Below are 65,647 nucleotides of genomic sequence, written 5' to 3' on the forward strand. Positions count from 1 at the left end.
TTATTTATTTTCTCCTTTATTAAGGATATCTTATGCTCTTGTATTTCTTCCACCCACCCTTTATTATAATTTATTTTTCATTATAAAATACAAAAGTTATGTGATAAAGGACAACACCAGACACAAAAATAACTTTGAAGCTAATTTAGAACTAAATAACATTAAAATAACAAGACCCTGGAAAAATAAGTCCATGGAAAAAATAAACTACACAAATTTCTGTAGACATAAAAAAACTGGAAATATAATCTTGAGTTATAAAAATATATTTGGAAATAAAAAATATAAATATAAATAATAAATAATTTATTTTTAGTATAAAATATAAAATTTATATGATAAAGAACAACACCAGACATAAAAAAAAATCAAGCTAATTTAGAAGTAATAAACTTATAAATAACATTGAAATAACAAGACATAACTGAAAAAAATAAGGCCATGAAAAAATTAAACTATATAAATTGCCTATCTATTTAATCTTTTTATTGTTATTACTTTTTATTAGCATTAGATTGTATTTAAATCAACAGTTGAAGGATAGGGACATTAAATCAACAGTTATAAAAAAATTATATTTAAGATCGTTGATTTAAATTTAATCCAACGATGATAAAAAAATAATAAGAATAGGAAGATTAGAAAGGTAGGCAATATAAGAGTCTCCCTACAAATATTGATGCTTTTACTATAGAAATATTTTTTCTCCCGTACCCATAAAAGTGAATGAGGTCTCTTTAATTTTTTCTCTTTCTTTATTTCACAACGAGATTCATTCATTTTCATGGTGTGACGGAGAAAATATTTTTATAATAAAAAAAAATATTAAACCCAGAAATAATATATAAGGATTGATGGTATGATAATTCCATAAAGAAAATTATATCTACGTAAAGTTTGTTTTGATTCTGATTGAATCGAATTTCAAAATCGAAACCAAAAACTGATTAAACCTAATAAAAAAATTTAATTTTTCTCTCTTTTATTTATAATTTTTTCATTTTTTTCATTCGGTTTTTTGCGATTTTCATAATTATATTATATTATGAACACTACTTCAATATTTGCGAAGAGATTTGAATTTTTTGTCATAAATATTTTACGTATATCGCAACAATTAGTTAATTAAAAAGTTTTAAATATTCACGAACTCCTGAAAAAAAAGACAAAATAACTCCAAACAAATTAGTTACCAAGGCTTATTAAATAAATCAAATAAATTTGTTATCTTCCCGTATACTTTCACAAGACATGTTTAGAATTTAGACTATCAAACTCTTGCGGAATAACACCGCACATTACGGAATGATTCATTGAATTTGGTTAAAAACACAAACGAAAATAACGTTTGTGTGTGTGTGTGTTAAATCTTGACTGACAAATTTAGTAGGTAGTTTGGGTTTACGAAATGGAGAAAAGTAATCTTGAAAGGAATTGGAGAAATGTATGGTATGGGCTCTTGTATTCCTTCTCTTAGCAACGCAATGACGTCCTCCGTTATCTTCTCAAACTCGTCAGAGCACACAACTGTGTTCATTGTCAAAAAATGAAAAGGATACAACTTAGGCGTGAACGCTTTTGCACGTATCTACACAAACATTGAGAATTTGCGGGCTATAGATCAGTCATAATCCCACCATTCCCACCCACCCACGATTAAACAATCAAGCGTTACATACACCTATAGCTACTTCCACTAAGTTGTTTTGAATATCTTCCTCCCTCTCTTTAAATAACTCTTATGTTGGACAAGGAGTGGCAGACAGGGAGGCAATGTTTTACATATAGGTGTTGGAATTTTTAAGTATGATGAATCTTATATTGCTTGCTAATCGACTAAATGAAATATATATAAAAGGATGGATTCAATATCTTAAAATTTTAGGTTGAGATATGAGGTCGGATTCATTTGCTACGGTTGATGTAGTCTTAACCCATTGATGGTGGTTTCCACTTGAAAAGAGTAATCATAAAATATTATTAATTGTATAAATAATGTGTACAAAGAGGTCTCTATTTATACAGAATGAAAACCCTAATACTTGACCTAATACTTGATCTAATGCGCTTGGCCCAATACAATAAATACTAATAATAATAAAATAACAAATATTTACAACACTTCCCTTCAAGCTGAGGAATAGATATTTATCATTCTCAGCTTGCTAGTAAGTTCTTGAAATTTGTCTGAAGAAAGTCTCTTTGTCAATAGATCAGCTAATTGACGCCATGTATGGAGATATTTTAAAAAAGTATAATTAAAAAAATAAACCTCTTATATGAGGAGATATTTTAAAAAAATATAATATAAAAATTATTAATGAGTTACCGTTCTAAACTTAAATTTTTAGTTGAATTGATTATTTATAATATCTTATAGAGAGTACTTGTTCTATTTAGTATACCGCATTCCCCGTGTTTGAATATTGTTGGTCAATTTAATTTCAATTTAGGTGTCGATTTAGCTCGTTTATAGGGAGACAGAGAAAAGGCCAACTTAATTCAAACTAATAGAAATATGAGATTTTTGTCTCATAACGAATATACTATATCTGTACGGATTTGTGATTAATTTGCTCTGATCATTGGGCGGTTCAGAGTCGGAAAGTAGGCCACCATTTTTTGTTTCCCACCTTTGCTACCCAGGTCAAAAATGTCTGTTTAATTAGTTTCTATAGAATCATGTAATGCTGATTCATCATTATAATTATTGCTGTTATGTTCATTGATTTAAATATGATTTTTGTTGCTGGTAATTTAGCATATATTATCTTTCTTCTTGCGAGGGGCTTTTTCACCTTTTTACCCCTTATTAATTAATTAATAATCATTTTGCCCCTGATTCGAAACTATTTATCAATCTGCCCCTCTTTAGTCGACTACCTTGCATTTTTAATCGACTAAATGACCAAAACAGACAAAAAATGGCTGCTGGGAGATTTAGTTGACTAAATCTCCCTATTTAGTCGACTAAATCTTCATATTTTACAAAAAAAAAATAAGTCAGTATGATTTTAATCGATTAAGTAGAGAGATTTAGTCGATTAAATCTCCCAACAACCGTTTAGTCGATTAAAAATGCAAGGTAGTCGATTAAAGAGGGGCAGATTGGTAGATAGTTTCGAATCAGGGGCAAAATAGTTATTAATTAATTAATAAGGGGCAAAAGGGTGAAAAAGCCTCTTGCGAGGTCTTAAAGCTCTTTTGTATTGTGTAAAATAGTAGCCCCACTCAAAAAAAAATCATGATGGTAAGTAATGATGATAAACTTTCATAATGAATTCTGTTAGTTAAAGAGAAAATAATTAAATGATTTTTAAATATCTAAAATATAAATATAAATTTTTTTCGTTTAATGCTTAGTATTTTTGGGAATTATGAAGACATTACTTCTTGAATAAATAGTAGATAAAAAGCTGATTGTTGCTGTTGGGGGTTGGTTAATGAATGGTGGAAGTTGTAAATGAAAGAGGCGCCCCTTGGAATCATATGAGATGAGAAGTGGTCCACATACGATGGATTATGGCCGACTAGTCAAGTTATTATGATGATAGCAACATGAGAACCTAAGTGCTGACGTTAATTAACATCTCCACAGTGAAGGTGGCGGATGTTGCTGGCTTTGTGCCGAGAGAGCGTTGACCTTATTGTTTCTTCTGTGTGACCAAATTAAAAATGATTAAATGGGAATGTTTTGTGAAAATATACTTATTAAATTCGACGGTTATTGACCCGATTAAAGTACTAATATCTGAGTTATTGGTATCTATACTTTATGAATAATATTTCTCTCATTTAATATGAGAGAAAATTTTTTCCTACATTAACAAGAAATATAGAGTCCATAAGTTAAAGAAAAAAAAATTACAGACACGTCTTTTTATATCTTTATGATATGAAATAGTTATCTACAACTATTGGAGAAAACAACTTTTCATATTTTATACTTAAAAATCTTATATGTAGACTCCATAACAAAATCATTTTACATTAGTTTCTATAAGAAAGTTGCTAAATTTATTACATATCTTACACATCAAATTCTCCAAATTGTGTGCGGAAGTTATAAACCAATTTTGATTCAAGACACACTTATACTATGCAAACAATGTATAGTATGATCATCTTGACTAAACAAATCCTCATGTGGGAATTTGAAGTTTTTAAAATAAGTATTTTATTAAAAACTCACACCTAGATTTTCTACAATTCAAGACAAGACTACATATCAAAAAAATATTTTATTAAGGACTTCATTTTGAAAATGAAATTTGGAGTTTTTCTTTATATAAAAAAAAGAAAATTAAAAAAATAAAAGCATGAACACACTTGTTCTTTGGGATTGAAGTGATGCTTGTAAACTATGCGAAGAAAATGACAGCGTTGTAAAAGGATCAGACTAAAGAGGTCTTATTATGGTTGGAAACGATACTCAAAGCACTAAGATGGAGAGACTTGAGTTCAGAGCTTATGACCTTGTGGAGTAAAGAGAAAATGAGAATCAACGATTAATAAGGAAAATGTTGGAGCAATGGAATCGGCAATTACGAGTAAGGGTTTCATTTAATAAGATTTATGATTAATTAAAATGTTGTGAACAATTTTAATTTTTTTTTTAAATGCATAACCTAACGGATTTTTGTCACCCGATCGGATCATCAATTTTGATAAAATCCAATTGGTATTAACCAATTTTTATCGGATCCATTACATAATTGTTCTATCGCTAAGCTCGAACCGGTTAAATCACCAATTAATCAGATTTTGAGTCCGACGGTTCGAGCCGGATTTGATAAGAGCTTGCCACTTTTGAAATTTGAATAGGACTTGAATCCTGTACCGCAGAACCCGCAAGTCAAATATTTCTTTCTGGAACTTATATAAGACCGTCTCAATTTGAACATTTTTCTTCTGGACTTTTCCTATTTGTAGGTTCAGCCATTCAGGTTTTACTATTTTTTTTTATCTCTTGCATTCTCAACTCCTTAACCTTATTATTCCTTACTCGAATTCATCATCATTTTCTTTTCATTTAATAAAACGACGCCAAAGGTTTTAAAGATGAATTGGCTTCCCCAGCTTATTAAATTCAAGCCATTCCACACTAGCTCCTTTAACGTGAAGGAAAACTGCACAATAATAAAAAAAATGTATTTAAAAAAAAATTAAATTCAAACTTTTGATTTTAATATTTGTAAACACAAATTTTTTTAAAGTATATATTTACTTAAGGATATTTTTAAAATTATAAAACTCTTTGTTAAAATTAATGTCAGGTCAGGATGAAATTTTTATTTATTTAAAAAAAGAGTATTAAATTGTACAACTCTCAGAATTTAAAGTTAGTTATTAGATAAAACAAAACAATAGAGAGCAATCAGAGTTATTAGATATAAAATATAAACACGAGAAGGTTTGATATTATGTGGCAGTAAGATATTTGTTGATATTTTGTGGCACTAGGATATTTTATGCCATTCGATTCGCCTTGGAGGGACCACAAGGCTACAAAGACAGGAATGAGAAAGTGGGGTGCTGAATGCTGTAATTGGCGTATTTGAGTGGGGAGTAATAGTATTTACTTGGGCCTCTGACGAAGAAAGCACCGAGAAAATGAGGTGCCGAGTGCAACAACTCTCACCGCTTTCGTAATCAAACACGTTAGTTATATTGGCAAAGGATGAAATGTCAACGGTCCTCTCTTTTAGTCTTTACCCTTTTTCCCTCATAAATATAACCCACAACCTCAATTCCCCTTCCACACTCACATCAACAGAAACAGAAACACACACACTCACAAAAAATGAAACTAGTTTGGTCCCCAGAGAGAGCATCTAAAGCATACATCGACACAGTTCAATCCGTAAGTACTACTAATTATTAGATAAATTAAACCATTTTAGTTTTGTTACCTCTTCCCACATCCATTGATGGATCTCTCTTAACATTTTTTTTTTCTTTCCACACATGCAGTGCAAGATTTTCCATGAATCAGGTGTGGCGGAGATGGTTTCTGCCATGGCTGCAGGGTGGAACGCACAGCTCATAGTGGAGACATGGTCACAGGGTGGAGTGATCCCAACCAGCGTGGGTTTAGCCATAGCGAGCCACCACACGGGTGGAAGGCACGTGTGCATAGTCCCCGATGAACGGTCGAGATCAGAGTACGCAAAAAGCATGTGTGAGGCTGCAGGCATGTCGCCGGAAATCATGGTGGGGGAAGCAGAGGAAGTGATGGATGGTTTGGTTGGCATAGAATTCTTGGTGGTTGATTCTCGTCGGAAGGATTTTCCGAGAGTGTTGAGGCTTGCCAAGTTGAGCAGCAAGGGTGCCGTGCTGGTTTCAAAGAATGCTTGCTGTTCCTCTAAGACTGGTTCCAGTTTCATATGGAGGAGTGTCCTTGGTCAAGGATCGCGCCGTCTTGTTCGTTCGGTGTTTCTTCCGGTGGGGAAAGGCCTTCACATGGCACACTTGTCGGCCACCGTATGTAACAATTCTGTTTCACCACTCAAGGCTGGTAATGGTCATGGACATGGACATGCCAAGAGATGGATTAAGCATGTTGATCAACAATCAGGGGACGTGCACTTTATTAGAAGATGAATTCATATATATATATATATAGTTCCCTGCCAAACCTTTTTTTTTGTTTCCCCTTTTTTGTAAATTACGGTATGGATTGTAGTATTATATATCACCGACGGATCAAGATATTTTCATAGTACTCGGTGAGAAGGTCATGTTTTATTGAGTAACACTAAACATTTGGTTTATTTATTTATTTATTTTTTAAAAAGGATAAACCTTCATTGCTCCTCTTTTCTTTTTCTTTTCTTTTTCCATATTTGCAACAATCTATGATGCTTCTTTGTTTGCAATTGGTTTAATGGCTGATTTGTAAACTAGGCATCCACAAACCACTTTTGAGATCCTCCCAGTAGGCTGGGTGTTGGGATCTGCTTCTCGAATTCCCAAAAAACACAAAATATTGAGAATAGGCATAAGTCATAACGAAATCGACTATATCATGTTTGATAAATTAATCTCAAGTAACGAATAATGGTTAACTTAAAAAAGAAAAAAGAAAAAAGAAAAAAACAAATCAATGGAAAACAACATAATAGTCCTAACTATTTTTCCTTCTTCTAAATGGCTAAATGCTTCTTTTGAAAGCACTACCTTGCTTTAAAGACCTTTCTGCACTCCTATAGCAGCACTTCACAATTGCTCATTTGATTACATAAAGTAACTCTAATGTAACAGATGCTACAAGCAACATGCAACATAATATTAAAGCTCAAACTTAAAACTATCTATTCAACCAGAAGAATTAGAAAGTACAAGTAAAGTGCTCTTTCGATTTTCTTCTTTTGCTTTTCCGAGGGAAGTGGTGGGACATAAGATGTAGCATCAATGACAGCGTATTTTTTGCACTTAATTAAGCAAAGGAAAGCACCATTGCTGAGTAAAAGTCATTTTTCAAGAAAAAGTGTAAAACAAGAAAAGGAAAGCGTAAACAGAAATCTATGTCATCGAACAGCGATACTAAAATAATTTTAAGTTAGCTGATGTTCACCAACGCATCCTCAATGTTACTTAGCCCTGAGAAAAAAAAAAAATGTTACTCTTACAGCATACAATTACAGAACAGACATTTAGGACAAAAGGGGAAGAAGAAAACTTCTATATTCTAATGTTAGCAAAAGAAATCACAAGCTCCCCATCCTTTTTTTGTATGATTTTTCCCCTGCTCAGGACCAATGTCATTCGAGATCACTAAAAGACAAAGTAGATATTCAATGTAAGAGTAGAATCACAGTTGATGAGGTAAAAACAATGACTAGTCGAGATATGCACATGTAAGCATATATTTTTTGTGCTGAACAGAAATCACATGATTTCGTACCAACGCAGTCGTGAGGAAAGGTTAACCTAACAAACCATTTGCATAATTGTCACTTAGCCAGTATGAGTTTGTCACGTTAAAGCGCATGTCCACCTTGGCGTTAACTTCCAGTCAGCAGTTATTACTTATTACAAGCAATGCATATAAGGAACTACAATGAAATTCAGTCAATTACTTATCTTCACCAAACATAAAGTTCGATAAGAATATATTTGAACTCCACATTAAATTCAAAATGTTACCACAATGGAGAATCTTACCGTGCTGCAAATATAATTATTCGCATGTTAAAAGCCTCGTGATGAACAGGATGACGAAAAGTTAAACCACTTTTCGGTGGGTTTATTTTATCTTTCCCTCATGGACATATTTGATGTTGCCAATGGAAAAAAAAAATTAATTTAATATTTTTTAATAAAATAATTACGTATTTATTATAGTTTTAGAAATAATTACGAATTTATTGCACAATGTGACGCTCCTTTTGGGCGTCACTCATCAGGTGTTGACATGTGTCATTTTTTTTTTCAAAAAAAAAATCAATTTAATCATAAAACTTTTGAAGGCCATAACTTTTGACTAGGGTATCCAAATCAGGTAATTTTTTTTTGATTCTACATAACTTTTCGAGATCTACGCAATGACATCTCATTCGATATATTTTATTTCTCACAAACATAATTTAAATTTAAATCAGGTAATCCTTCTTCCTTAGAGATTTATAATATTTAATTATTTTCTTTATTAATATAGATTTTTCAAATTGATTTTTAAGTTTAAATCACAAATCAAATATTTATTTTGTTTTCCTTATTAATAATAACGGGAAAGTGTTACTTTTAATTTAAATCACAAACCAAATTTTTTATAATAAAAATAAAAAAAAATTATTTTTTTTAATTTAAATCACACATCAAATCTTGATTTATTTTTTATATTAAATCACAAATGCAGAACTCAGAGACTTCTGAGTTTAAAAATGTGACACGTGTCAACACTTGACACGTCACCAATCACGTCTAAATTGAGTTTCAATCAAGAGGCAATCACGCCTAATTTAGGTAATTTTATTTTTGAAAAATATTTATAAGCCATCATTAATTTCAGACCACGAATAATAACTCAGAAGCTTGTGGCATTAATCATTATTTTTCAAAAATAATATCTTTCCTCCTTAGAGATTTAGAATATTTATTTAATTATTTTCTTTATTTCTACAGATTTTTCAAATTGATTTTTTAGTTTAAATCACAAATCAAATCTTTATTTTGTTTTCCTTATTAATAATAATTTATTTTTATTTTTAATTTAAATCACAAACCAAATTTTTATTATTATAAAAAAAAAATTAAATCACAAATCAAAATTTTATTTACTTTTGTTTATTAAATCACAAATTCAGAACTCAGAGGTTTCTGGGTTTAACCGCTCTTATAATACCATTCTTGAAAATTAAAATTGTGTTTGTGAGAAATAAAATATGTCAAATAAGATGTCATTGCGTAGATTTTGAAAAGTTATGTGGAATCAAAACACGAATTACCTGATTTGGATACCCGAGTCAAAAGTTATGGCCTTCAAAAATTTTATGATTAAATTAATTTTTTTTTGAAAAAAAAAAATGACACATGTCAACACCTGATGAGTGACGCCTCATTTGGGGAGACGCTTCAATGGGGCGTCTCATGTGACACCCAAAAAGAACGTCACATTGTGCGATTGATCTTATTTTCACAACTATAATAAATACGTAATTATTTAATTAAAATGCATTATTTAAATTTTTTTGCCGTAGTCAATGATTTTTTTTCTTATCTCACTTCAATCGCTGTACTTGCACGTATTAACTTCAATTTAAATTTAATAATTATTTAATTAATCACAGTTGTATAGCACAAAAAAATTCCCATTACATTCATACTTAACTGGCCAATTCATATGATTAACAATATCTTAAAAACTATATTTTAATTATGGGAAATCATTATCTCCATCTACATGAGATAAAAACTTTTCCCTACACAAATTCGTTTTTCGTGCCAATTAATTTTTCTTTTCTTTTTTAATTTAAAATGTGGGACCCACATTTAACTTATCTCTACTTTTTTTCTCTCCTACTATCCTACAACATAAGAAAATATGCACCCTTTAATTATATGATACTTTATTTCCTAACACAGCATACACAGTCTCGAAAGAAATGCCCTGCACGACAATAGTGCAGGAGGGACCATTTTTATCGGAGAATCCCTCGTCGCGATATAGTATAGTAGAAGAGAATCCCTCAAAGAACACCTCTATACCGTCACGATATTCATCAACCGATTCAAACTATGGTGATCAAATCAAAAAATCAAAAATCGAAAAAAATCACAAATTTTAATTGGATTGAAACAATTTTCGGATTAGTTGATAAAAACTGATCCAATCCAAACCAATCCAATATATTAATTCACCTTTACCTACTTGAGTTTTTCCTCTATCATAACCCAAAATTTTTTAAATCAAAGACCCATTAACCCATCAGCTAAATCTACGAAAAAATTTAATCACCTTTCATCAACAAAATTTCATCTGTGTTGATCTTCATATCTCAATGCCCCAAAAAAAAAACAATATTATATTGTTTACTGATACTTTTATATTTCAAAAAATAATAATTTACCAGGTCAATATATACAAAAGACGTTATTTGCACAATAATCATGAAACATTTTAGTATTTTTAAAAAATCAAAAACCGATCTAATCCAAACCGAAAAAAATTGAATTGGATCAGATTGGATTTGAAAAAAATCCAAACCGAATGGATGATTAGATAATCAAACCGAAAAGATCATATCGGATTTGAAAAAAAATCCAAACCGAAAGGATTAGATCGGATGATTTTTGTTTCCAAAACCGATCCAATTCAGACCGCTAAACCCCCCACGATCAACCAGGCGCATGTACCGCAATAATATAAACTACTTATGTTATACAATCACGTCACAAAAAAAATTGTGGAAGTTTCGGAACCAAGCATGACCGTAGCGATATCAATGGAAAAATCCTTACTACCAATATACATAAGCCAGCCAAATCATCATTAGACCCATTGGGAAAGGGCAGAAAAACCTAAAAAGGAAGTGATAAAATGAAAGACAGCAAGACGCTGGAGTAAATGTGGCCCGACAACTTGGCAGGTTACTTTTGGCCTCGCCGTCGTTGATGATATGCATTCCTATCACTAGCATCTGTCTTTGCCCATTCATGTGAGGAAGAAGAGCCTACTTTGTCTCTAACTTCAGGCATTGTTCTCACGGAATGATTATGCTCTGTAGAAGGGAGCGCCCAACCACCCTGTCTGGCCTGCTCATCTGGTGCGCTAGTGCTAGCTCCTAAAACACCAAAGAGCAGAAATTGAAGATAAAAAATAACAATCAAAATATCCAAATAGCATTTATTACTTACTTCTTAAAGTTATTAGGATGATTTAATGAAGGATACTAAATGTTTCGTAACAAGTGCACTATGATAACTCATTTAACAAATATGACAATAAAGAATTTTCAAAACTTTTGGGACAAATATGTAAATGAAAGAATGTCATTCTCTATATAAATATTAAAGATGTCTAAATATTGGTAGAGATGAACCTACATAACCCTCAAGTAGGAGAATGGAAACTCACCAATACTACCAGTCCATCCAGGCAAATACTTTTGAGCCTTTCCTTTCCATGCTTCCTCAAAGCCAGCAAGTTCATCTACAGAATCACAACCCAAAACCTTCAGCAATATTGATCTACAAGGGTATGGAACTGCTATAGTGGACATCATATAATATATGAATATTAGAACTATAATATACCTTCATTTAGATTGTACAAGGTCTGCACAGTATCCACTTTACCATTTGAATTGAGTTTTCTTGAAAGGGAATTTCCCTATAAAGTATATCCGAATAAGTGAAACAAAAATAGTAAGGGATGGTTAAAACCACTTAAAAATGAATTCCTAGATACCAAGAAACTGAAGCAACTTCCTACAATATTGCTACCAAAGAGAACAATATATGAATACCTTGTTATGAAGGCCTCTAGAAACTATGTGGGCAGCTTGTCTCGTGGCACTATCGGCCTCTTTGCATTCTTCAAAGGTCACCTAACAGATTAAAGATGGCATCAGAAATGTTAATACAATGCAAATCCTGGATGCAGTCAAGCTGTTTATCAACATTAATACTCACTCCATCACTACCAGTCCTCCTTGTCCTTGACGAAGTATAATATGTTCCATTTGCACCACCATAGGTGACTGTTGAGCTGTGGAAGCAGAAGCTACGAGACTGAGGCAGAGGTCCAGTACCATTGAATCTGTTGTTCTCACTTTTATGCTGAAAATGTCTGATCCTCTTTCCTGCAACATGAACATTGAAAAACCAGCTTAAACAAAACTCAAGGTACCACTTCTGAGAGAGCAAAAGCACCTAGTGCTAAATGCAAAGGACACATTACCTTCAGGTTCATCATCTGGATGTTCAACCGAGGGTTCATTGTTTGACCTACCGTGCTTTCTCGGATTTTCTTTCTTCTCCTCCAGTGCATCCTCTTTTTCATCATCAGAGTTCAATTCCTCAATGATTGGCCCTCTTGGTTTTCTAGGTTCTGGAGCCTGATGCTCTTCATCATCAGAGTTCAATTCCTCAATGATTGGCCCTCTTGGTTTTCTAGGTTCTGGAGCCTGATGCTCAAGAAATCCAGATGGATGCACATCTGGGGTGAAGGGATTTCCACTTGGACCAAAGGGAGTAGACTGGAACATGGTTCCAAAAGGACGGGTGAAGAAGGGATCATCAAATGGGTCCCTTCCCCCAAAAAAGTTTGACAATAGACTCCTGGGAGGTCCAAAGCCTCCAGAACCAGCAAAAAGGTCACTAAAGTCAAAGAAAGGATCCCTGCCACCTCTGGGTCCCTGCATTCTGCTTCTTCGAGTGTAGTATTCCCTGCAGGTACAAAAACCAAATATTTGACCTCTCAATGCATGCAGGATAACTAACCCGTAAATAATAATGTACAAACAGCATAAAACTAACAGGAAATTTAAAAGCCCCCACAAGACGAAGTCCTTCATTATTAATCCCAGATCCCAGGATCAGTAATATGATGTACTACCAATACCATTCAAAATATAAATTACTAAAATAATTCCAATAGAAGTTTAAGGTGCATCCCTTCAACTATGATGTATTGGTGCTGGTGAATATAAAATATAAACTATCAGATTAAATCTACAGCTGTAGACTTTTGAGGAGTTTTCTATCTTATGTGCTTGATACTCCTCTTCCATCATTTATGATATAAAATTTGTAGATATGGCTAGGTTTGGACCTAAGATTAACATTTAAGAGACTCCCAAATCCCGAACTTTAGAATCTAAAGTAATTGGGAGATATTCGTAGGTTTGTTTAACTTCATTGGGTTTCTTATATTTCAGCTCCCAACAAAGGTTAATATTCAAGTGACAAGTTCTATGAAGTGTAGTTTTTTTTTTTTTCGTTAGCTATATCTTTTGAAATTGACTTGGTTCTTTGAGTTCTTATGTCCAATGTGATATATGCCATCATCGGCTATTTTTACAAATAGAAGCAAACAGTTATGCTGTTTCTGAATTACATAGCCGAGCAGTACGGAAATTGGAAAAACCAGAGTCCTAAACAAGATAGAAACATAGAGAGTAAAGAGAGCCCTATCATGAAAACTAAACCCTAAACCTTAATTTTAGTTTTAGACAGGGCATCCTTCAAACACTTACGACATTATCTTGATTTCCAAAGACGTTGAAAACACTGCAGTCAGTTACATGATTGCAGACTGAATGTTGTGGAATGATGGTTAAGCAGTGACAGTAGGGGGAAAAAAAGAAAAAAACCTTGGCGAAAGCTAAACAATCCACAGAACCCTGGCAAAAGGCTTCCAAGGCAAAATAGAATCAATCAACCAAACCGCAAGGCAATGAGTTGAGTTTAACACGAAAAGCGGTCAAATCTTAGCCGCAATCACAAACAAAAACTCTGATGAATATCATACATTGCTACACCCTCCTTCCTAGAATAATTATCCAATAAAGTTATGAATGCGGGAAAAAATCAGAAGAAAGCAAATAGAATATTGAAATACTACATGATCGCCACAAGTCAATTAATTCATTTATCCAATGGAACACGAACTTCGTAGATTAACCTAAATAAGCTAAAGAGAGGGAGTAAAAAATAATAAAAAATAATAAGGTCATGTTTCAAATTAGCACATTCTACTTTCAATTGTTTCAATTAATCAAATATATTTTCTGATGATAACAAATCAACATATATGTCAAAATTTTAACAGTAAGACAATTATAGCTCCTAAATAACGTTTCGTGTTCAACTACTTTTCTTCTTGTGCCCTGAAACATCAGGGTTTGTTACGGCGTGCTTTTTTTGTCTGCAGCAGCGGTTTACCGGTTTGTGCACTTACTCCTTAGGATTTAATTGAAACAATTGAAAGCATAAGGTACTAATTTAAAACATGACCAAAGTTCAAGGTAATGTATTTTAGCAACAACAAAAAAAAAAAACTGTGATAGCGTAACTGGATGAAAAAACAAATGAAAACTAAATTTGAAGAGAGAATACCAGGCAAGCGAAGAAAGTAAGGAATTGAAGGATACGAAAGACGATCTCCAAATCCTGATCGCGTCCGAAACGTTTTGTTGGAAAGAAGTGGTTATTCTTATTATGAATGTAACAGAAAGGGAATGAGGGGGGCACAATTGCCAGGGAAAAAAGAGAAATTCCCTTCAATAATTCCCTCTGTCAGGATATGGCAGGTTCTAATAGCAGAACCAAATGATCTCCACGCGTTGGACCCGGGTTTCATCCGTGTGCCCAAAACTAATAATATCCGTTATCCAATTCAAAGATTAAACCAAATCAATTAATAAATTTAAATGAGAAAGATAAGTACATACGGAGGGTATTCGCGATTTGGATTGGATCGATTTTGAAAGTAAAAGTTATCTGATCCAATCATTCAGTTTGATCATGTAATCATCCATCAGTTTTGATTTTTTTAAATTCGGTCTGATCCGATCCAATTTTTTTCGATTTGGATTGGATTGGATTGGATTGATTTTCAGCTTTTTGAAAATCATAAAATTTATTTCGTGATTATTATGCAAATAACATATTTTGTATATATTGACTTTGTAAATTTATTTATTTTTGAAATACAAAAAACATCAGTAAACGATAATATAGTTTTTTTTTTTGACAATGAGATATGAAGCTCTACATAGATGAAATTTTGTTGATGAGATGTGATTAGGATTTTTCTAGAGTTTAGTTGATGGGTTAATATGTCTTGGGTTTAGAAATTTTTGGGCTATAATTGGGGAAAGACCCAAGTAGGTAGAGGAAAATTATTATATTGGATCAGTTTCAATTGGATTGGTTTTCATCAACCAATCCAAAAACCGATCCAATCCAATTAAAATTTGTAATTTTTTTCGGTTTTCAATTTTTCAATTTTCGGTTAATTCGGTTATCAATTTTTTGGTTCGGTCACCGCGGTTTTTGAATCGATTTGGATCGGTTGATGAACACCCCTATACATATCTTACTGAAAAAAATAAAGGTGTGAATTTTATCTTTTTATATTTATTTCTTTCTTAAAATGACCTAAATTTGTATCCATTAAGGGCCTGTTTGGTGCACCTGATAAAAGGGACAGATAGGATAGACTATCCTATCATATCCTTATTTATTGTTTGGTGAATCAGTAGGATACGATAGACTTATCCTTTTGGCTTCTCTTTTCCTATTGATAGGCTGATATATAATCCTAAAAGGGGGCTTGGGTTAAGAGGGGATAGGATAGGATAATAAAAATTATTTTTTATTTTCCCAACTAACCCTCCCCATACATGAACCCAGCACCCCAATATCTACTCCGACGGCGTACCCGCCATATGGTCCGCCAGAACAGTGCCACCATGGTCATGGATTTGGAGGTTCTGATGCTTCTTCTGCATCGTAGTGATTATTGGATTCTTCGTCACAAACCTTGTGATGTTGAAACCCAGATTCTGAAAAGAAAAAAAAATTAACGAACTCTAATTTATCTTCGAAACCTTGGGCTTTACTTGTCCTTTTTCACCATTCGGGTATTTTGATTATCACTTGGTGTTTCACCATCTCTGTCATTGTTTGTGGTTCCAATTATCTTTTTTGATTTTTTAATTACCTATTTAATAATAAAAAAGGATACACACTTTTTCCATAAAAGGTTACTCCTATTAACTATGATTATAATTTTATATACAATAGATTGCTAATCAAATAATATACAACAGACATTATTAACAAAATTATCAAGATACTTTTCCCATATCAACTCCCTTGCCTTCATTCAACTGAAAATATTAAGAATTAAATAATGTTTTTAAAAAAAGGACGGTTATACTTAGCACCAATTTAGGCTTTTAAAAATTCAACTTTGGCCTAAATCTACTGTAATCACTTCATGCCACTATCACTACTATCATCACATATTTGTTAATAATTCTATGGGGGAAACTTTTGTTATTTAAAATAACACAACTTTGTGTTATTTTAAGTAACAATATTATATTTTGAATATACACAAAATTACAGTAATTTCATTTAAAATAACACAAAGTTTTATCTTTTAAGGTGACAAATATTTCCCCTAATTTTATATATAAAAAGTATTTTTATGTATTTCATTTATATATAAAATTAACAAGCTGGCAAGCTCAGTGTTTATGACAAACTGGGAGAGTTACCCTTTCCCAAACAATGATTTCCTCTATCCCGTATTATTAGATGCAAAGCACGATGATCCCACAAGCAGTATTAAAAGAAATCGAAAGTCTTCAGAGAATGTTTATATGGGGGATAAGGTTGACAAAAGACATATTCATCATAATGTTGTTGTTAAGATCGAGATCTTACCTAAGATCGGGAAGAGGTAAAAAAAATCGTAAAATCGACAATAACAAGTTTTCCTATTCCGATTGCGAGCCTTTCTCTCCCCTCTGTGACGTTAGGCTAATGAATAGTGCCCTCACAAGGGTTACCATAAAATTTGACAATTTTTAACAACGAGTTTAGGGTTCATCCACTTAGTTACCAAATAAGAACTTATAACCAACAACAAATCCTAACATATATACATGTTTCCACTTCATGAAACATTCACCAAGGAAACCCAAACTCAAACCATGAGAATCAACCATTCATAGTAGGGTTTCTTACCTTAAATCAACTCTAACACCTCCAAATGTTCTTCTCCAAGCTTTAACCCATGAAAATCTACATTTTCCCTCTCCTCAGGAATAGTGGCAGCGCCCCTTAGAGAGAAGAGCTCTCCAAACAAAGCCTCCTAAGGTGAAACAAGTGTTGGGTTTTGCTAAGGAAGTCTTAAGCTTAATTTTCTGTGAAGAAACCTAAGGCTAAAGGTGAGTAACCAAGGAATTACAATTTTTGCACTCTTGGGTATATAAAAGTCCACATGTTGACTATTGACTTTTCTTTTATGGAATTTATTACTTTGTCCTTCTAATTAATTTACTTTCTAACCAAGTGTCTTAACTTAATCCAATATTACAATGTTATTTTCATATCACTAAATTCTCCAAAGAATATTAATATACCATCATAATTAAGTTGAGACCAAGTTCGGTCCCTCAATTTTACCAAAATCGTAATTTGACCCAAATAACTCTCATAATTATATTCTTGGTCCTAATTGACTTGTTTGGCATGCATTGGACTTCCATTCGTAAAGATCTCATTTTTTGAGTTTTCGGTAAAATTTGTACAATAGCATTTTTACCCGATAAATTCCACTATCCACATTTTTTCTCAAAAAGTGCCTAAAATCTCAAAAGGGGAAGGATCCGTTTACAATTTTTTTTATAAATTACACTAAGTCTGACCAGTCATACACTCTTGATTGAAGTATGACCGATCAGACGTAGTATAGTTTGTAAGAGTTTGTAAATATAACCTTCCCTATCTTAAAATTATTATTTTGACCCAACTTCATCATTATTATCACCAACATAATCCTTAATTATTCATTTCACTGGTTAGGGTTATTATAGCCATCAAGGAAGAAGATTTTAATTGTTCAGTTAACCATCCTGACAAAAATATTAAGATAGAGAAAAAAAGTTAAGTATTTACCCATTATTTGTGTATTTATAATTTTCTACCACATGTTATTTTTATATTCTATATCATTAATACAGTATAGTGACCCCAATTTTTTTTTAAATTAGTTCTATTGCTGAAGTCGGAGACACCTTGCTGGAGAAAAGGAAGTTGTGTGGACAAAGGTGCTGGGGAAGAAGTTATGTAGCAGCAACATTGTTCTAGGTGTTGTTGAACTATATATTTGAGAATTATTAGACAGTTAGAAAATATACAATGTCTTAATATTTGTTTAACGTTTGATTGAACAATTGTGGATGATTGTCTAATGTTTAACACGAGGTTAAATATTAATTATTTGATGTTTTGATATTTAATATATGGGTTTGATGTTTGTCATTTTAAATGACATAAGTTATGTCATTTTATGAGAGAGATAAACACAAAAAATGAAAATCATGGGAGAGAGAAAGTGGGTGATTTTTTTTAATTTAAATTTTAAATAAAAAAATTTATTTTGTGTCTATCTTTTTCTTAAAATGACATAATTTTGTGTCATTTAAAATGACAAACATTTTTCCCTTAATATAATCTAATTTTTTTTTGTTTTGTTTTTCTTCTTCGTCTTCTGAAGTTAGTCTTCTGCCATAATTAATATACAATAATTCGCTTATTACTTGAAATTTGAAAATATTTATTCTTTTGTTTGATTACGAAAAATAAAGTTTACTAAAATACATTTATGATAAACTATCTTCAACTAAAAAATGAAGAGACACATTGTCCATTGTAAAACTATATTTGCCATTAAAATTTTTATTATTCATGTGTCTACACTTCAATCGACTTCTTTTTATTTATATGTATCAGGAAACTTTTTTTTTTTTATAAACTACACGTTAGACTCTTAATCCTGATTATTTTTTGAAACCTTCTGATATTCCTTTTTTTTTTCTTCTTTTTGAACCTTCTTTTTATGGCTGATTCTTCATCAGCTGCAAAGCGGGGAGCGATTGAGAAACAAAGACAGAGATGCCTTGAAACCTCTTCCAAAGAATTTATTAGTGCAGATCTTTTGAGTTACTAATATAACATTCTTAGAATCTATTATAGACATCATTCAATATTAAGTTGCAAATCTCTTATCTATTTTATCTTTTAATTATTTCTTTAATAATTGTGTCCTAGAAAATTTTATTTATAAAATTTATTTAAAATTTACGTTAACTTTTATAAGAAAAACAAACTGACTTCTTCTTTCTCCGTGCATCACACAGGTGATAAACTAGTGTGTGTGTGTCTATATATATATATAAGGACAATGATCATTTGACATCGGTGTCAAGCAAAAAAGTTTGATACCAAATCTCAACCGTTGATTTCTGTCAATTAACGGTTATAACCGTTAGATTAAAGTGTGATCCAATAAATTATAACCGTTAGATTAAAAAAATTAATTGTTCTGATTTGTTGTCAAACTTTTTATTTTGAATGTTGCCATATATATATATATATATATATATATATATATATATATATATATATATATATATATATATGGGATTATATGAGTGTAAAGTAACTGGATATAAGCTTTTGTCCAGTTACTAAATCATAACCATATAAATGTAGGCCAATAGTTATAAAGGAAGAGAGAGAAAGAGAATCATAACCATACAAAGAGAAATCAATTAATATAAGGAAATAAATAAACAAAACAACGTAGTTTAATCATGACTTAAGTATCCACATTTCTGCAGCCGCTTTACGTACAACAACGACAGGTGTATGGTTATGATTCCCCATATTTAATGTTTTCATCCTTTGTATGGTTATGATTCCTCGTATTTAATGTTTCCAAGTATATATATGACAAGTATTTGATTGCTGTACGTACAACAACTGCAGAAATATAAACCCTATATATATATATATATATATATATATATATATATATATATATATATATATAGGGCTTATCGTTTCTCAAATTGCCGGAGATAATTTTATCTCCGGCTAATAAATCATAACCGTATAAAGATGGATCAACGGTAATGAAGGAAGAGAGAGAAAAAGAGAATCATAACCATTCAAAGGTGAATCAATTAATATAAGAAAATAAATAAACAAAATGACGTAGTTTTAGGGTGGCCGGAGATAAACTTATCTCAAGTTGCCAAAAAAATATTTTTCCATATATATATATATATATATATATATATATCTATATATATATATATCTATATATATATATATGTATGTATGGGTTAAGGTCAACTTATACCGTAAAAGAATAACAAGCTTACACCAAATATTAATTGCATTTAACGGTTAAGATTTATTAACTGATATTAATATATATTATTATTATTGTTTTAATAAACATTTGTATGTGATAATAATCACATTTTATTTCATAAAAAAGTAACTTTTTTTAATTATTCTTTAGTTTTCTAAGCCTACAAGCCAATGTTGTCAAACTCGAGTTTCTGCGTAGAAACAGAAAGGGGTGGTAGAAACGTAAAACGTAAAAACGACACGAAACGTAAAGTTTCTACTTTCTACTATTTAAGGTCAAAATACAAAATTATATATATATACATGTAAAAAAAATATCACATAATGAACATGTGTGTTGAGCCAATTATCTATCTAAAAAGAATTTTTTTTTATAACCAAGTATCAAAATTATAAACAGTGACAAGTAACAAGTAATGGATAACAAATCTGCTCTAACTGCTTCATACACTCTGGAGATTTTGGATCATCACTCATCAGGATATAATTCCACTTCTTTCAATGCACACAATGATCCAAAAATACAAAACGATTCTTATAGCATAACTTATAATAGAATTGCAGCTTTATAAAACATAATTACAAAAGACATATATCCAAACAAAAAGATATCAAGATATTGTGCTGGTGCATATGATTTGGGAGAAACAAAAATTGGGTTTTTTTTAATATCCTTTTTTGTAAATCTTTTTTTAAAAAAAATTCATTTTAAGTAAAAACGGTAAAAACGTAAGTTTTTACATTTTTACACGACGTTTTTACCAGTTTTTACCAATGACACTTTTTACTTACGTTTTAACACGCACCACTCTAGTAAAAACGTAAAAAAGCAAGTTTTTACATTTTTTATACTAGTTTTTGACAACAATATTACAAGCAACATAAAGCATAAATTCAGCAACTTCCGGTCTAGAAGGTTAGGACGTCGTCATCCAACGGTTCACTCCGCTTCTAGAAAGGAAACTTTACGCTCCGACCCGACCACTGCCCAATTGGAGCTGTTTCTATTCAATCTCTGGAATTTGGACTGTTCAACACGTCACGAATTTCTTTTTAAATTTAATTAAACAATAAATTCATTCATCACCATTAACAATAATTTTCGCTTTCAAACCAAATCATTAATTAAAAAAAAAAAAACGATTTGGTTTATCTTTAAAATTAAACCTCCTTCCTTCTTTTGTTCTGGTGTTGGTGTTCCTTTATACGCTTCTTTTCTTCGTGATCAATTAACGATCCGTGACTGTGCTCGTCGTCTCTAAAGCGATCAATCAAGCGTGAGAGGGCAGCACAGCATGTCTATGTCGGATTCTGATTCCTCCTCTTATGGCGGTGGTGACTACAAAAATTTCAAACAAATTACCCGCGAGCGTAAGTCCCTTTCCCCTTTATTAATCTATCTTTTCTTCTTCTTCTTCCTGAATTCGTGTTAATTCTATTCCTGATCCATTTCGCTTAGCGCTGTCGACTCACTCTCTCAATGACTCTTGTAACTTCTTCTCTTTCTTTATTGGTTCTTCATTTCTGCTTTTGTAGTTACACTTGCAACCCAAACTAATTATCATTGTATAAGTCAGTAGTGATTGCTCATGGTTTCCAACTTACGCCATTCCTTCATTTTGTTTAATCTTAATCTCAGTGTCAGAGTTTATCTTTGGCGCGTGATTTTTATTTTTGATTTCTATTTTGGACTTCTATCAGCTAAATGACAAACACGTTAAAGCAACCAAGCTAGTGCATTCAAAATCTGCACGAGTATGTCCATTGAGTTTGGACTATGATTTTTGGCCATTCCTTGGTGCTTATGGTTGGAGAGGAGTGATAGAGTTTTGAGGATGATTTTTTTTCTTTTTTTTTTCTCATTGCCTCTTCTGGTTCACCTAGTGTTCCTAGGCTCCTTAGGATACTCAGCTCATGGTGATTTCAGGGGGGTATTTATTGCAGACAATATCTAGAAAAGTTGAAGGACTTACATATGATGTTTATTGATTTTGAAAAGGCGTACAATAGGGTTCTAAGAACAAGAAAAGTTATATGATGGGTTCTTAAGAATAAAAAAGTACCATCAAAGTATGTGGAGGCAGTCAAGGATATGTATGATGGTGTTACTATATGTGTGAAGGCTTGTAATGGAAATTCAAGTTATTTTCCTATCATAATCGGTTTACACCAAGGTTCTTCTAAGTCCTTATCTTTTTGCCCTAGTTATAGATGAATTAACAAAAGATATTCAAAACGAGGTGCCATGGTGTATATTATTTGTTGATGATATTGCGCTTATTGACAAGACCAAGGCTTGTGTTAACAAAAAAAATTAGAATTATGAAGAAGCACATTGGAGTTTAAAGGATTTACGTTAAGTCGGAGTAAGATTGAGTATATGAAGTGTGAGTTTGTTCGATAAGAGATAGAGATCAAGATCCCGTGAATATGCTAAGACAAGAGGTACACGAGAAAGATGCTTTTAGATACTTGGATCAACATTGTAAAAAGGGGGAGAGATTGATGAGGATGTGAACCATATAATTAGAGCAAGTTGGGTGAGGATGAGGATGGGATCGCAAAATTCCTTTAAGGCTAAAAGGAAAATTTTATAAAACAACAATAAGGCCTGCAATGTCATACGAAGCTAAATTTTGGCTAGCATATAGGCAATATGAGCATAAAATGAAAGTAACAGGAATGAGGATGTTAAGGTGAATGTATGGTCATATAAAGATGAATAAGATAAGAAATGAAGATATTCGACAAAAGGCGGGTGTTGTACCGATTGTTGAAAAGATGAGAGAACATAAATTGAAATGGTTTGGGCATATTGTTCAAAGTCCCCTAGATGTTCCTGTAAGAACAAAAGTTTGTTACCAAGAACATGACATAGAGAGGAAGAAGTCAACTGAAACTTAACTCGGGGGAAAGTAGTAAAACAAGGCTTAGTGAGCTGGGAACTTGATTGGAGGATAGTGTATCTTAGGATGGAGTGAAAACCCCTTTTCTTCTATGTTCCAAACGATCATTTTAAGTCTTGTTCCCTATATTCATTTATTTAGTTATTATTTATTTTTCTTTTTAATTTACTTATTCGTTCTTATTTGGTTATTTTTCTTCTTATATAATTTTCTCTCATATTTTTTATTTACTATTATTATTATTATTTACTTATTTATTTTTCTCTTTTTTCTAAATTGGTTTGGGATAAAAGGGTTTGTTGATGTTGATGTTATTGATTAGAGAGATTGGCAAACTTCGCTTAGTTTATGTGTCTTTTTGGGTGTGTGTGCATTTTATTTTTATTTCCAATTTTTTTTTCTTTAGTAGGTAATCTCATCCTCTGCAGCTCTGCTCTTGTACTTCACTTTTTTTCTTCTTGTATTTGGTCTTTTGTCCACGTAAAGAGAAAGAAAAGAAGAGGGAAAATTGCATGATGGATGAAATCACTCCAAATCATTGCAGAGTTCTTTAAAGTGTTGACTGATTTATTTATTACCGTACATTGTCATATGAATTTCTTTACAATTAGTATTTTAGTATCATAAAGGGGACGAACCGGAGCAGTGGTAAAACTGTTCTTTCACGACCAAAAAGTCATGGGTTCGAATGTAGGAAACAGCCTCTTTGCAATTATGCAAGGGTAAGGCTGCGTACAAGGATTACCTCCACCTCACACTCGCTAGTCGGGTTTAACATGGAGTGGCTTAGTATTTTAGTATTATCACCAAATTCAATGAGGCACAGTTTTGTCCTTTTGCATTAGTGGATAGACTGATGCAAACCAATATTGAAATATTGAAGTGTTTATTTTTTGAAAGATGCTATTTTGTCAACCTTTTGTTAGTATTGCATCTTTTTGGTTTTCTTTTATACCTTTTAAGATTATAATAGTGAATTGCATATTGCTTTCTGATCCGATAAACTCATTCAATTTCTGTGTGCTGATATTGTCTCCAGGGTTATTACATGAAATGTTAGCAAAAACAGGGGATTCCAAACTAAGGTCAGCAAAAACAGGGGATTCCAAATCAACTTGGAAGGTATATGATTTGCTTTAGCGAATTCTGCTGCGATTCATTTAGATTTAGGCTGGATACAGGAGGACTCACCCTTCTGTCTGTTTTATCTAAAGTTTGTATTTCACAGTCAATTATATAATTCACATGTGTCTAAAGTTCTTACTTTATTCATTGGACCAATATCTATCTGCGCATCACAGGCTTTAGTTTGAATGGGATAGTCATGACTTTTTTTATCAGTTGCCTCTAGATATCTATACTAGTATGCAATATGGACTAGTTTCTATGCAGTTAATGCAGGTATATGTATGCATGTTGGCATACATGCAGCAGAGTGTAAACATGTTTTACATCTGAGTGAAGTGTTGAGGGTGAATTAAAGGAACTAAGTATAAAGTAAAAATTGAATTTGTTGATTACCATCTTAAATTCGTTCATGGCTTGCTTGCCTGTAGGTACTAATAATGGACAAACTTACTGTAAAGATAATGTCTCACTCATGCAAGATGGCTGATATCACTGGTGAAGGTGTTTCTTGTAAGAATCACAACGTTGAACTTTAAGCAGTTATTTTTTCTTTCTACCCATAACTAATAATTTTTTCCCCATAATTTTCTATTTTGGCGTGCCATGCTGTTTTAAAAGTAAAATGACAAGTTTTTAAAGTGAAAGTAAAGCTATTCTCTCTCATAAGCCCAAATTGGGGTGATAAAAAAGTGGGAGTTTAAGGAAGAATGGTTTGCCTTGCGTTCCCTCCCCCTTCATAAATTTTAAACTTCTGCCTAAAGGGAATTAATCCCTTCCCATCTCCCTCATTACCCCTCTTCCAAACAGACTCTAAGAGTGTGTTTGGCTGCCTCTATTCTCTTCTGGAATTAACTATTAACTATTATTAAGAGTTTGATGTTAGCCTTGTTCCTTTAGAATTGGAATTAAAACTTTGATTGTTTTCATACTTGTTAAACTTCAAGTGCTGTGCTTTATCATATTTCCTTGTTAAGTTAGAATTTTTAGTATACTCTTGTTCAATTAAAAGAAACACTTTTAGTCACAATTTAGAATTGTAAATCTTATTGATTTATTTTAATGTACTGGGTATTGCTTTTTGTAGATCTATATGAGTAATATATCATGTCATAAACAAATCTATTCCAGCACTTTTCTTAATAATCAATGCTAGATGGGAATACCTCTTTCTAATGACAAATCAACAGCCAACATCACATTTGCAATCAAAATAACTTTTCCTTTGTTTCGTTTTATGAGCACAATAATTAACAATTATAGATTATGTAGCCCTAACATGATGCTAACCATTGATTTATCATCAAGAATTATGGATGACCGAGCTCTTCTCACATAAAGTGGTTATGTTAAAATGAGACACGAGAGAATCTATGCTCATATTAGAGATGTAATACAAAACTATTTATATGTCTTCACATAACAGTTTAAGCTTTTAGAATAGTTAGTTCATTGGTTGTAAAACCATATGAATATTGCTTCAAATACTATTACGATAGAAGAAAATTTAGGAAACATTTGTTGTAGATTTTTCACAATTAGTTTTATTTCTTGTATTGAGGGTGAAACTGTGCGCAATGTAAAGTTGCTGCCTTGTGAGCTGGTTTTCATGGGTTCTAGTCACGGAAATAGCCTCCCCAAAACCTCACAAAGGTGGAGCCTCATCCATTGATACGAACCCACTTTGGTTTAGGCCTCCCATGCAATAACTGACCCAATTGGCAATGCTGTTAACATGTGGAGATACTGACTGAAATGCCCTCCAACATAATAGAGCATGAGTGTCATGGAGTTTGTTATATAGAGGGGAGGTAGTAAGGAAAGGGGATACCGGGAAATTAGAAGCATCTTGGGCCCTTTTGGGATTGGGAGAGAGTGGAACCTCTCATATGTGTTCCACACTATCTTTACTATTTTGCATTGTTATTTTCTTTTGGGAATTTTGTATTGTTCTTCTTATTAAACCTTTTCTGTAATGGATGTTCTGTATGTAATGTTGGTTGAGAAATATATGAACGAGGAAGATTCAGATTTATTTCCTTGAGTAATTTCTGTTTTAATTTGTATTCTGAGTTGGTCCTTATCAATTGGTATCGGAGCTCCGATCTTGGAGCTCTGTGGGATGGTTACTATAAGAAGAATGGAGAATCGATTGGAGAATTTAGTAGAGGAGCTGCGCAGGGACGAAGCATGACACGAGGAAGTTAATGATGCTCGACACGAAGAAGTTCTATTAAATATGGACGCTAACAAAAGAGGAATAGCAGGAATCATTCGGTGATTGGAAAAAATGGTCAGGAGGAGACCGAGTCGTTCCAGAGGTGGGGAGAACAACCTCGAGGATGACGAATCAGATCCAAGCAAGGAAGGAAATCGAAGAAGGGACAAGAGGCTTAACTCGAGTGCTTGGGTGACCAGACGGAACCCACCGGAGCTGCTGGACAACCCTTACCGGACATTGTACACAGTAAAACAAAGAGGGAGCATTGCGGAGTTTCGTGCGGAGTTTGAGAAGAAGGTGGGTGATTTGTGGTTAGACGATGAAGATTTACTCATGGACGCATGGCTGAACGGCGTATGCAAAAGCATCAGGGAGGAACTATTGAGGTTACCGATCTTCAGCTTGCCGGAGATGAAGAAGCTCTCCTTGAAGATCGAAAGACCAAACGCTGCAGAGAGGGATGAAGGATCTAGACCGGTTGGGAGAGGCATCGCGTGGGTGGAAGAGGGGTTAGGGCCACTGGGTAAGACTTGGATCCATGGTTCTAAGCGTGCGAATTTGGGCCAACGAATTGCCACAGGCCCAACTGAGGCCAGAAAAAGCAGTCCGTCGTTTTTGGGCCCAAATGGTTCATTAAACCAGAGTCAGCCCACCATCAACCAGCATTCCAACGTGAATTGCCCTAATACCCTAAATGATCTAACAGAGAACGCTAAGGGAGAGCCATCGTCGAAAGGCTCAACATTCGTCGCCGACAACCGCTCGTCGGAAAGCCACGTGACCCAGGGACAACGGCTGTCTCAAGCTGAGCTCCGTCATCGACAGCCATGTGGGCTGTGTTTCAAGTTCGATGAGTGCTGGAAGCCCAACCACAGATGCCAGGTCCGTCAACGGCATCCTTTGGTGGTGGACATGGACGACGAGGAAGAAGAAGAGGGGAAGATCGAAGGAGAAGGGGTGACTTTGGGGCCTGAAACGAACGCGGCTGAAAAGGCTCTACAACTTTCTTTGCATAGTCGGTTGGGACTTACTTCAAATCTGGATCAGCGTGCAAATTCAGATCCAGCAGAAACCAAAGGGTGGGTCACAACAAATTTAGGCCAGGACAACTTAAACCATATGAGCCCATTTAATCCTTCAACAGCAATCTCTAATACCACAAACGAAGGGCAAACCAGTTCGCGTGTTACTCCACCAGAAAACCCTAAGGAAGGGTCATCAGCGAAGGCATCTGCGTATGTCGCCAGCAACTGCTCGACGGAGAGCCTCTCCGGCCAGGGGCGACGACGTTCCCAAGCCGAGTTCCATGATCGACAGCAACGTGGGTTGTGTTCCAAGTGCGAAGAGCATTGGAGCCCCAATCACAGATGTCAGCTCCCTATGCAACGTGTGGACGACTATGACGACAAGGAAGAGGGAGAGAGAAACGATGACAGAGCAGCAGTGGCAGCTTTATCAAGCGTTGGAGATGTTGGCCAAAATCCTCCGATGGTGGAGGTTGTCAATAAACAAGTCCTTCCCGCCAACATTTCTGAGTTTATCTCCTCCTATCATTCTGCGACGGTGGATATCAGAATCAAGGAACCCATTAGCTTGCTTTCAAACCGCCTGGGATCATGGATGAGTCAGAAAGGAGAACGACGGAACGTGGGGGCCTTGGGGCTGTCTTGAAGCATGGCGAGAGTTAGGCAACTCTAAGGTAATCAACGTAGTTAATAGTTTTCACATAGTTAACGACGATAAACAGGGAATTTTATGGGATGCAAATTCTGATTTTTTTTGGGACTGGATGGAACCCAAGAACAACCTGTGCCTAGCTATGTAAAACAATGGAAAGGTATATTTGGAAAAGAGCATTTTTCCACTGTCATTAATGATTTTGATCAACATGATAAGGCTGTTGTGTCTACTAATGAAAATCTTATAATTAGAGCTCATATTACTTGCTTTATGAAAACAAAGGCAGAGACACTCAGTTGCAAATTTGTAGTTAAGGGTTCAAGGGCAGTAATAAAATGGGATCCGGGTGGGAGTTATCATGCTTCAAGCATATCTGGGTCCCAACAATTCAGGCAATGGGATACCGGAAAAAAAAATAAAAATTAACATCACCTTGAGGACAAGGTGATTGTTAGGGGGGGAGTATTGATACGAACCCACTTTGGTTTGGGCCTCACATGCAATAACTGACCCAATTGGCAATGCTGTTAACATGTGGAGATACTGACTGAAATGCCCTCCAACATAATAGAGCATGAGTGTCATGGAGTTTGTTATATAGAGGGGAGGTAGTAAGGAAAGGGGATACCGGGAAATTAGAAGCATCTTGGGCCCTTTTGGGATTGGGAGAGAGTGGAACCTCTCATATGTGTTCCACACTATCTTTACTATTTTGCATTGTTATTTTCTTTTGGGAATTCTGTATTGTTCTTCTTATTAAACCTTTTCTGTAATGGATGTTCTGTATGTAATGTTGGTTGAGAAATATATGAACGAGGAAGATTCAGATTTATTTCCTTGAGTAATTTCTGTTTTAATTTGTATTCTGAGTTGGTCCTTATCAATTGGTATCAGAGCTCCGATCTTGGAGCTCTGTGGGATGGTTACTATAAGAAGAATGGAGAATCGATTGGAGAATTTAGAAGAGGAGCTGCGCAGGGACGAAGCATGACACGAGGAAGTTAATGATGCTCGACACGAAGAAGTTCTATTAAATATGGACGCTAACAAAAGAGGAATAGCAGGAATCATTCGGTGATTGGACAAAATGGTCAGGAGGAGACCGAGTCGTTCCAGAGGTGGGGAGAACAACCTCGAGGATGACGAATCAAACCCAAGCAAGGAAGGAAATCGAAGAAGGGACAAGAGGCTTAACTCGAGTGCTTGGGTGACCAGACGGAACTCACCGGAGCTGCTGGACAACCCTTACCGGACATTGTACACAGTAAAACAGAGAGGGAGCATTGCGGAGTTTCGTGCGGAGTTTGAGAAGAAGGTGGGTGATTTGTGGTTAGACGATGAAGATTTACTCATGGACGCATGGCTGAACGGCGTATGCAAAAGCATCAGGGAGGAACTGTTGAGGTTACCGATCTTTAGCTTGCCGGAGATGAAGAAGCTCTCCTTGAAGATCGAAAGACAAAACGCAGCAGAGAGGGATGAAGGATCTGGACCGGTTGGGAGAGGCATCGCGTGGGTTGAAGAGGGGTTAGGGCCACTGGGTAAGGCTTGGATCCATGGTTCTAAGCGTGCGAATTTGGGCCAACGAATTGCCACAGGCCCAACTGAGGCCAGAAAAAGCAGTCCGTCGTTTTTGGGCCCAAATGGTTCATTAAACCAGAGTCAGCCCACCATCAACTAGCATTCCAACGTGAATTGCCCTAATACCCTAAATGATCTAACAGAGAACGCTAAGGGAGAGCCATCGTCGAAAGGCTCAACATCCGTCGCCGGCAACCGCTCGTCGGAAAGCCACGTGACCCAGGGACAACGGCTGTCTCAAGCTGAGCTCCGTCATCGACAGCCATGTGGGCTGTGTTTCAAGTTCGATGAGTGCTGGAAGCCCAACCACAGATGCCAGGTCCGTCAACGGCATCCTTTGGTGGTGGACATGGACGACGAGGAAGAAGAAGAGGGGAAGATCGAAGAAGAAGGGGTGACTTTGGGGCCTGAAACGAACGCGGCTGAAAAGGCTCTACAACTTTCTTTGCATAGTCGGTTGGGACTTACTTCAAATCTGGATCAGCGTGCAAATTCAGATCCAGCAGAAACCAAAGGGTGGGTCACAACGAATTTGGGCCAGGACAACTTAAACCATATGAGCCCATTTAATCCTTCAACAACAATCTCTAATACCACAAACAAAGGGCAAACCGATTCGCTCGTTACTCCACCAGAAAACCCTAAGGAAGGGTCATCTGCGAAGGCATCTGCGTATGTCGCCAGCAACTGCTCGACGGAGAGCCTCTCCGGCCAGGGGCGACGGCATTCCCAAGCCGAGTTCCATGATCGACAGCAACGTGGGTTGTGTTCCAAGTGCGAAGAGCATTGGAGCCCCAATCACAGATGTCAGCTCCCTATGCAACGTGTGGACGACTATGACGACAAGGAAGAGGGAGACAGAAACGATGACAGAGCAGCGGTGGCAGCTTTATCAAGCGTTGGAGATGTTGGCCAAAATCCTCCGATGGTGGAGGTTGTCAATAAACAAGTCCTTCCCGCCAACATTTCTGAGTTTATCTCCTCCTATCATTCTGCGACGGTGGATATCAGAATCAAGGAACCCATTAGCTTGCTTTCAAACCGCCTGGGATCATGGATGATAGTCAGAAAGGAGAACGACGGAACGTGGGGGCCTTGGGGCTGTCTTGAAGCATGGCGAGAGTTAGGCAACTCTAAGGTAATCAACGTAGTTAATAGTTTTCACATAGTTAACGACGATAAACAGGGAATTTTATGGGATGCAAATTCTGATTTTTTTTGGGACTGGATGGAACCCAAGAACAACCTGTGCCTAGCTATGTAAAACAATGGAAAGGTATATTTGGAAAAGAGCATTTTTCCACTGTCATTAATGTTTCTGATCAACATGAAAAAGCTGTTGTGTCTACTAATGAAAATCTTATAATTAGAGCTCATATTACTTGCTTTATGAAAACAAAGGCAGAGACACTCAGTTGCAAATTTGTAGTTAAGGGTTCAAGGGCAGTAATAAAATGGGATCCGGGTGGGAGTTATCATGCTTCAAGCATATCTGGGTCCCAACAATTCAGGCAATGGAATCCCGGAAAATAAAATAAAATTAACATCACCTGGAGGACAAGGTGATTGTTAGGGGGGGAGTATTGATACGAACCCACTTTGGTTTGGGCCTCACATGCAATAACTGACCCAATTGGCAATGCTGTTAACATGTGGGGATAGTGACTGAAATGCCCTCCAACATAATAGAGCATGAGTGTCATGGAGTTTGTTATATAGAGGGGAGGTAGTAAGGAAAGGGGATACCGGGAAATTAGAAGCATCTTGGGCCCTTTTGGGATTGGGAGAGAGTGGAACCTCTCATATGTGTTTCACACTATCTTTACTATTTTGCATTGTTATTTTCTTTTGGGAATTCTGTATTGTTCTTCTTATTAAACCTTTTCTGTAATGGATGTTCTGTATGTAATGTTGGTTGAGAAATATATGAACGAGGAAGATTCAGATTTATTTCCTTGAGTAATTTCTGTTTTAATTTGTATTCTGAGTTGGTCCTTATCAGCCTACCTTTATTAGTTCTATTTCTTGTGTGGTGTGAGATTTTGCTGCTTTTGTGTAGTGGTTGAAGACATATATAAGCGAAGGCAGCCATTGCCCACCATGGATGCTATATATTTCATCCAGCCAACCAAAGAGAAGTAATATATCTGCTGTTCTTTTGTGTTGCTGTTATTATGCAGTTTGTTATGAAGCATGCAACTAATGTCTCATTAAACATGTGTAGTTTACAAAACATTTTGGGAGTATAATTTTCTGTCTCTTGGCTGCAAATTAAGTTGTGCAGTTATTTATTGGGTTTTGAATTTTGAAACTCTCTCTTAAATTCTCCGCCAAAAGCCTTCCCTTTTAATTTATTTTTATGAAACCAAATGTTTATTTAATTTCTCTCCTTATGTTTACTTCAAAATATGTCATGAATTATTTCTTTACTTTTTATTTTATTTTATTTTTGTTTTGAGTTTTCCTTTTGTGTTCTTTACGAATTACATGATTATGCATTTCTTTGTCTCTCTATCTCTCTTCCTTCTAATTATTCATTTATAATGTAAAATGTTGAATGATAAATACGCTGCATTCTTTTGGCTGTATAAGACATTTTCATTTAGCTTTGATGTAGAATTAGTTAACCTAAATTGTCAATTTTTTCTTTGTTGGTCCATATTTAGTGATCTCTCCATTTCTGTTGGCAGTGTAATTATGTTTTTGTCAGACATGTCTGGAAGGGCACCCTTATACAGGAAGTACGTGGTGATTATTATATCTCCTGTGCGTGCAATTTTATCCTGGCTTCAACTTCTTTATTTTTAAGCCTGTTTTATTCTGTGTTCTTGTAGGGCATTTGTTTTCTTCAGTTCAACTATTTCCAGAGAATTAGTTATGGACATTAAGAAGGATACTAGGCTGTTGACCCGGTTAGGTGCACTTATAGAGGTGAAGATATTTTATTTAGAAACTAGATTGTGCTATATTTGTGCCCAAACAATTTCATTGCTCATGGTGATTTTTCCTGCTCACTTGGATGACAATATGCAGATGAATTTGGAGTATTTTGCCATAGACAGCCAGGTATATGTTTGTACACTTGTACTTCAATTTATTTCACTTCCCATCTGTCATATATGTCTCCTTTGTTCAATATGAAAATAATTAGTTAGTTACTTTTTAATTGTTAATAAAATTCTAGACTTATGATATGTAGAAGTGCTCCTTGTGTTGGTCCAGTCCCACATAGCCATAAATGAGTATCAAGTGATGAATCAGGATTTTCTTCTAATTTAATTTAATTTAAATAATTAGTTACCTTCTTTTTAATTGTTAATAAAATTCTAAACTTATGATATGGAGAAGTGCTCCTTGTGTTGGTCCAGTCCCACATGCCATAAATGAGTGTCAAGCGATGAATCAGGATTTTCTTCTAATTTAATTAATTAGAATCTATTAGCTGTTAAAGAAAATCTTCTCCAGATACAAACAAAGGCTGTGCTTAAAAACACTGAATAATCTGAACAACAGACTATGCTTAATTACATATTGCTGAATCTGCAGAGTTAGAAGCTTGATGTGGAATAACTTGAAGCTCTTTCCAAGAAGTGAAAAATGAACAACCACAAAATATGTAGATTAGAACGATCATCCATGCAAATTGGCAATTTTGATCATTCATGTGTATCTTTGACAATACCTCATTAGGAACTCAAAATTCATCAATCCTGCCTGTTAAGATCCTTCCGTTGAGAAATATTTATCAGCTTTTAATTATGCTCAGCAGGAATTCATTAAAAGTTTCTAATCTCAACATCATCCCATTATTTGGTGCCTTCAATTTTGAGGTGTGTTTTTTGTTATGTTAATGCAGGGTTTCATCACAAATAATGATAGATCTTTACAGGAGCTATTTGGGGATGAAGAGAATAACCATAAAGGTGTTGCATGTTTGAATGTAATGGCAATGCGGATTGCTACAGTGTTTGCTTCATTAAGAGTATGTGGACAGTGCTCTTTTTGATAAGAATACCAAAAATTGTAATCAATGCTTTATGATTGTTCAAACACGTGATTGAGAAGTCTTCTGAAGCATGTAAATATTTTTTTTAGGAATTTCCTTATGTTCGCTTTCGTGCTGCCAAGTCCCTTGATGCAACCACAATGACTACTTTCCGGGATCTGATTCCTACAAAGCTTGCTGCTGGAGTCTGGGACTGTCTTATGAAATATAAAAAAAGTATACCTAATTTTCCTCAGACAGAGACCTGCGAGTTGCTCATTCTTGACAGATCTATTGATCAGGTTTCTTAGCTCCATTTGTTGTTAAATGATTTATAATATTCTTTTGACAGGCTTTCATGTTTGCAATGAGGATATTATTCTGATGTTGTAGATTGCTCCTGTGATACATGAATGGACATATGATGCCATGTGTCATGATTTGCTGAATATGGAGGGGAATAAATTTGTTCATGAAGTAATGTCTACAATTTCCCTTTCTCTCTCTGAATTTGTGTCCTCTCTCTTGTACATAAACACAAATCTGCTGTATTTTTAAGGTTCCTGGCAAAACTGGTGGTCCGCCTGAGAAAAAAGAAGTTCTTTTGGAGGATCATGATCCTGTCTGGCTTGAGCTTCGTCATGCACATATTGCAGATGTAGGTCCTTCTTTTTACTATCCTAGACTTAAGCAACGTGAATACCTTCTGATATTCATGACCATGCCAGGCTAGTGAACGGTTGCATGTGAAGATGACCAGCTTCATTTCAAAGAACAAAGCTGCACAAATCCAACATGGTTCAAGGTGAGTGATAATTTTCTGGGGATTTCTCATCAATGGCATCATTATATAAGAGGATACTAAAAGGGTTAAACCTTCAGTGCACAAAGGCTCCCTGATTTTGTAAGGATAGATTGAGGTTGACTGTATATAATTTTATTCTCGCTTTTTTTACGAATAGGCTGTTTTCTAGATTTGAACCGATAACCTTCCGATCACAAAAAAAATCCTTACCACTGCCCCAAGGTTATATAAGAGGATACTGATGCTGAAATGACTGAGTGGTTTAGACATTATCAGAAATTAAACATTTGCCTAATTTTGCAATTTTTATTTTTACTTTTTGATAAGACTGTATGGTTTAACTCACCCTATGGATTGACTCGAAATCATTCTTCACCGTGATATAAAAATTGACATTTTCCACCATGTGGTTTGCTCTGTTATTAGGGATGTAAATAGGACAAACGGCTTGTCAGGGGTTTACACCCTAGCCTGCCTTTGGCCTATTTTAAAATTTGTACAGGCTTGAGATAAGTAAATGCCCTCTTTAGAAATCAGTCCACAACCCTATTTTAAAAGGCTTGACCTCTAAGCCTCTAAGTCCGACTTGTATTTTTTATTAAAATAATATCTTGTTATTTTTTAATAAAATAATATTTTGAGCTATGGTGTGGCTTCAACTATTGTACTATTTTGACTTTCCATCAACTTAAACATACAAAATAAAAAAAATAATATAACCTATATTTTAATTATTACAGAATACAATATGTCATTTTTGAAGGCTTGATAGACTTGATAGGGTAGGTCAAGCCTTGTATTTTTTAAAAACAAGTCAGGCCGAACTTATAATTTGGCTTGTATCAGACTAACAAGTCAAGCCAGACTTGAAATATTTTACATAAGCCTAACTTGGTCTGACTTATTTACACCCCTATCTGTTATCACATAACTGCCCCCAGTATTTTTGTCCATTTTGCAACAGCTAGGGATGTGTCAAAGGTGCAAATCACAGATGGCAAAGTATCAATTTTTTTATCCACTAGACAGTGAATTTGGGTCAAACACGTATGTTGTTAAACTAATATTAAACTTAGCTTGCATGCTATTCACGTGTATTTTTTCGTCACAGTTGCGGAAAAAACTCACGGGTCATGTAGTAGCAAACTAAACCATTTGGTGTCGAAGTGTCAATTTTGGTGCCATGGAAGAGAAAATGAATTTGGGTCAAAACACAGGGTGGGATACTGTAATTTACCCTTCTTATTAAATCTTTATGACTTAAGAATCTGAATTTAACATCCAGCTATGATAATTTGAGTTTATAATGCTCAACTTAGTATGTCAAACTCTTTTACTTAGGAATATGGTGTGTCAATGGTTCTGTTTATGTTGCCACTAAATTTTTATGGTGAAACAAGGGTAGGAATTGACAGTTTTTATTATTTTGAAAAAGAAGATACAGGAAGATAACACTCACAAAGAAAGACACTAGCTCATAGAGCTCCAAGGGCAAGCCCTTTACAATGAGATCACTCTCACTCACTAGAAGATAGAAGATAGTTGGATAATTGACTGTCTATTCTCGTTACCGAGCCCTTATTCTGGCCTTTTTTTCCTCGTCTCATAAACTACTATTCCCCCACTTTAGCCTTTATTCCTTTGTCATTCAAATCATCCTTATTAATTTACTCTTACCTCCTCTTACCACCCGACCTACCACAAATAGCATATTTGGATACCATGTCAAAATAATGTTTGCATTGAATGAATGCATTTTAACGAGATTGAGCTTCCTTGGTTGCTTGGCCCAAAAGAAATGTTGGGCTGCTCGAACATCGTAACACAGATGTTCCAGCAGAACTTTGTCCACCTGCTTGAACATATATTTTGACATATTGCCCTCAGTATAATATATAAATGATATTCTTTTTTTGGGGGGTGATTTCATATTCAAAAGTAATTTTTATCTAACTTATGCAAAGCTGTTATTTATTATTGATAACTCCCAGTTTTGTATTAAAAAATTTCAAACCTGTGCTGTTGTGTAAAATGGTCAAGTACTGATTGGAAATCAGAGGCATGTGTGTTTTGTTGTTGAGAAAATTTGGCCCTTTTCAAATTTAACAACGCCTAGATTTGGAGTTTGATGGAAATATTTTTTTTTATTCATTTAATTCCTGTCATAATAAATTTCACTTAAATTATCAATCTGTGTTGTATTTATAGAGATAGTGGTGAAATGTCGACAAGGGACTTACAAAAGATGGTTCAAGCACTTCCACAATACAGTGAACAAATTGACAAGCTCTCCCTCCATGTAGAGGTTAGTTCTTTTGTATTGCAATATTGATAATAGAACTATTTCTTTTCTTTTTTTTCTTATAATGGCTGTATGTTATGTTTTGCACAAATACATGTGCTATCTACACTTTGAATCTTCCTAGAACAGTCCTTCTACAATTTGCGTCTGTCCTGATGAAAAAATCTTATTGTTGTCTCTGGTAATGCCTTATTTTTAATTGCCTAGTCGAGCAATCATTTTAGCTTTGTTGTTCCCTTATTACCGCCTCCCTGTTTAATCAAACAGAACTTATAGATGTTACCTGTTACCCTGCGTCATATGAAGCTTCCCTCATGATTCTTGCTGATGGATGGCAGAATAAATGAACTTTTGCGCTCAAGTTTTTTAGATACACTTGAAAGTTAGTTCCTTTTGCATAATTGATTGACATTAGAGTTCAATTGTGTGTCATGAATTTAATTATGTTAAATTAATTTGCAGGTGTTGTTGATTTGCAGGTTCCTACAGTTTAAAAACTATAAATGGGTCCCTGTAGTTTCAAAAAAGAATTCAATGGGGTCCCTAAATCCAGTCTATTATTTGGTCGTTGTGGCTTATTGGGACTATTGATTTTTTTATTTTTATTTTGCATTTACAGGGACTCATGTATGGTTTTAAACGATATGGACCTATTTAAAAAATACATGGACTTGGAGATTAATATGACCATTTAATAATGATAGTGGATCTGATTATGTCATGAATGCCAATGCTTTAGCTTTATAAATGATGGGTTTCTTTGTCCAGATTGCAGGAAAAATTAACAGAATCATTAGGGATTCAGGACTGAGGGAACTTGGCCAGCTGGAGCAAGATCTTGTTTTTGGAGATGCAACGATGAAAGATGTGATCAAATTTTTGACTATGAAAGAAGTAAGAAATTCATAGAGGGGGAAAGGAAATAGACGTTCCTTACACTGATTCAATGCACATATGAAAATGAATGAGAAAGCTTTTTATGCAAGATATGAGTTGTGAAATTAGACATGCAACTTTTGCGCTGTTTCATTTATTAAATATCATGTAAATACCGCTTTATGCAGGATACAACCCGTGAAAATAAGTTGCGCTTGTTGATGATTCTTGCAGCTGTTTATCCTGAGAAATTTGAGGGAGAAAAGGGTCTGAATTTGATGAAGGTATGGTTTCTTTCTTACTGGGTGGCAACTTAATTTCCACTTCCTGTTCATTTTATATTCCAAAGAATAAATATGCTGTTAATGATGTAATTCCTAGCCCCTGTAATGATATGTCTATCCAATTTTACCTTTCAAATCATTTCAGGTAGCACAATTGACAGATGAGGATATGAATGCTGTGAATAATTTGAGAATGCTTGTGGGGCAACAAGATACCAAAAAAAGTTTGACGAGTGCTTTCGGTCTTAAGTTTGATATCCACAAGGTAAAGGTAATTTCTAGTTTGAATATGTGATGTTTCAATGTTACATTACCTATAAAAAGTGTTCTTTTAAGTTGTCAGAAGAAGCGTGCTGCGAGGAAAGAACGTTCTGGTGAAGAGGAAAAATGGCAGTTATCACGCTTTTATCCCATAATAGAGGTACTAATTCGTTAATATGATTTTCCCACATATGCATCCGCTTATGAAAATTTCAGCGAGAGGTTAGCATTAGCATTGGCAAGGCTGCTGTTGGGTAGCTTTCTATTGCCTTTTCCTTATTTATTTATGGACTTTGCATGATAGTGTTAACGATGTAGTTGTTTGTTTGAAGATTCCAACTATAATTTTTGCTGTTAATATGCTAAATAAGCAAACAGCTATTTACTATTCTATCTTTTAACATAAATGTAATATAAAGAAACTCCATTTTCCCATATGATGAACAATTTTTATTTATAAGGATAATATCTTTTGATAATCTTATTCGTTGCATGTTTAGCTTCAAACTAAATTTTATAGCCTCGTATGTGATGAGTGGATGATTATTCAGGAACTCATTGAAAAAATCGCAAAAAATGAATTGTCAAAGGAAGACTATCCTTGTTTGAATGATCCAAGTCCAACTTTCCACGGCTCACCTTTTGCTGGGTCTGTAAACCAAAATCCTCACGCTCATTCAATGAGATCAAGACGCACACCAACTTGGGCTCGACCGCGAGGCTCTGATGATGGATATTCAAGGTTTTATGTTCCTTCTTCCTCTGTACTTCTGATGAGATTAGTTTATTTTTCTTTCTTCATCCATTAACCTGTTCTTTCCTCTACATGCTTGCTTATTATTCCCCTTCTCTCCTGAATTGTTTCGATTTGCATAAGCTTGTTATTATATATAGATAATTTGTTGGGAACTACCATGTATCTGTTGGAATTGCCAGCTAAGCTGCAACTTTCTCACATGTAATTTTATATTTTCCTGCTGGCATACAGTGATTCGGTGCTTAGACATGCATCGAGTGATTTCAAGAAGATGGGGCGGCGAATTTTTGTTTTCATTGTGGGTGGAGCAACAAGATCGGAGGTTTGAATAATTCTTTTGATAAAACGAGACTGTAATATTTAATCTTTTTAATGATTTTCTGGTCTGATAGGATGTGTTAATCCTCAGCTTAGGGTTTGCCACAAGCTTACTGGAAAGCTGAAGAGGGAAATTATTCTGGGCTCATCAAGTCTTGATGATCCTGCACAATTTATTACGGTATTGAAGTTTTTAACCTTTTTTCAATGCCAAATGAGCTCCTGAACCAGGAATTGCAATTTGCCATAACCATTGTATGCTGTTTTTCTTCTTTTGCAGAAATTGAAGATGCTAACGTCACATGAACTATCATTAGATGATATCCAGATATGATGTTATGGATTTGGGAACTCGAAGATGAGTTTATGCTTACTTGTAAAATATATTTGTGTTGTAATCATATAGTTTAATCATCTCAATGGTTCAGCCGAGCCGCTTAATGACAGACTAACCCGAATAATTTTTCTAGCTTTCAGTTAACAGACTCGGATTCGAATCTACTGAAGCTAGAACACCTTGGTTGTACCCAAATAGGCACTTTTTATACTGCTGGGAAGGGGGAGAAAAAATAAATTCATTCGGTGAATTGCTTCTCAACACGAATCTGTAGGCGTAGTAGCGCATACAATCCAGGAACGCGGGTAAAATGTTTCTGCTAAATTGCTCAAAAAATCTCATCATCAAATTAAGGCATTTACGTAACACATGATTCAGTTGACATTTTGCATATTTTGATTTGCAGATGTGAAAATTTCAAAAACTAAGATATTGAATTTACTCATTTATCACTCTTTCGACGCTTTCTTCTTTAAGCTATTAAGGAGCACATTTGTCCCAATTTATTATCTCGGTCAATAATTATGTGTTGATCAAATTATCTATGAATAGCAATGGGAGCTATTTATGGAATGACTTCATCTGACTCTTGTAAGAAAGAACCGCTCGATTTATGAATTCGTCATTGACACTAAATCCAAATTAGGATTAATCAGTAACTTAAGTTTTTTTTCTTAAAAAAAAAAGGTTATCAGGGGAAACTTAATTAATCCCGAGACCTTTCCCCAAAAAGTATAGTAGAAATCGCTTAAAGCAACATTACTACTAAACATGAGCAGCATGTGAAATAGAATTGTACCTTTCAAACTTTTTGTCATCGTGATTTCCTTCTTGTCGTGCCCCTTTACTAACATCAACAATCACAATGAGAAATGAAGAACCAAGAATTGTATTAAAAAGAAGGTAAGAAAATATTGGCATAGTCCACCCCCACGATGAAGGAAACTGTTGAGCAAACCCTAAAAATATTATCTCATAATAATTTGATTGCTTTTCTGTACTGAGTAAGCATTCAAGGGTTCGCCATCAACTTTAATATGAATGTGACCAACTAGTTCGAATTGGAGCACAAGAAATCTGAGTTTCATTAATTAATCATAAGGATGTACACCTATGTAAAACGTGGTATTCAACACTCAAGGCTATTCCTGCTCCAAATATCATCAACCAAACCACGGCACTGTACTCGGCAACTCTACCTAAACACAAAATATGTCTAGAAACCTAGAAGTAAATACGCTTCAATCTTCTGGATCACAACAGCGAATTAATTTCTCCTTTTTAGATAGCAAGTTTTCAGCTTTTCTCTTTCTCAGCTCAGCAACTAATTTATTGACATATGCAATGTATCTGTCAACATCAAATTTTCTTTTGCAGCCTGCATAGTTCATGTATCGAATTTTCCCAAAAATGGACCGCTCTCGCCAACCCTGAAATGCACAAAAACATAAATGCCAAAACTGATAATCCTATAAGAAAATTTACAATTCTACTCGAGCTTTATATGATCCCTTGCGAGCACCCAATTTTACAGTTCATTCAGTTCTCAAAAAATTGGAAGGAAAGCTCAAAACAGTTACGCAGATAATGCAACAACCACAGCCTACATGAACCAAAAGCACTCTATACCAAAAAAAAGAAGAAAAAAACACTTCATTCTTGCCCAACATTCAAATTAATTTGTAGCGAACAAAAACAATGTAGGCGAACCTGATCATGAACCCCGCATATTGACCACATGCAGCCAACATAACCATTTGGATCCCTCCCATCTATTTCATACTGCAATCAGGTGAAATTGCCGTCATTTATACATGGTAATAACCTTCATCTCATGAAAACCGCATTTGTAATTAGATTACTTCTCTATGTTGAGTAAGGATTATTAGATTACCTTATCATTTAAATATATAGATATCTCAAGGGCTTCTTCAGGTCCTCTTGTCCACTCAAGTATCTTCTTTGCCCAATACATTCTGTACATGAAATTTTCATTTTGAGGAAACAAACATAACTGTAAGGTGAAACCCTTGGAAGCTAATTTTATATTACAAGGGATATGGTGTGTCTCTGCTAAGATATTATAGAGCATCATGCATAACGAGAAAATATTACAATTCCACAAATGAAGTAGAAATCCAAAAAAAGGAGACAAGAATTCATCAAGATGTTACGTACCGCATAAAACCATGCATTTTCCCATAGTAGACCATCTCCATCTGAGAAGCATTCCAGAGCTGCTATTTGCAACACAAAACGATATAATGCTTATTAAGACAAATGCCAAATGAAGCAGTAAAAAATCCACATAGAGTTAGAAAGAGCTTAAGTGTGATAATGCATTAGTACAGGAGCTTTAAGAAGATTTGAGCTTGAGGGCCAGTAAATGATCATAAGTAAGAAAGTGCTAGAGTCTTTGAATGAGTCAGGTGGTTTAATTGGAAATATTATAATTATCCATGAAAGATTGGCTTACGGGATCAGCAGTCTGTGCCTTCTCAAGTTGCTCCCTCCTGCAAAAAACAAAAACTACATGAGCTTGCAAGTAAACAAAAAACATTATAAAGTTAGAAACAAAACAAAGTGACTCACGTGTAAATATGTTCTCGCTTATCAGTGGCATGATCCAGTAATGTCTTACGAGCCCACTCCCATGCTCCTTGTAATGAATCGTAATGAGGCTCATAGAAGCAAAAGTTATCAGCAAGTTCTCTCCTCACAATCAACTCCTCCAAGAAAGCATCAATTGCCTATTGACCAACAGCAAAGAATAAGATATTTATAGCCATTTTTTTGGAAGAAAACAAAGCAACAGATAGGATGAATTTACTCCAAACTGCAGGACAAGTAAAACAAACCTGAGGATGTGAAGTTCGCAGCTTACGTGCTTCTAAAGCACAGCGCTGAGAAGATATCTGACCAAAATGCAAATAAGGAGATAAACCAGAAAGTGCAGTGGGTTTGCACGGGTTGTTGCGATCTAAGGAATAATTTTTCAACCTTTTAGTCAAGAATCCATTTTTACTTCCCATCAACACTTCCATTGCAGCAATTTCCCCAGGCTCACACCAATTAACTTCAGGAACCTCAGCTCCTCTCCTGGTTTTAGAAAGAAAAAAAAGTGTCAACATATCCACATGATTATGATTTGAGCTTAGAAGGGTATCTATATATCTCTAACCTTAATACATCAGCAATGAGATCATCCCAATCGATAGAAGGGTTCTCAGTGATGTCCCATTTCCTAGTTGGTGGTTCAAGTTCAATGTTAGGAAAATCAACGAGATACTCAGAAAGCCTTTTGTTTATCTTTCCCCTTATGGTCCTAGCACTATACTCCAATTTATCAGAGGCAACCCAAAGGGGTACCACGTTATGAGCATCCACTTCTTGTACGGTAACCAAATCGCTTACCCTCTCGCAAATCAACGTTTTGCACCTTCGTACTTCCCGCAAGGGTGAGAAATCTGTCACCAACAGTGAAGCTCCACATTCTATAAGAAACTTGGGTATAGTCTCCTCTGCCTCTCCCTACAATACAATTTTATTTTATTTTTTTTTAAAAAAAAGTATGTATTATATTTGAAAGAGTTAAGAAAAATCAAGTTTTTTTTTATTACAATTAGGATTACCCGAATCAAGAAAAAGGGGATTTGAAGAGTGTGTCCCATTTGGTGGTACAATTGGCGCAAACCCCTCAGCATGAACCCTAAATGACGAGACTTTGCACCCAGAAACTGATCGAAGAGATTGAAAACAACGGCTACGGGAACGTTAGCTTTGTTGGCCTGATGAACGGCGTGGATGAGAGCCCAATTGTCTCTGAGCCGTTGATCTCTGAACATCCAGTACACAACGGGACCCGCACCCGCTTTTCCATCAGAACGGCCCGAACCTTCTTTCAGGGTCCGAATGCGACCCGGCTGGACCGACATTGGCGACGGTGCGGAAGCCATGGCCGTGAATCCTAACTAGCTTACATGCGCCTTGAGTCACAATTCTTGGAGGGAACTCTAACCGTTCAATGCGTGGTTTCAAACGAACATACGATGTTCCATTCACTGTCTGACACGTGTATAGTTATAATATTATTTCTTATTGGATTTGATCTTAGGCCCAAAATAAAGCTGGATATCTCCGGCCCACAAGAAAACATCGAGTGGGTCATTCCTCAAGCCCACTAAAGAAACTATTGATATGCATAAACAAATTAACAATTAACTAACTGATACTGTTATTCTAACCAAAAAAGGAAAAACTCGATTGGAATATTTTTCAAAATTTGATAGCAGTGATTAGTTAGTAGACATTTTGTTAATCATCCTGGTTTGAGCTATGACCCGTAGACTATGGCCCTCTGTCCCCATCCCCCAACGTTAGGTTTGGTTTGCAAGTTATGTCAATGCACGATTATAGGCTTAACTATTGGAGATTCTTGTATGATTCAATTCAACTGTGCATTTTTATATGGTTATGAACAAGCAACGCAAATCATTCTCATCAAGGTGAGATAACACAAATTAAAGAACCTGTAGTGCAATCACTTTCGGTTATGTTTCTGTGGATGGGGACGGTCCTGTTGTCAAGGAGCTCTAAATTCACAGATCTAAACAAATACATCAATAAGGGTAAGGATAGGAGGCATGGAAAAAGGATTCACTCCCTGTGGCAAACACAAATACCTACTCTATAGGGTGCTAGTCCTAGCAAATACATTATGCATCCAGCTGCTGCTACTAGTAGGAGGAGGTGGTGGTCCACCACTGAAAATGCAATTACGGTTCTGTTGATTTTTTTTTTTTTTTGGTAAGCTACGGTTCTGTTGATTTTAAATCATGGGATTTAGTTCTCTCATGTGATTAGATAGATGTATTAAAATGGATTTACACGACACAAATCCAACACGATATGAATTTGATACACACGAATATATCAATATGAATACAATACAAATTTTTATTTATGTCAAAATCTGTAACGCGAATATGACACGAATTTTTTGTGGATTCACACATACGACATTAATAACACACAAAACAGGGGTCAAGACGTAATCGACCAAAAAAAATAAAAAAATGGGTTGAAATTTAAAAATAAAAATAAATAAAAAAATAATTAAATAGTATGGGTCGATACGAATTTGACACGTGAGACGAATTTTTTGCAGGTCAACCCGAATATAAATTTTCGTGTCCTGTTGTAGGTTGATCCGCATGTCATAACCTATTTTGACATCCCTACTGACCCTACATATAGTAGAAGAGAAATTGTCTTATGTTGTGAGACAAATAAAGTAAGACTTATCTATTTTTTTTAAAAAAAATAGAGACACTTACATTTTTTATGTAAGTATAATAGATAAATCTCATGTAATATAACAATATAATTTCTCTTAAATTATATGGGATTTATTATTCTTATGTTATATAAAATAGAATTTATTTTTTACACACACAAATTCAAGATGAGTTCTACTTTTTTTTTCTCTTTCTCTAAAAGTGAACTCTATTTATATAAATGATTCAGTAGGAGATAATATTTATCTCTTATTACATAAAAAAAATTATTATCCAAATTATACATGCTCTTCATTTGTCATACCGTACGTTTTGCACAATTTCTCGTCTTTACACCGTGACTGGCAAATTAAATAAGTGCTTAGCCATCATATCACCTATAACGTGGAAATTGTTAACTAATCCAACCAATTTTATTTTTTTTTCCTTTCCTTTTGTAGTAAGCAAGCGATCACATAACATCAATTGGCAATGCTTATACCCCACCCACCATATCTCGTTTAGAGATTTGGTATCCGTACAGTAACATAAAGGCAAAACCTACTCTAACCTCAAACCTGAATTTCCACTTTCCAGCTTCCCATTTGAATTGGAGTCCACTCGAGTCGTGTAATGGGTAGTCTTCGTATTTCATCAAATTCGTCCGATAGGACCATGATGTGTATCCAGTCCCAGCTAGCCACGTCATGGAATTGAGCACCTGCAGAAATCGTACTAGCATACTATAATGATAATACGAAAAAGCACCATCTACGGCTTAAATTAAAGTGATTTTAAAATAGGGTTTTACTTCTACTTTATCCGCTGGGTTATGGGTAGGTGGGCATTTTTCCAGAGAGGTTTCTAATCTACCCCTGTGTGATTCCTGTTGAAGCATATACTCGGGCAGGGCAGACGATTTCAAAACGGACTTCCCATTCATTAGATAGAGAAGATCACCAAGATTTCGTGATCCGCTGCCGAACTTATTCCAATTCAATAACGGATCTCAATATTATGCCTTGAAGAGGACTCGAACCTCCACGCTCTGTAGCACGAGATTTTGAGTCTTCGCTCAAAAAGAACGCTAAAAGATTTTAATCGTAAATGAGATGATTTATTACGTAGAAAAAGGAAGATAGATTCGTATTCCCATACATAAAAATTATACATAAACAATAAAAATCTTGGATTACTTTTTGAAAAAGTAAAAATCAATTTTTCTGGAGTAATAAGACTACTATTCCAATTACAATACTCATAAAGAAACAACCTTAATAAATGAAAGAAAGGGGTATCTTTCAACCAGTATCGAAGAGTTTGAACCAATATTTCCAGATGGATAGGATAGGGTATTCGTATATCTGACACATAGTTTAAATATGTAAATTTATCCTCGAAAAGGGGAAAAATTGAATGAATTGATCGCAAATTATTATATGATTTTACTATTTGTGTTTCCTCTAAAAAAGAACTTAATTGTGGGGAAAATGAAATTTCCACAACGACGGTAAATCCCCCTGATATTACTCGAGAATCTAAATACTTGTTATACGCCAAAAATTTATTTTTGTTAAAATCATTAGCAGAAAGAATCAAAGGATTCTGTTGATACATTCGAGTAATTAAACGTTTTACAATTAGTAAACTAGATTTCTTGTCATAACCTTCATTTTTTAGGAAAATGGATCTATTTAAATCATGTCCGTAAGCGATTCCATAAATATACTCCCGAAAAATAAGTGGGTATAGGAAGTCCTGTTGACGGGATCTATCAAATTCTAAAGTCCATAATCTTATATGAAGAACTACTGAACTCAATCACTTGCTGCCGTTACTCTTCAGTTTTCTGTTGAGGTCTATCCTGTAGAGGTACTCCAATTGGATCAGTGATCGATTTCTAGGTTTCGCCGTAAACCTAATTGGTTACTTCCAATTACGTAAATCCATAGATGCTATATTGGATTTGAATCAGATTTCGGCGGATCAATCTATATTGATTGACTGCCTCCATTATGTTCTTGCTAGCAAAGACCACTATTTTTGGCTTTGGATCTTCCAAATCATTCCCGCAAGAGGTCCGGACCCATTTTTTTATGATCCTTCGATAAAAAGATTCATTCTCTTCATAAAAAAAGAGGAGGTAGAACCAATAAAGATTTTTTTTTCGATTCATCCCTGGAGTTGAATACCTCATTCAAGAATTGTTTTTGATCCAATCCGGAGGAATCCATACAAAAGGCAAATCCCTTAGGATACACCAGATCCGGCTCGGTTATTGATAGAGTGAATAGATCTGCCATTTCTTGAAATATCTCTTCTGATTCAAAATCGTGGTGTAACGTGTATCCCCCCCTATTCCGGTCATGGAATAGATGAAATAAACCAAAAAACGGATTTTTGTTCAAGAATGAAATCTTATTGGAACCGTCCAGTTCATCCTTCGGAACCATATCCCATCCTGGATTTGATGAAATAGGATGAATTGAGACGGTATTTTGTAAATACATAATTATCTTGAATATATTAACTATTTCTTTCTTTCAATGGTATCTCCAATGATAGCCCCTCTGGGGTGTAAAATATATCTTTTCTCACCATCTCCATATTACTATATCTCTAGAGTCCATAATCTTATATGAAGAACTACTGAACTCAATCACTTGCTGCAGTTACTCTTCAGTTTTCTGTTGAGGTCTATCCTGTAGAGGTACTCCAATTGGATCAGTGATCAATTTCTAGGTTTCGCCGTAAACCTAATTGGTTACTTCCAATTACGTAAATCAATAGTTCAAACCGCACTCAAAGGTAGGGCATTTCCCATTTTTATAGGAACTCTGATTCAAAATTATCTCGATTCAACCCCCCGTGCGGAATTGCCAAATCATTTGACTCTTCACCCATTCCAATATAAGGGATTAGTCAATCAAATAATAGATGGTAAATGGGTTGGTTTGCAAATAAATGAATTGTTAGTTGTAGAATATTATTCTCGTCAGACTTAAACCTAACTAAAAGAATAGGGTTTTGATACGAGAACTTTATACCATTCCTATATCATAGACATGGATATAGGAATATTTTCGTTCCTTGCCTACCCTTTCTTCCACATGAAAGAAAGTTTGAATAGCAGTATCCGTTGTTACTTGAAACATTGGGTCGGTAACATCGATGAATTTGATAAAGGTACGGAAAGAGAGGGATTCGAACCCTCGGTAAACAAAAAGCATGTTATATGAGAGAAGTTATCTCATGTTGTAAGATAAATTAAGTGGAGTTTACCAAATTTTTTTTATTTTTAAAAAAAGAGGCACGTCTTTTTATGTGAGTATAGAATGAGAGAGGAGTCTTATGTCACATAAGAGTATAATTTCCCTTTAAAATAAGAGTTATATTTATTTCATTTTATATGAGAGAAATAATTTTTTTATATATACAAAAGAGGGGTGAGTCTCATCTCAATTCTCATCACTCTTTTTCTCTCTCTCCTCTTATCTACGAGTCTCATTTGTAATTTTATTTTTACAACATGAAATAACTATTTTTCTATAACATAAAAAAAATATTTCCCTTCAAATAAAGCTAAAATGATGATGCTTGAACAATTATTTTGTGTTAGCCTTTAAAAAACCACAAACAAGTAAACTTATCAAACACAATCCATTTTAAAGTTTATGTCCGTACATGTATTTTTACACAACCCATATTATTTAATTACTGTCATTTATCTTTAATGTAAGTAAATGTGTGCTCAAGAGATAAGAACTATTACCCTTACATTTCCCAAAATCATTTACTTAAGATCAAGTCATTTTGCTATTTCTTTTTCTTTTTTAAATTTAAAAATCTCCTTATGATTTTACTTTAGATCACTTATATACTCTTATGATTTTTTTTAATCATTTACCTCCTATGATTTTTTTATCCATGCTCATCCTTATCTATTTTATCCTTCTTAATTAGAATAAGAGAATAGACTCATGCCAAAAAAAAGAAAGATAAAAAATATTGGAAACTTACAATACTTACGAAAAAACTAAAATAAAAAAATACAAGAAAAAATAAGATTAAATATATTAGAAACTTACAACATTGACAGAAAAGACTAAAATTAAAAATAGTCTAAATCAAAAAGAAGAAAATAGATTGAAGACCAAAAAAAATAAAAGAAAAATTAAGTTCAAGAATAAAATGAAAAAGAAATCATTGTTGTAAGTTTTCAACATATTTAGTTTTATCTTCTTCTTTTTTCCCTAGTCTATTTTATTCTTTTTGATTTATATATATTTAGTCTTTTTTTTCTTCTATTTTTTTATTTTTTGTCTTTTCTATCACTATTAAAAGAAAGAGTAAATACCATTTTTGGTCATCAGCAAATTTCAGAATACCCGCTTTAGTCCCTAACAAATAAAAAAGTCCATCGTTATTACCAAGAAAAAAAAGGTCCATCGTGGTTCCTAAGAAATTCAAAATGGACCAATTTTAGTCCTTTTAGGGACTAATATGAGTCTTTTTTAAATTTGTGAGGGGCCACGATTTTAACTAAATGGGTCCATTTTAAATTTTTTAAGGACCACAATGGACTTTTTTTATTTGCTAGGGACTAAAGCGGGTATCGTGAAATTTGTCAAGTAAAAAAAAGGGTATTTACTCTAAAAGAAAAAAAATCAGTGTTGTAAATTTTCAACATATTTGATCTTATTTTTTATTTTATTTATTTTTTGTCTTTGGTTTATTTTCTTTTTTTTATTTAGACTATTTTTCATTTTTATTTTATTTTTCGTCTTTTGTGTTACTGTTGTAAGTTTCCGGTATATGTGTTCTTGCTTTTTTTTTGTCCTAAGATTATTTTCTTCTTTTTGATTTAGATATATTTAATTTTTTTTAATCTTTTCTATAAGTATTGTAAGTTTCCACCATATTTGATCTTGTTTTATTTTAATGTTTTATTTTTTTTATCCTTAGTCTATTTTGTTTTTCTAAGAAGGATAAAATAGGTAGATTAATTTAGTTTCTAATCATGTTAATGATAAATTTGGATAAAAAAACCATAAGGGGTAAGTGATTGAAAAAAAAGTATAGGAATGTAAATAATTCAAAGCAAAATTATAAGGAATTTTTTAACTTTTCCTTTTTTTCTTTTTATACAAATGACATTAAGTTTGAACTTATAATTCCATGAAAATTATCTTAACCCTTTGTTACTAGACTACTCTTAGTGGATGGATATTAAAATGATTGTGGGTCGTTATTTCATGGCTGATGGAATAAAACTTCCCCTTGCATGAACATGAACGAAAAAGAGAAAATAATTTCAGAAAACAAAAGAAAAGGAAAGAAGTGCATTAAAGAAATCATGATTCATCATAAAATCCAGTTATTTAAGTTAAGCATTGCGTTTTCCCAACTAAAATCATTGGCCCATTAACCGGTTCGATTCTTGTAACAAAATATTTCAAATGTTGAAACCACTGGATTCGAACTCGAGTTTCATGAGTATGCCCAACAACAACTTACCACTGGGCTGAGTTTGTTTGTTGGTTAATATGCACCATTTAATATATACATACACATATATATATATATATATATATATATATATATATATATATATATTTAGAGGTAGGATCCTTTGACACCAGTGTCAAAATTTAAATTTGACATCTCATCTGAGAGTCGTTGGATCAAAAAAGATAAATGATGTCACATGCTTGCAAATCAGAATCGTTAATCTTTTTTGATCTAATGACTCTCAGATGAAGTGTCAAATTTGAATTTTGACACTGGTGTCAAAGGATCCTACCTCTATCATTTAATAGAATTATTTAAAAATTGCATCTAGTGAGAATCAAACCCTTGTTGTGAAGATATAAATTGTTGTATTTACCACTAAGCTATATTTGGTTCTTGGTTTATTTGCACCATTTAAAATATTTATTATATAATTAAGTATAAAATATAAATTTATATACATATTTGGTTCATGCGATTGAACCAGTGGCCTACTGGTTAAATTAGTGACCACTGATCCAGTACCCCGACCGGGTTGATCATCGGTCCGGGTTTAATAAGATTGCCTAAAAGGCACAAAGGCATCAAGAAAAAAGCTCCTGAGAGTGTTTATTTTACATAAAAATTATGAGGAGGGTTATATTAATAATTTTTTTATAAATTTACAAATTATATTATGTCTTACCGACTTCATTCAAAAGTGTCTTACTGATGAGATATAATGTAGTTTATAAGAATTTGTAAACAAAAAATTTGTAAATATAAACTTTCCGAAAAAACTATATAACCAGTTAGAATCAACTTTTTGAAAGAGGAACTATTATGCAAGACAAATTAATAATTATTTTTTGACATATATTTTTGAGATTAATGTTTCTTATGTTATAGAAAATAATTTTATCTCCTACACACACATAAAAGTGTGTAAGACTCAAAATTTCATTTTCTATCTCTTCGTTTCACATGACCCTATATGAATCCCACACACTATTATATGTCTATAGAAAATAAAATATAAGAAATAATTTTATCTTCTATAACATAAAAAACAATAATCCCGATATTTTTACATATAACTATTATTTTGACTTTGAAATAAAAAGAACGTTTTTTTTTAGGGATAGGATATTGTGACAACCAAATAATGTTACTACCACATCTTAACCGTTGATTTCCGTCAATCAACGGTTATCATTTATTGCAAATTAATAATTAATTAATGAGTTTGATTTGAAAAACGATAACCGTTGATTAGCGGAAATCAACGGTTAAGATGCGGTAGTAACATTGATAGTAACATTATTTGGTTGTCACAATATTGTATCCCTTTCTTTTAAGTTTAATCCATTTGGTCTTTTGGTAAACACTAATTAACTATTTCAAGTTATATATCAGGGTTTTAATTTTATGCCTTAAAGGCATGTAAATGTCTCTGTCGCAGAGACATATAGGTTTACAAAAAGTGGGACCCAAAAATAAAATAAAAAAAAGAATGCACTCATAAGGCGGATAACTCTTTCTGCCTTTAAGGCAGAAATAAAGTTTATATATTAAAGTCAAAAAAATATACGTGATTTTAATTTAAAAAATATAAGTAAATGAAATGAAACAGAAAAATACTACATCCTTGAAACCCTGAAAACTGTAGTTTCTATTTGTTGAAAAAGATAAGCTTGGGACAATTATAACACCCAAAAATAAATATATAAATAAAAGTATTAAACAAAGGACAATATTTTTCTCATATTACAAGAGAAAGCATTGTCTCGTGTTAAGATCCATCGAAATTTTAGCCAATATTTCTTTCTTTTTTTAAGTTGTGGGACCCACCTAATTATGTCTCTACATGAGACTATGTGTCAATTCGTGTTGACATGATACGAATTTGATACGACATGAATATGTTAACACGAACACGAATTTGTATTCGTGTCAAACCCTTTAACACGAACACGATACGTAAATTTTCCGAGTTGACGTCGACACGACACGAATAGCACGTAAATTATAGGTAAAAAGGTAATTGACACAGACGCGAATTTAGGGGGGCTAGGTTGGCCACTGTCCCCCCCCCCCCCCGATTTAAAGAAATTTATATATATAATAAAATTTTAGTAATATTATTAAATTATTTGTTTTAAAAATTGTATAATATAAAATTTTGCTCTATGACACCATCAGATATCACACTACATTCAACCTTTTTTAATCCTATTCCTATTCCACTATCGAAACATGTGGAAAAAGCCCTCTTTCTCTCAACTTTAACAAACCCTCATAGCCCCATCTGCATCCCCATGGACCCCAACGCCATGAAATCTTCTCAACTCAGGTCTCTATCTCTATTTTTTTATGAAATTAACAATACTGCTATTCGATTGTTTAGTCTCGGAATCTGTTCATATCATCCCCATGTTTTCTTTTTCTTTCAATTGTTCTCTCTATTTTTATTTTTATTTTGGGTGGGGATTGGTGAAAGTTGAAACTAGTGAAATTATTAAGGATTACTTTTCAAACTGAAAGAATAAATTGTGTTGGACAAATAAAATAAAATAAAAATTCAAAACACAGATGAACCAATAAATTAAGAAAATAATCAAAACTCAAGGTGAAATACAATCGAGCATAACAACATATTTATTGGGGACTTGTAAATTTTCAAATATTTCAAATGCTTCAAAACACAAGGTTCTGGTATTTGGTGTGTTCTTAATGAAAATGGATTAAGGGTAAGTAATTGACAGGCAATTGTTTGATTCTTTAAGTTTATTTAATCGATGATTGGAGCTGGTGGATGGGTATGGTAGTTGTTATAGAGATGGATGGAGGGCTTGATTTCGCTAAGGAAAATAACTTGAAAATTAGAATATGTTAATCTTTGGTGTATGAAACAGGAAAAAATCTATTTTTCTAACTGTTGTACCAAACGCTAGGAACCGTAAATGTTCATCAATACTGCCTGCATTGAATAAACATAATAGGTGAAATGTATTTTAGGATCATGTACTATGTGTAATTGAAGCAATTTGAAAAGTTCATGGATTACTTTGAAATGTTTGAGAGTTATGTGGCTTAACTAGTTATTTATTGTTAAGATTGGCCAAAGTTCATCAATACTGCCTGCATTGAATAAACATAATAGGTGAAATATATTTTAGGATCATGTACTATGTGTAATTGAAGCAATTTGAAAAGTTCATGGATTAGTGTGAAATGGTAGAGAGTTATGTATGGCTTAATTAGTTATTTATTGTTAAGATTGGCCCAAATTTAGCCCTTTATTTCCTTTTAGTTTATTTTTGTGGTTATGTTATTTTGATGGTAAAGATTTCAAATAAGTGATATTTTTTTATGCTATTTTAGGATTTTTTTTTCTATTTTATCCTTTATGTGAATCGTATTGAACTTCACACTCAAGCATGTATTTTGAACTTTTGATTTCTTGTTTAATGACTACGATTTTATTTTATATTTCAGAATATTGGAAGGTTTGATTCTGGTCTAGCAACCCATGAAGTTTTGATTCAAATTTCTAAATATATAGAGCCATAAGTTTTGTTTTTCGAGGAACAAGAGCAGATATGAAAAATGGGTTTCCCGGATTTATACATGAGAGATTATAGGTAATTATTATGTGGAAGAGTGTTACTATTGATGTTTATTTTAAGAGAAAGAATAATGAGTCTTTGTCCTCATCTACTTCTAATGTTGCATTGTTAAATATTGAAACTCCATCTTCAAAGTCTCCTAGAATTGAAAATAAAGAGGTAGTTAAAGTTGATTTTGCTTCACTGGAAAGAGATCCTGCACTACGCCCTCCAATATGGAAATATCCTATAAATCAACAAGATGAAATTCGTCGTGCTTATCTTAAACTTGGTCCATTTCAATGCAAGCTTCAAAATTATCCTTTTTCTGGGCCAGAGAGGAATTGACGTCATTTTTGCTCTTCTTTGTTTGTTTTGTTTCCATATTGGTTAGAGTATTCTCCAAGTAAAGATGCTGCATTTTGTTTGCCTTGTTATTTATTTAGTAAACCAGGTGGTAGTGGTTGTGTTGGACTTAATACATTTGTTGTTGAGGGATTTAGAAATTGGAAAAATGTTAATGAAGGAGAAAATTGTGTTTTTCTACGCCATGTTGGAAAAAATGCTATCTCAATGCGTAAAAATGTTGAGTTCAAGTTGTGATCTTATGAATCAATCTCAACATATTGAGATATTGGTTGAAAAACTTACTACTCAGGAGATTACAACTAATCGTTTGAGACTACAAGTTTCTGTGGACGTGACAAGATGGCTTGCTCTTCAAGGATGTGCTTTTAGAGGTCATGATGAAAATGAAAATCACTTAATCGGGGTAATTTTCTTGAGACGATAAAGTTTTTAGCTTCTTATAATCAAGAAGTTACAGCAGTTGTTTTAGAAAAAGCTCCTCAAAACGCATCATATAGTGCTCCTCGAATTTAAAAGTAAATTGTTCATGTTTTCTCTCAAAAGATAAAGAACACAATATGAGAAGAAATTTCCAATGCCAAGTTTTGTCTTATTGTTGTTGAAGGTAGTGATGTATCTAGAAAAGAGCATATGGCTATTGTTTAGCGATTCGTAGATAAAGATGGCTTTATACGGGAAAGGTTTTTCGGTCTTGTACATGTGGAAATACAAGTGCTAAGACTTTGAAACAAGAAATATTCAACACTCTTCGTCACCATAATCTTGACGTTCAAAATATTCGAGGACAAGACTATGATGGAGCTAGCAATATGCGAGGTGAATGGAATGGATTGTAGGCTTTAATTTGTACTGAGTGTCCAACTGCTTATGATGTCAATTGTTTAGCTCATCGCCTTCATCTTGCCTTTGTTGCTGCATCTCACGAGGTAAAAGATGTTCATCAATTTTTTGAAAAATTAAACTTCATAATAAATATTGTTACTTCTTCTTGTAAATGTAATGATGAGTTAAGGGTTGTCCAAGCAAGTGAAATTGCAAGAATGATTGCTATTGATGAACTCGAATCAGGAGTTGGTCTTAATCAAATTGGTACTTTGCATCGAGCTGGAGCTACTCGTTGGAGTCCTAGGCCATATGCTTTTAAAAAAACCTATTTAGAAAATAGGCCATATGCTTTTTGTATATGTCGAGCCTATAAGCCTACAGGCCGGCCTATATTATATTATTTATTTCTAATAAAATAAATAAAATTATTATTTTAATAATTTTGAATAATAAAATAATATTATTTTAGTTATTCTTTTAACTGTTGAATGTTTAATAGGCTTAAACAGGCCAAGACCAAGGCTTTTATTTTTTAAATCTAGGTCAGACCAGACTTGTAATTTAGGGCATACACAGGCTAACAGGCCAGGCCAGACACAACTTTTTTACACAGGTCTAGCCTATTTAAGTCAAAGTCTAGCTTAGCCCAACTCATTTACACCCCTACCATAGACACAACAAGTGGTGAGGGCCTATCAGTTGTTAAAAAAAATAAAAAAAGATAGTACGGATTTCGATATCTGACAACATGCGAAAATTATTTCTTATTGAATGAGAAAATATGTTTTTATATATATATATATATATATATATATATATATATATATATATATATATATATATGGGATTTGCATTTGTCATTTAACATGATACAACAAATTTTCCTACACACATAATATTTTGTGGGGCCCACACTTTTTGAAGAAAAAAGAAATTATGGCACGCATAACGAATCTCTATAACATTACACAATCACTTTTTCTACAACATAACTCTTATAAAACCCTATATATACATAGAAAAAGCATTTCTCTAGTCACAGAAGATAAATTTATCCCTTGCAGCTCCAAAACGACATCGTTTTGGGATTTAGGATTAAAAATAAAGGGTATTTTGATAATTTTACATCCCTATTTCAAACATGAATTTTACTATACTTCCCTTTATTTTTAATCTTTAACCCCAAAATTACGTCATTTTAGGACTGTAGGAGATAACTTTATCTCTTGTGACTGAAGAGATGTTAATCTCTATAAATATATACGGGAATAATATTTTACATGTTGTAGGAGATAAATTTTATCTCCTACAATCATAAAAGTTTGTGAGGCTCGTGTTTTTTTTTTCTCTTCTCCCCACGTGGTCTCATAGGAGCCCCACACACTTTAATGTATGTGTAGAAGATAAAATTATTTTTCATAACATGAGAAACATTAATCCTTTTATATATATCTACATATATATATAAATATTTCTACAACCACTTTATATAAGGTTATCTACAGCTACCCAAAAATCACGTCATTTTGATTAATTAACGGTGTTTCTGTAATTTTAGGTGAATTAATTAAGTGTATTTCAGTAAAATATATATGATAAAAAAAATTACAGAAATACCCTTCATTAATTCACCTAAAATTATCGAAATATCCTTCATTAATCAAAACGACGTAGTTTTTTGGACAGCTGTAGATAACCTTATCTAAAGTGGCTGTAGAAATATCTGAACCTGTATATATATATGGGTAAAATTAATCTTATGTTGCATAAGACAGTGTATCTCATGTTGTGAAACAAAATCAATTAATATTCACCAAAAACTTGATGCTCTTCGACAAGTATACCGATCGCACAAGTAATATAGAAAGTAAGTAGAGTACCGTCTCCACAGGGATTGGGTCGAATATCAATTAATATTCCTTTCAAGAATGGATGAGTTCAAATGGTTTTTGACAAATATTGTCGATTTGTGTAAAAGTGAGAACTAATAATAAAGACTTGTTTTTGTAATTTTGTTTATGAGAAATAGAACAATAAATTGAGAATTGATTTTTTTGTAAATGTGAGAAAAACATTGTAGCTAGAGCGCACTCACCTTATGATCCTCACTTATTACTTTGGATTGATTTAAAAATATTCAATTATATAAATACTCAGATAATTATCATCTAAAATTAATTAGTTAAATTCCAATCCCTTGGCAATTTAACCCTTTAATCTCAATTGGAATCCTAATCCCTTAGCAACCCCTCATAAGAATTAAGCAATGAACACGATAATTCAAACATCTGCAATTCAATACACATCTATTCTTAGCATGCATACGAACCGTTATCCTACCCCTTTTCAGGATGAAAACCCCAATATTCATATCTAGGGTTCTAACCCTCAAACTATCCTCAACTATCAGATTGATCAATTCTAATAAAGAGAATATAAATTGCACACAAGGTAAAGATAAAGAACTTTATATAAACGAGTAGAAATAAACCAATCTGTCGTAACAAGGGTTCACATAGGGTTGTGACCCTAACTACAATAAAAAATAAACTAGCCAAACATAATAATGGCTAAAAATACAATATTCAATAAAAACATAAACCTGATAAATTAAACGAAGAAGAAGAAAAGAAACTTGATCTTCAGATTCCTCTCGGAGCACTACTGTCGTCTCTCTCAGTAGAATAGGTCTGAATCACTAATTCTGTCATAAGGATCCTATTTATAAGCCTCTTTTCTTTCTTCCAAAAATACCCCCAGGACAACACACGGAATAATTTTTCCGCAACCCGGTGCCAGTTGGCGCCGGTTTAGCGCTACTTCGCGCCGCGCTTCTGCCCAATATTGCAAAGTCGGGACCGATTGCTCGTAAAGTGGCGCCATTTTGGCGCCACTAGGCGCCACCAAAAGGCACAAAATATGGCGCTACATTGCTTGAGTTTGGCGCCACCCTTGTCTTCTTTTTGGCGCCACTTGGCTCCATTTTGGCGCCATGCTTCTGGACCTTTTTTTGCTTTCTTTTAACTTGGCGCCAGTTGGCGCCACTTTCAAAGTACCGCTGTGAAATCCAGAATTCGACGCCGGTCTACGTCAGTGTGGCGCCAGTCCGCACCATGTTGCTGAAATTTGTACTGTGATACATCTGTGTGGAGTCGCGTCTACAGGCTTTTATAATTTATAATTTTCATTCTTTTTTCCTGTATAAACACAATCAATAGGTGGGAAATATTATTGACATAGAAAGAATCAATATAATTAGCAAATACATATTCAAATTGCTCTTTTATGACTCAATTCTTATCAATTTTAACACATAAAACCACACTTGCCATAGGCACATCAATAACCTTATCTAAAGTGGCTGTAGAAATATTTATCCCTGTATATATATATGGGTAAAATTAATCTTATGTTGCATAAGACAGTGTATCTCATGTTGTGAAACAAAATCAAGGTGGAACCCACTAAAAAGAAAAAAAGAAAAAAATCAAGATAGAACCCACTTTGATTTTGTTTCACAATATGAGGTACAGTATCTTATGCAACATAAGTTTAATTTTATCCTATTTATATATGAGTTCGCTTTTTCTACAGTCAATGTAGATAACTTATCTACAGTGAACCCAAGACGACGTCATTTTGATACGGAAATCAAGGTATTTTTGTAATTATAATTTATTTCAGGATTATAGTAGTCTTTTTTATTATAATTTTTAATTTTTCAACCTAAAACGACGACGTTTTGGAAGCGAATGTAGATAACTTATCTACATTCACTCTGGAAACATTTAAGCCTTTATATATATATATATGGGTTTTATAAGAGTTATGTTGTAGGAAAAGTGATTGTGTTATGTTATAGAGATTCGTTTTGCGTGCCGAAGTTTTTTTTTTTTTTTTTGCTGCGGGCCTCACAAAATGTTGTGTGTGTAGGAAAATTTTTATGGTCATGTTAAATGATAGATGATAAACCCTATATATATATGTGTGTGTGGGGGTGGGGGGGGGGGGGGGGGAGTACGGGACACATACTTCTTCCACTTCAGAGTCCGCATTTAACCGGACACATAATTCTAACTGCTTCAAGAGAATAGCGAAATGGCTGAGTGATTAGTTTGAAACTTACGATGTCATCAAATTTGGTTAAAATGACAAAACATGTTGCCAAATTATGACCGGGATTGAAATTATAGAGGAGTGGATGGTATCTGTATGGGTACCCATATCGAAGCACAGGTCACGATGGCGTTCTTCTTTCTGTCATGCATCAATGTGCTCTTCCTGGTAGAAAAGGACAAACAAATAAAGTCAGCCATTAAGTAAAACCAACAATAATTAATAAAGGAGAGGGAAAGTTAAAAAAGGTTACATAATTAGGCCTTGGAACAGAAGAAGATTCTTGTATAAAGAGTGTGTCGTCTTATACTAATCATTGTATTTCTTTTCCTTTTTTCCTCTAACCCACAAATGTAGAGTATCGGACCCGTGACGTGAAAAGCCTAACATCTAGAGAGAGACAGAGACAAACAGATACGGACACAGTCAGAGAATGAGCTTTTAGTTGGTGAGAGGTCAGCAAGACTTGCCGACAATGATTTCTGTCTGTCACTAAAATGAGTAATTACAAGACCCAACGAGTGGGGGATAATAATACTACATTCTTCACTCTACTTTTCTACACACTAATCGCCTAAAGTTAAAAGATCCCCACTTAATTTAATCTTGAAACTTTTTTACAGTTTTAAGTGGTGAGTGTGTGAACGTGAAAAGTGAAAACCATCAACAAGAAGAGAGATTCGCATCACAAACAGCTCCCCGAATGTCTTACAATTATGCCTATGATGAGATTGGATCATACTCATAGAATACGTGTGGTTTCTGTTTCCATTTATTTCTTTCCATACTTTAAATTTTTAGAGTAGTGGAAACTTTCTTAAACTGGGAAACTGCTTTGCTCTGAGGGGAAAGTGGTAGATGGCTTAAATACCCTCTCCCAAAAGAGATGAAGGGTCCATCTCTCCAGGCCTAGAGCATTTCGATACATCCATCGTAGGTGCATCTTTCATTCAAAAAATTACACGTAGATATTATTTTTTTCCTTTTTTTCTCCATATAATTTACACATTCTCTCTTCACTTTTTATTGGCTCATTGCACCAAATAAATGGTGGGACAAGTGTATCTTAAAATTTTTCCTCCCGACCATCATCAATGGCAACATAATTGCCGCATTCGAGCATAATAAGCACACTATCAATTGGCCCCTTCTTTTTAAACTGAAGATAAAAGAAATACGAACGCAAAATGAAATTATCACAAAAATGTTATAAATCTGTTTTCATGGCTAAGAAGCCATTGACCGAATTAAAAAAATAAATAGAAATTTAGTGCAAAAAAATAAAAAGCAGAAAAGCAATATTGATTTTCTTAGAGCCTGTTTGGTATTTTTTTTTTAAATAAAATTGAAAGATGCTTCGTGATTGTATAAAGTTGTTCTAATAGTTTGAAGGAGCGAAGATAAAATAATTTGTTATTGGGATAGATTATTAAGGTAAAGGATAAAATTTATAAAATAAGTTTATAATAAGGATAAAATTATAAAATTAATATGAGGATTCCAAAAAAATAATATACATCTTAAAGAAAGCTCCTTCTAAGAGTTTTCAATTTTTAGTTTTTTTTTCATTATTAAAAAAAAGTTCTTTTATTATAATTTTTTGGTTATCTGCTAATAAAGAGAAAATAAATTAAAAATAAGAAGTCCAAAATAAACACTAAGTAATGACTTTTTTGTCAGGAAATAAACGAGTTAGAATTTATGTTTAAATGTCATTCATTGGTTATTGGTTACTTCTGAAAATAAGCTAATGAATACATTTACTCAATTTAATAAACTTGATTATAGTAAAAATTAAATTTAAAAATGTCAATGAGCCTGTTTTAGTATTTGAATTTTGCTACGAAGCATTCAAGCTTTGATACGCTTGAGATATCCATATGCTCATTTAACATAATTTGTTTTGACATGTGTATGTTATAGCTGAAAATAACTAAATAAACGATATTGTAAAACTAGAGCACATTTGATCTTTTAATTAAGTTTTGACCTCATGTCAATTGACATAGCATATTCAGAATCCCAAACGGTTCGTAAACGGTTTTTGTATTTTTTTAACACATCTCTTCATGTAAGAGAGATTATTATTTTTATGTTTTAATTTCATTAGAAAGTGGAGATAATGATAATTAAACATTTAATTCTATGATAAGTAATTGTTTTGGCTCTCTGACCCATCGGGTTTTTTTTTGAGATTTTAATGTATATTTAGTATTTGATTCTAGTTATTTATCGATGGAGGTCGTTTAGTGACGCGAGGGGAGCCAGCGTCACCCACCGAGTGTCGCGACATTCCCTCCGCATCACTCACACATTCTTTTTTTTTTTTTCAATTGAGTGATGCCCTCCCTCCCCTAGGCACTCATAAAATTGTGCCAAGTGAAACAATCTTGTTAGTCCCGTTACCGTAAAACTTTGGAAGGCCATAACTTTTGACTCGGGTATCCAAATCAGATGCTTTTTTTATTTCACGTAACTTTTCGAGATCTACGTAATGACACCTCATTTGACATATTTTATCTCCTATTAACATAGTTCAAATTTGTAAAAATGTGGAACTGTTGTTGCAAATTTGAACTATGTTAATGGAAGATAAAATATGTCAAATGAGGTGTCATTACGTAGATCTTGAAAAGTTATGTGAAATAAAAAAAATCATCTGATTTGGATACCTGAGTCAAAAGTCATGGCCTTCCGAAGTTTTACGGTAACGGGACTAACGAGATTGTGTCACTTGACACAATCTTATGAGTGCCCAGGGGAGGGAGGGCGTCACTAAATTGAAAAAAAAAATGTGTGAGTGACGCAGGGGGAGGGTCGCGGCACTTGGTGACGCTGGGTTCCCCTCGTGTCACTCAACGATCCCCGTTGATAAATATCGTGAATCAAATACAAGATATAAAAATTAAAGGGGTAAAAACCCTAAATGGGTCAAAGAGCCTAATTATTTCACCTAACAGCTTAAACTTATAAGTGATCGACCTTCAATAGTTTTATATTATATCTCTCTAACATAATATAGACGTTACTATCCAATTGCAAGGTATATAATTTAAAGTCCCATATCGAAAACATGATAGTTTAATGTAAGGTTTATATGAACTTTAGTTTCTCCTATTTAATGAGCTAGCTTTTGGAATAAGATTTTTACAAGGTTCGTATCAATTGGTATCAGAATCTTTAGGGGTGTGCAAAAAAACTGGTTCACTTGACCTGACCCATAAATACCTACTTTTTTGAACTAGTTTTAAATAGTGATCCACTTTTATTTGGGTTAGTTTTAGACCTGACTTATTTTAATAATTGATCCATTAACCCAAAACTTGACCCATACCCATTAAGTGAAAAAAAAATCACAATTGCAGTTTTCATTTTTAAGGTTCTCACTTCTCTTTTCTCTCTTCTCTCTGTCGGCATTCTTTCACTCCACCAAAGAGGATCAGCCATCACAATCGCAATTGCAGTTGAAGCTATGCTTCTCGACTTTTCTTGTGCTCAATCCCGAGCTTATTGATTGATTTAAACCCATATGGTATGATATGCATGAATACCTTATTACTGTCATGTTTTGCTATAATGGTCTTTATTATTGGCTTTGGATTTAACTATCTGATCCTTCCAACATCGCCTCCTTCATTTTCATAACAAGTATTAGATTTTCTTTCTCTCTATTCCTTCGTTTTTTATTTTATTTTAATGATTTTTACATCGTATTTTTTTTTTCCTCTTGAATTTTGTTGTTCATCTTCTCTCTGATGTAACTCGTTGTATTTGGATTTTAAAATTAAATAACCTTGTTTTGTTAAAAAAATTACATTCCTTTATTTATTCAATAAATATCAAATTTATTATATAATTTATATATTTTAAAACAAATAAATAATTAAATTACATTAATTTAAAATTTAAATCAATAACTATACAAAAAAATCAAATTAAAAACATGTGTTGAAACCAAGTCAAAAACGGGTCTGGTCGGACTTGACCCGATTTTGAAATCAAGTCAAATCCACTTCAGAAATCAAGTCAGGTCAGATCCGACCCGGTTCTGAACTAGTTCAAAAAAATTCAAACTAGGTCAGACCTGACTTGGATCAAATTAAATCGGATTGGATCAACCTGACCTATAAAAAACAAGTTGGGTCGGGTGGCACAAAAAACTGACCCGACCTGATCCATACATACCCGTGCTTCCACTCTATTCGCCCAAAATTAGTAAAAGACCAGTGCAAAAAATCAATCAACCCGGCTGATGGACTTTCGGTTCTCCTATTTTACGAGCTAGTTTTTGGGTGAGCCTTCCAACTTAAAAATCTTCAATTGTGTCAAATTTGAGCTTAATTCCGTGTTTGAATCAAAGCTCTGTTTCCACTTATAAGTTCGGAATTTGATTGCTCTAGGACTTACACAAGCTGTGTTGTTACTTCAAATGATTTAACAGTCCTCTGATATTAGAAGTTTTAACTAGTTTTGCAATATATTACAAACTTACAAGCAACTTTGATCTGCTTCAACAAGCTGTTCTCAGAAGCAGTTTAAGATATTGAACTTTTGCAAATAAAGCGATTATAATAATTTTTCTTTCAACAACACCCACAACCATTTGTAAAGTGGGGAAAAGCTTTAAAAAGAGAAAAGAAGTCGGTTAAAATTCGTTTGTTGGAGAATCAATCTCTCCAGCGTTTTCTGTGCTATTTCATGCCGACATTCGGGTCCTCTCAACACCTTTCTCGCAATCATGGGGAGCATCATCCAATGACCGTGGATGAATATCATAAGCTTTGGAATGTTTAAGAAACAAGTTACCCAAAGTTTATTTGATTGAAGAAAACTTTAATATCTATCCACGACAACTAATGCTTGGAAAAAGACTACCACTTGTTTCAAGGTGGGGTTCAGATTTCGGACCAGTAGATCTAGATGGGATAGATTAAGGTAGCCATGCCCTTTCAGAATCAAAGCCTTTGCTCTAGTCTCCTCCCAGTTTAGGAATAATATATTTGACGCTTGACCCGCAGTGAACTCTGGGTTCCTATTTCAATCTAAACCCATTCCAACTGTCTCTGGCCTTTACAAGTAAAGACACCCAAAAATTCAAGTCAATTCCTCCATCGAATACTTTGGCATGTGAACTATGACCTCCTAGGTTATGGTCCAACAAGTTCTACTAACAACCAACCATTACATGGCTTCCTTAACAGTTCGATGATATCATTTAGGGATGGCAAAAATGAGCCAACCCGTCGGGTTGGCTCGTAACCCGCACAAAACGAGCCGGGTTGGGTTGGCAAAAATGAGCTGTCAGCTCGATTTAGCCCGACCCGAGCCAACCCGAGCTCAAACGAGCCAGCTCGCGGGTTGAACGAGCCAGCTCGCGGGTTACTCTTTTTTTTTTTTTTTTTTAATACAATGGACTTTACTGATGGATTCTCCACTGATGGACTTCTTTTATTTTTTATTTTTTGGCTTTACATACGTTTTATGGTTATCGTGAGTTAGAGTAATTCAAAAAATCATGATAAATGACTCTTGTGATTCGTGGAGTGGTTTTTGTTTCATTTAATAATGTTTTTGGATTTTGTAAACTACTCTACTTGTAGTTGGACTGCAAAATACAATAATTTTATACAGGAAAACAAACCACAAAAATTAAATTTTTTGAGCCAACCCGCTAGCCAATATTTTGAGCTAACCAACCCGCGAGCCAACCCACTAGCATCATTTCGAGCTGACTCGCGAGCTTTTTTTGAGCCAACCCGTGAGCTTTTTTACGAGCCAACCCGCGAGCTGATTATCGAGCCAACCCGCGAGCCAACCCTAACCCGGCTCGGGTCGAGCCGGGTTGGATTTTCTGGCTCGTTTTTTTTTTCGAGCCAACCCGACCCGACCCATTTTTTCGGGCTGAATGCGGGTTGGGCCGGGTTGGCCCGTTTTGCCAACCCTAATATCATTGTCCACTGCTGTCACCAAATACATGAATTTAACGTAGTAATAATTATTAGTGTCTTCCGCCTCTACACTAATGCAAATATTCTAAAAAAGTACAAAGGGTTTATTTTTCCTCACGAGATAAATTTATCTATTACATAGACATAAAAATGTGTGGGACACATGTAAAAAAA

General features: G+C 34.0%; 5 protein-coding genes across 10 annotated transcripts; 2 read left to right on the top strand and 3 right to left on the bottom strand.

Annotated features, from left to right (window-relative positions):
- Window positions 1-5,803: 5,803 nt before the first annotated feature.
- Window positions 5,804-6,652, top strand: LOC133302068 (uncharacterized). The gene is made up of 2 exons (XM_061501791.1): window positions 5,804-5,863; window positions 5,974-6,652. The coding sequence occupies exons 1-2, from the start codon at window positions 5,804-5,806 to the stop codon at window positions 6,601-6,603; spliced, it is 690 nt and encodes a 229-aa protein (XP_061357775.1). The 3' UTR covers window positions 6,604-6,652.
- A 4,183-nt stretch (window positions 6,653-10,835) lies between these two features.
- On the bottom strand, window positions 10,836-14,771 carry LOC133302138 (uncharacterized). 2 transcript variants are annotated; one of them, XM_061501887.1, is made up of 7 exons: window positions 14,563-14,771; window positions 12,404-12,891; window positions 12,136-12,305; window positions 11,970-12,050; window positions 11,758-11,833; window positions 11,579-11,653; window positions 10,836-11,285 (listed from the first exon to the last, which is right to left on the bottom strand). In XM_061501887.1, the coding sequence occupies exons 2-7, from the start codon at window positions 12,864-12,866 to the stop codon at window positions 11,092-11,094; spliced, it is 1,059 nt and encodes a 352-aa protein (XP_061357871.1). In that variant the 5' UTR covers window positions 12,867-12,891; window positions 14,563-14,771; the 3' UTR covers window positions 10,836-11,091. The 2 variants fall into 2 exon arrangements, with proteins under 2 accessions (XP_061357871.1, XP_061357870.1); XM_061501886.1 differs by lacking the exon at window positions 14,563-14,771 and adding an exon at window positions 13,701-13,719.
- Window positions 14,772-21,578: 6,807 nt separating this feature from the next.
- LOC133302099 (SNARE-interacting protein KEULE-like) lies at window positions 21,579-40,358 on the top strand. Of its 2 annotated transcripts, none has more exons than XM_061501834.1 (22): window positions 21,579-21,774; window positions 24,349-24,431; window positions 24,866-24,947; window positions 31,976-32,054; window positions 32,607-32,657; window positions 32,751-32,847; window positions 32,950-32,982; window positions 33,773-33,898; window positions 34,012-34,203; window positions 34,295-34,378; window positions 34,461-34,559; window positions 34,630-34,706; window positions 36,915-37,011; window positions 37,777-37,902; window positions 38,073-38,168; window positions 38,314-38,439; window positions 38,512-38,589; window positions 38,981-39,171; window positions 39,418-39,508; window positions 39,596-39,685; window positions 39,785-40,146; window positions 40,248-40,358. In XM_061501834.1, the coding sequence occupies exons 1-21, from the start codon at window positions 21,699-21,701 to the stop codon at window positions 39,836-39,838; spliced, it is 2,028 nt and encodes a 675-aa protein (XP_061357818.1). In that variant the 5' UTR covers window positions 21,579-21,698; the 3' UTR covers window positions 39,839-40,146; window positions 40,248-40,358. The 2 variants fall into 2 exon arrangements, with proteins under 2 accessions (XP_061357818.1, XP_061357819.1); XM_061501835.1 differs by having other exon boundaries at window positions 38,314-38,433; window positions 40,248-40,351.
- Window positions 40,359-40,819: 461 nt separating this feature from the next.
- LOC133302132 (deoxyribodipyrimidine photo-lyase) lies at window positions 40,820-43,813 on the bottom strand. Of its 4 annotated transcripts, none has more exons than XM_061501879.1 (9): window positions 43,474-43,813; window positions 43,023-43,372; window positions 42,700-42,940; window positions 42,434-42,591; window positions 42,318-42,354; window positions 42,020-42,060; window positions 41,736-41,817; window positions 41,552-41,623; window positions 40,820-41,271 (listed from the first exon to the last, which is right to left on the bottom strand). In XM_061501879.1, exons 1-9 carry the CDS (start codon window positions 43,795-43,797, stop codon window positions 41,083-41,085), a joined length of 1,494 nt encoding a protein of 497 aa, XP_061357863.1. In that variant the 5' UTR covers window positions 43,798-43,813; the 3' UTR covers window positions 40,820-41,082. The 4 variants fall into 4 exon arrangements, with proteins under 4 accessions (XP_061357863.1, XP_061357862.1, XP_061357861.1 ...); XM_061501878.1 differs by having other exon boundaries at window positions 42,020-42,078; XM_061501877.1 differs by having other exon boundaries at window positions 42,020-42,081.
- A 2,300-nt stretch (window positions 43,814-46,113) lies between these two features.
- On the bottom strand, window positions 46,114-60,457 carry LOC133302082 (maturase K-like). The gene is made up of 2 exons (XM_061501806.1): window positions 60,397-60,457; window positions 46,114-46,898 (listed from the first exon to the last, which is right to left on the bottom strand). The coding sequence occupies exons 1-2, from the start codon at window positions 60,455-60,457 to the stop codon at window positions 46,114-46,116; spliced, it is 846 nt and encodes a 281-aa protein (XP_061357790.1).
- Between the last annotated feature and the right edge of the window lie 5,190 nt (window positions 60,458-65,647).

The sequence above is a fragment of the Gastrolobium bilobum genome, unplaced genomic scaffold (genome assembly GCF_033153095.1).
Source record: "Gastrolobium bilobum isolate Gb01-03AN ecotype WA unplaced genomic scaffold, APGP_CSIRO_Gbil_v1 utg5726, whole genome shotgun sequence".
Taxonomy (NCBI): Eukaryota; Viridiplantae; Streptophyta; class Magnoliopsida; order Fabales; family Fabaceae; genus Gastrolobium; species Gastrolobium bilobum.

Bases quoted from the DNA above. Each gene is read 5' to 3' on its own strand.
- LOC133302068 (XM_061501791.1), top strand. From the start codon at position 5,804: ATGAAACTAGTTTGGTCCCCAGAGAGAGCATCTAAAGCATACATCGAC. The intron at 5,864-5,973 runs GTAAGTACTACT...CCACACATGCAG, and splicing joins ACATCGACACAGTTCAATCC to TGCAAGATTTTCCATGAATC.
- LOC133302138 (XM_061501886.1), bottom strand. The intron at 12,051-12,135 runs GTGAGTATTAAT...TTAATCTGTTAG, and splicing joins GGAGGACTGGTAGTGATGGA to GTGACCTTTGAAGAATGCAA. The intron at 11,654-11,757 runs GTATATTATAGT...GTGATTCTGTAG, and splicing joins CTTGTACAATCTAAATGAAG to ATGAACTTGCTGGCTTTGAG.
- LOC133302099 (XM_061501834.1), top strand. From the start codon at position 21,699: ATGTCTATGTCGGATTCTGATTCCTCCTCTTATGGCGGTGGTGACTAC. The intron at 34,560-34,629 runs GTAGGTCCTTCT...TGACCATGCCAG, and splicing joins GTCATGCACATATTGCAGAT to GCTAGTGAACGGTTGCATGT. The intron at 34,707-36,914 runs GTGAGTGATAAT...TTGTATTTATAG, and splicing joins CAAATCCAACATGGTTCAAG to AGATAGTGGTGAAATGTCGA.
- LOC133302132 (XM_061501877.1), bottom strand. From the start codon at position 43,797: ATGGCTTCCGCACCGTCGCCAATGTCGGTCCAGCCGGGTCGCATTCGG. The intron at 42,355-42,433 runs GTGAGTCACTTT...TGTTTTTTGCAG, and splicing joins AAGCGAGAACATATTTACAC to GAGGGAGCAACTTGAGAAGG. The intron at 41,624-41,735 runs GTAATCTAATAA...ACCTGATTGCAG, and splicing joins CTATATATTTAAATGATAAG to TATGAAATAGATGGGAGGGA.
- LOC133302082 (XM_061501806.1), bottom strand. From the start codon at position 60,457: ATGGATGTATCGAAATGCTCTAGGCCTGGAGAGATGGACCCTTCATCT. The intron at 46,899-60,396 runs GTATTTAAGCCA...TATGGACTTTAG, and splicing joins TTCATCTCTTTTGGGAGAGG to AATTTGATAGATCCCGTCAA.